We start from the raw sequence: 71,569 nt of genomic DNA on the forward strand, positions 1-71,569 counted from the left end.
CACGATCTGGTACATGATCTGAGCATTGGTGCCCTCATCAGGGTCCATAGCTGTGATCCGGGCGACTACAGAACCCACCTGGCTGTTCTCCTTCACGTCAATGAACAGCTCATCTTTCTCAAACACTGGTGCATTGTCATTTATGTCTTGGACGACCACGTGGATAGGGACAGCTGCTTTCAGAGGCGGGACCCCTCTATCCACAGCGTAGGCCTTAAGGTTGTACACAGGGATATTCTCTCGGTCCAGTTTGCGAGCGGTTCTGATGATACCAGAGTAAGGTTCTATGAGGAAGTCTCCCACTCCATCATCCCCATCCATAAAAGTGTAGCTCACCCTACCATTTGAACCAGAATCTCTATCTGAGGCTGATATCTGAAGAACACTGGTGAAGGCAGGTGCATCTTCAAGTACAGATCCTTTGTACATATCCCGGAGAAACTGAGGAGTGTTATCATTAGCATCCAGAATGATAATCTCCACATAAGTCGTGTCAGATTTCTGAGGGATGCCATTGTCTCTGGCAATGATGGCTAATGTATACGAGGCCTGGTCTTCATAATCGATCTCCATTTGCATTGTGATGGCACCTGTGTCTGGGTCGATTTTAAACTGAGGAACATTATCCTCCATCACATATGTGATGCGTGCATTTTCTCCCGTGTCTTCATCTGTCGCACTGATTACCGTAACCGTGTAGCCGACTTGTTTCTCTTCACTTAGCATAACCTGGTAATTGGCACTTTGGAAAACAGGCCGGTGTGTGTTGGCATCCGTTACGTTGATGAAAACCTGGGTGGTGTCATAGCGTGTCCCGTCGCTGGCAGTAACTGTTAGCACATACTGACGTTCTTGCTTATAGTCTAACGGGAGTGCTAAAGTGATGAGACCACCTCCACTTTGACTAGTGATGGCAAAACGGTTCCTTGTGTTGCCACTGGAGATCTGATAGGTCACAACACTGTTGACGTCCCTATCCACGGCTGTCACTGTAAGGACGCTGGACCCGACTACAGCATCTTCATTGATCTTCAGTGAGTAGGACTTCTCTGTAAACGTAGGCACGTTGTCGTTCACATCCAGCACTGTGATGCTGACGCTGGCCGAGGAGGACATCACAGGAATCCCGTGATCGCTTGCCTCCACGCCGAAGGTGTAGAACTCAGTCGCCTCCCTGTCAAGCTCTTCGCTCACTGAGATCCAGCCTGTGCTGTTGTTGATGGTGAACGGAAAACCAGGCGCGGTGTCAGTTAGTCTGTATTTCAAACGGGAATTTTCCCCTGCATCCCCATCGATTGCTTGAATGTGGATCACTGAATAACCGATCGCCACATTTTCCAACACAGTCGCCTGAAAAGGGGTGCTGACAAACATCGGGGCATTGTCATTCACGTCCACCACTTGCACTACCACAATCCCTGTGCCATTTATCAAAGGGGGTCTTCCACCATCCTGAGCCTTGATTCGCAAATTATACTCCCGAATCATCTCATAGTCCAGAGGATTGATGACATCAATCACACCGGTGGGGGAGTGAATATAAAACTGTCCTTTAACATTCCCACTGATGATGCTGTAATGAACTTTAGCGTTGTTCCCCTCGTCTTTATCTGTAGCCTCCACCTGAATGACTTTGGTGTTGATTGCGACATTCTCTTGAACCTGCACAACATACCTCTTCTCACTAAACTGAGGGTAGTTGTCATTTTCATCCTCCACAGTTATATGGACAGTGGCGGTGGCGCTGCGGGGGCTTGGGTCTTTGCCTTGGTCATTGGCCTCAACAATGAGCCGATACTTTGCCCGGGTCTCCCTGTCAGGCCTCTCTTTGATCTTCACCAGACCGTTCCGGGAGTCAATTTCAAACACAGAGTTAATTTCATTGTCATTTACAATTTTATAAATCATATTGGCGTTGGAGGGAGCATCTCCATCGGTGGCCCGGATTGTAATCACTTCAAACCCCACTTCAACATTCTCCCTGATGTTCACACGGTAATCAGTTTGCTCAAACACAGGGGTATGGTCATTGGTGTCACTCACAGTGACTGTGAGGTAAGAGGTGGCAGATCTTTTAGGGGAGCCATTGTCTGTTACAATGACTCTAAAGACATGGGTGTCTTTGACTTCTCTGTCTAATGACTGGACCGTTATGATGCTCCCTGTCTGGGAGTCAATGTCAAAATAGTCGGTGGATCTGCTGTCAAATATGGCTTCCATGCTGTACTCAAGCCTCCCTGCCTCTCCATCATCCGGGTCAGTGGCTTTCAGAGTGATAACCCGCGTGCCCGCAGGCTCATTCTCGGGCACGGACACCTGATAGTTAGGGAGCTGGAACTGGGGAGACGCGTTTGCTTGTCGCTTCCCCCTGCGGCTCAATTTGCCAGACTTTTTCCGGACGCTTTCTTCTGCAGAGGATCCATGAAGCTGAGGCACAGTCACAAGCGTTAGATCCAGCTGCACAGACAGCCTGCCGCCTGGAGAGCTCTGGAACGCGCAGTGCAAACTCACTTGGGACTGTCCTGTGAGCTCGAGACACAAGTTGCCAGCCAAGAACAGTTCTCCATGTCTGAACACTGCGCTCAACTCTTCTCCTACACAGATACTGTCCGAGAAGGCGGTGTTACGCGTAAAGACAGGCAGCAGCTCTGTTACATTCAACAGGAGTTTACCTGCGGGGGAGCAGGAAGTTGCCTTCAGTTTTGAAAGGTGGTCTATATGAATATCTGGCTTACCTGGTGCTTTCTTTCTCTTGTATTTAATAAAACAGTCCTGCCCGTGCACAAACACATTAAACTGTGTCAGAATAACGTCTCCAGATGTTGAGGAACCTGTTCTGAAATAAACAGCTGCTGGGTTCCTCGGTGTGTGCGCACACTGAACTCTGCGGGACAGACGGATTACCCCACCGTGCCTCTCAACTTCCAAAAAGTTCTGCATGAATTTGGAGGATAAAGTCCTGTCAAGTTTGTAAGTCCATCCTGGGCCGAGCGACAAGTTTGCCAAAAGGGTCCCGGGCTGTAAAGTCTCCGAAAGGTGTATCTCCAAACATCCAGTGAGCGGCACGCTGAATAAGCCACAGACCAACATCCAATATATCGACAGCTCCATACTTTGAAAGCAGTCAGATCCCTTTGAACTTCCTCGAAAATCCTCCGGAAAAGCATTAACTCTCCCTCTCCCAACACAGCGCTTTGTTTTTATCCCTCATTGTGGCGTTTAAATGTGGGAAAGACGCTCCGTCTCCATAGTCTCAGTGGATCCACTGTGCGCAGACGCTGCGTTAACCCACTGAGTTTAAATGAGTACAAAATGGCTCCGTGGCTCTCCAACGCCGCCTCCTCCTCTCCTCCTCTCCTCCTCAGGGGCTTATTACCATAAACCTGCTGTGTTCCCGCTCTGGGACGCTTTCACGGGGAGATTTTTTTTCTCATGGAGATTAGAGAAGTGGCCCTGACCGGGTGACCAATGCGTGCAATTGTTATTACAATAGGATGAGAGTTTGGTAAGATTCCTAGTGCGTGTTTGAGGGTTACCCCAGAACAACTTTTTTTATTAATGTAATCCTTGGAAGTAAATTAAAAAGCAGCCGTGTGGGAACTTCAAATTCACTTTTAAAAAATCAATATTGATCAATATTAATTGTGCAGTGGCGTACTCAGGCTGTTTGAGGGGCAGGGGCAAAAGGAAAAAAAGGGCACCTTTCAAACCTCAATTTGAGGAAGAATTTTTATAAGTGTAATCCTTGGAAGTAAATTAAAAAGCAGCAGTGTGAGAACTTCAAATAAATAAAAAAAAAAAATCAATATTGATCAATAATAATTTTGCAGTGGCGTACTCGGGCTGTTTGAGGGGCAGGGGCAAAAGGAAAAAAAAAGGGCACCTTTCAAACCTCAATATGAGGATGATTTTTTATTAGTGTAATCCTTGGAAGTAAATTAAAAAGCAGCAGTGTGAGAACTTCAAATTCACTTTTAAAAAATCAATATTGATCAATATTAATTGTGCAGTGGCGTACTCAGGCTGTTTGAGGGGCAGGGGCAAAAGGAAAAAAAGGACACCTTTCAAACCTCAATTTGAGGATGAATTTTTATTAGTGTAATCCTTGGAGGTAAATTAAAAAGCAGCAGTGTGAGAACTTCAAATTCACTTTTTAAAAAATCAATATTGATCAATATTAATTGTGCAGTTGCGTACTCAGGCTGTTTGAGAGGCAGGGGCAAAAGGAAAAAATGGGCACCTTTCAAACCTCAATTTGAGGATGAATTTTTATTAGTGTAATCATTGGAGGTAAATTAAAAAGCAGCAGTGTGAGAACTTCAAATTCACTTTTTAAAAAATCCATATTGATCAATATTAATTTTGCAGTGGCGTACTCAGGCTGTTTGAGGGGCTGGGGCAAAAGGAAAAAAAGGGCACCTTTCAAACCTCAATTTGAGGATGAATTTTTATTAGTGTAATCCTTGGATGTAAATTAAAAAGCAGAAGTGTGAGAACTTCAAATTCACTTTTAAAAAATCCATATTGATCAATATTAATTTTGCAGTGGCCTACTCAGGCTGTTTGAGAGGCAGGGGCAAAAGGAAAAAAAGGGCACCTTTCAAACCTCAATTTGAGGATGAATTTTTTTTTGTGTAATCATTGGGAGTAAATTAAAAAGCAGCAGTGTGAGAACTTCCAATTCACTTTTATAAAATCAATATTGATCAATATTAATTTTGCAGTGGCGTACTCAGGCTGTTTGAGGGGCAGGGGCAAAAGGAAAAAAGGGCACCTTTCAAACCTCAATTTGAGGATTAATTTTTATTAGTGTAATCCTTGGAAGTAAATTAAAAAGCAGCAGTGTGAGAACTTCATATACATTTTTAAAAAAATCAATATTGATCAATATTAATTGTGCAGTGGCGTGCTCAGGCTGTTTGAGGGGCAGGGGCAAAAGGAAAAAAAGGGCACCTTTCAAACCTCAATTTGAGGATGAATTTTTTTTTGTGTAATCATTGGGAGTAAATTAAAAAGCAGCAGTGTGAGAACTTCCAATTCACTTTTATAAAATCAATATTGATCAATATTAATTTTGCAGTGGCGTACTCAGGCTGTTTGAGGGGCTGGGGCAAAAGGAAAAAAAGGGCACCTTTCAAACCTCAATTTGAGGGTGAATTGAAATGTATTGATGCAGCAGTAACAAGAGGGGGTCTGGGGGTCTTCCTCCAGAAAATCTTGAGTAACACTTATTTTGTGCATCGTGATGAATATTTTTGTGACTTATTGTTGTGGAAATGGAATTATTGAAAACTTGGTATTATTGGTATATTTCTATATTATTGATTACATTAAATTAACATAACATATAATAAACTGCATGGGCATCCAGAGGGCACAATTTTTACATTTAATTCACCGTAGGGGGATCTGAAGGGCACTTAAATGCATTCAATCCAAAGAAGAGAATCCCTGAGAACCCTTTTTGTTATGTTTTATATATTTGAGGGGCATCCAGAGGGCAATTTTTGAGAACATTTTATACATTTGAAGGGCATCAAAAGGGCACTTTTTGTTATGTTTTACACATTTTAGGGGCCTCCAGAGGGCAATTTCTAAACCTTTTTATACATTTTAGGGGCATCCAGAGGACACTTTTTCATGTGTTTTCCAAAGAAAGGGCACCAGAGAAGACAATGTATAATTTTGTATCAAATCCAAGAGGGCACTCTAGCACGATTTCTTTCGGACATGAGGGCACCAGGGAGGGCGATCGGTTAGCTGTGTGTGTGTGTGTGTGTGTGTGTGTGTGTGTGTGTGTGTGTGTGTGTGTGTGTGTGTGTGTGTGTGCGTGCGTGCGTGCGTGCGTGCGTGCGTGCGTGCGTGCGTGTGTGTGTTTGTGTCGCTTTGTATGTTTAATTGTGGAAAATAGGACAGTGGTTTGAGATTAACTGAGTGGAAGAAAATAATGGAAACAAATATGAGGGGGGGATGAGCAAAATATATAATTAACAGAAAGACTAACCATGAAATAAAAATAAATTAATCAATTAAAGATAATACTATACATAAATAAGAAAATGGAATTGAAAATTAATTAATACATTACTGTTATTATTATTATAATGCATCATAATATATTCATAATATGAATATAATACTTATTATAATAATAACCATAATTATAGTACAAACCGCATTTTTGTATTATTATTATTACAATTAGTCTTATTTATAAAGGGACTGTGTACAATACTGACCATAGATATTATCATTTGATGCAAGGTACCCGAGTAAACTTAAAGCTAATTTACCTTTGCAGTCCATTGGCAAATCCTAATTCAAACATCATACTGTGATAAGACATCATTAAAACAGAGCAACACATCACAAATAAACACACAAATATACACACACCAGCAACAAGGTGTTTTCTCAGGTTAGAAGCAGTGTTGGGTATCTTTAAGCATATCTTTCAGTTTGATTTTAAAGTTGCAGTTCTTAATGTCACCTCTTGTCTTTCATGTGTGGCTTCAGCACTCTTCTGTACCTCTTAATGAAGGTTTTTCTGCAACCAAAAAAGACAATTTTCAGCATATATTACCAATGTATTTTGTTGGTGCAAAACGGATAGACCCCAGCATGACTTCAACTTCGAGGTTGATCTTGATCAATAGCGCCCTCTTCTGGATTGAGAAACACATAACAATGAATGAACTACTACATTTTTTTAAATGAATTTATGTCAATACTTACTCTGGACTAATAAGTAGCTGTATAGGCAATTACAAAAAAATGGACCAACTTTAATTTCATGTTTATTCATTTATTTGTAAATATTTTTTTTAAGTATTTACATTAAGCTATTTGGAAAAACTAGGTTCCAAAAACCAAAAAAACAATACAACAGGAAAGAAAAAGGCACTTCTTTTCTTAAAAAAAAAAAATCCAAAACAGTTTTCTACAACCAGTGTACTTCACATTATGTATGCTACCAAAGCATAGCATTATAAAATAGCAGTGCAATACAGTGTGTAGTATTTATGATGTTTCCCCAGTTGTTGAGGATAATTTTACCCATTAAAATTTTTTCTTTAACACTTTTGCAAAATTTAAATGACATAGTAAAAAAGATGAATTACAAAAGGAGTACATTTTTTATTATTTATTATATTTGGCGGCACTATTGTGTCAATTTACCATAAAAAATAGATTTTAACCATAATGACAATAGAGTACCTGGGTCCATATTAAGTTGTGGTTCCTGTGAGGAGTTTTAAACTGGTTGTGAAACAGATTGAAATTGATACTGATGCCTCTTTATGACCTACACAAGCAAACAAAACCATCAGCAACAAGAATGACAATTTCTATATTGGAATTTTAATGCTGGAAACTGCTGGGAGGGGCTAAGTGTCATAGTTTTCTTTAACCATATTCAATAGAAAATACTTGAGTGTCACAGTTGACTGTTAAAAGAAAGCTGGTTTGAATTTTTCTGTCACATAAAACCACATGTACAGCTTTTCCTACATAGGGTGCCAGAATTAACACAGACTGAAAGTTCCTTACAGGAGCTTTAAGATACAAAGACTCTTGTATCATGAATGATGCGCTTTAGGTTTTAAATGTATCTAAATGTAGCCTAAGGAAAGGTCCACTATTTCTTCCTAGGTGCACTACACAGTATCTATCTTCTTTTTAGGATTTCAGTTTAATCTGTCCTCTTTTTTTCCACCTCTCTCCTCACAAGACATTTGAGGCAAATCAGAAAATTGTGGGAGCAGACAGGAGCAGGACCATATAAACATTTGCATATTTAGGGTTGATAAAAAAATCTATCAAACTTAAGTTAGCTCCTATCATCTTACAAAAAAAAATAACCATAGACCTTTCTGAAGTCCCTGTGCTCCCTTGTCTCGTAGTTTCCTCTGAGTCTCTGCCGTAGACGGCCGGCTGCTGTGGACGTTCCAGACTCCAGCAGCAACAGCTACTACAACTATTATATCCATCTCATCACCATCATCTCCCTCTCTCTTATTCTCCTCTATCCCTCTTTCCAACTACAACACAGTCTCAGCAGATAGCTGTCTAACATGAGTTTGGTTCTGCTCGAGGTTTCTGCCTGTTAAAGGAAGTTTTTCCTCGCCGCTGTAACTAGCTAAATACTGCAAGGTGCAATGCTCATGGTGGATTAAGATGAGATAATATTGAGTCCTGTCAGTAAGAGGGGACTGGATCTTATCCTGTCTTGATGTTGGGTCTTTATTGATAATTTGACATAGAGTGGTCTAGACCTGCTCTGTTTGTAAAAGCATCTTGAGATAACGTTTGTTGTGATTTGGCGCTATACAAATAAAAAGTGATTGATTGATTTATTGATAAAAAGTAAGCCATTTTTTATTTCCCTGTATGTAATTAACACCATCATGTTTGGTTAAGCAAGTAGCCTTCCAAATCCTCTCGTGCCACCTTCCTTGGCATGAAACCTTCATTCATAGGTTTCTTGTGACTTAAATAAAAGGTCTCAGACTCCAAATATCAAAAAACATTTTTGCCTTAAATTCACTTACACGAATCTTTGGGCCACCTTTAAAATCAATGACAAATAACAACAGATCTACTGACATCATTTTCTTATACCTCTATGTACCAGACAGCAATGACTTGGATGTTTTAGATCTTTCAGGTCTGTAAGATAAAAAAAGAGAAGTCTAAAAAGTGACTTTTTTTCAAATAAGATATCACTGCTACCTAGTAAAACATCCTTGTACCTTCCATTTCTGCTTCAAAACACACAGATATGGGTCTTTTGACCAACTAGCAAGACAACTTCATAATATCTAAAGCCCAAATGGACAGTTGCCATGACACAAACGCCTGTCAAAAAGACAGTGAACTCTGGGAACAGGAACCTTAATTACAAGACAGAGCTTACTCCCATGAGTAAGTATCTCCCAGTGAGCTCATCTCAGCTGTCGGGTTCAGGGGTGTGCTGCTCCTTCAGCTGCGCAGCTGCTACCAACCGCTCTCTGCCCCTCTGGAGAATGAATTCACTCGGCCCCAGTTGGATTATCTTTCCACTACCCAGACACTCCTCTCCTTTGTAGAGCACGGCAAACTGGGGAACAGGGACAAACAGTGCTGAAGAAACATACACAAAGTCATACTCATACAGCCCTAGAAAGGTACTTCTTTTCATATAGCTTAGCTTTCCAATCTATGGAATAATAACGCTTTCAACAGCACAGGCTGAGGCAATTACATTGCACGTGGGTAACAGGTGTGTTAGTTGTTACCTGTCCAGGTGTCAGAGCTCTGATTGGCTGGGAGAGTGAAATCCAAATAGAGCCATTCATGTTCAGTGTCACTGTACATGGAGCTGAGAGACACAAACATGAGTATATTATTCTTCAGTTATTATTGTATTCTATTCATTTCCCCTTTTCCAATTCATTAGTGGAAAAGTGTGAATTTAAACCAACTCACTGAGTGGCATCTGGTGGATGAAGCGAAAATGACACTCCATCATCTGGGTCCTGGCAAGTTCAGGAGGCGGGTCTACTGCGAGCCAGTGAAAACGGTCTGTCTTCAACGTGTCACGGAAGAGAGCCGGGTGATTGGTAGTTGGAGCCTAATGCATTATAATACGAGCAATAATGAAACAGAAGAAAGTGGTAACCAATGTTGCACACTGCACACTGAAACACACGTAAATATTATTAAGCATTGCCCTCAAGGGAGAAATACTTGAAATAGATACAAGCTAACCACCCTTGCTAAAGATAATCAAGTTCCATGTTCTTTTATTGATACATTATTAAACAGTGCTTTGAGATAAGACAGAAAGCATTACCTACAAGTGCTTGGACAAATGTGTTGAATAAGAAAAGAAACGCATATTATTATTATTATTTATAAAATCTGCATTATAACTGGTTTATAACTGGCAGATTCATAATTTCACCAGCTGTCAACATGCCCATGTGTCCTCGGGCAAGAGACTTGCCCCATACCGGCCCCTCAAGCTGTGCCAGCTGTGTGTGAATGGGTTTAGGTCAGGGGTGTCAAACTCATTTCAGTTCAGGGGCCACACACAGCCCAAGTTGATCTGAAGTGGGCCGGACCAGTAAAATCATAACATAATAACCTATAAATAAGGACAACTTTACATTTTTCCCTTTGTTTTAGTGCAAAATAGTACAAGTATGTGCTGAAAATGTAATCAACTATCTTTCTACAAAAACAGTTCTCCATGATGAGTCTCATAGTGGGGCAGAACATTTTACTCTTTAAGCACTGAAACCTGCTGCAAACACCAAACAAGTTATCAATTCACCTGACACAGAGTGTCATTTTTACTGCAAAAGAACATAGAGATTATAATAATGAAGAAGGTAAAGTTGGCTATCCTGGACCCCTCAGCTCCGAAAGGAACTGTTTGCTTGCTGGACAGTGTTGTATGCAGGGGTGTTGTGCTAGTGTTAGTAGTTAGTGGATCATCTTATAGTGCTCTAAAAAGACTTAATGAATCTCAACCGGATTATGCAAACAGCAAGTCATCTATTTTCTCACTTTGAGAAAAAAGTCCCGGGAAAAAGTGTTGTTCAGGTGCGCTCCATCAGCACTATGATTGTATGCGACCCTCAGAGGTCAAATTTAAAATAGTAGTTACTTTTATTGAAAATTTGCAGTTAATGTCTAATCTGTAATTTTTTCACTTTGCAAAGTCGTTCTGTGGGCCGGATTGCAACCTCTGGCGGGCCGGTTTTGGCCCGCGGGCCGCATGTTTGACACCCCTGGTTTAGGTAATAATGTTGGGCACTTTACAGCAGCCTCTGCCATCAGTGTATCGATGTGGTGGGAATGTGGGAATGTTGCATATAATGTAAAAGTGCTTTGAGTGGTCAGAAGACTAGAGAAGCGTAGCATGAGTCTGGTTCTGCTCGAGGTTTCTGCCTGCTAAAAGGAAGTTTTTCCTTGCCGCTATCCGTCTCACCCCTATCATCTCTCTCTCTTTTCATCTGCTCTATCCCTCTTTCCAACCCCAACTCAGCCAAGGCAGATGGCTGGTTCTGCCTGTTAAAAATAAGATTTTCCTTGCCACTGTAACTAACTAAATGCTGAGATGAGAGGAAAGACTGAGTCTTATCTTGTCTTGGTGTTGGGTCTCTGTTCATAATTTAACATAGAGTGGTCTAGACCTGCTCTGTTTGTAAAAGCATCTTGAGATAATGTTTGTTGTGATTCTGTGTTATTCAAATAAAGCTTGATTGATTGAGAAGACAAGACAGATTCTTTTGTTATAACAAGCAAGAATGACATTCTTACCACAGAGACATCTCCAGTAGTAATGTCTTTATCAACAACAAACCAGGGGTCCCTTGTTCCTCCTATCCTTGCCCTTTGGCCTAGCGTCAGAGTAAACCAGCCTGAATGGACAGAAACACAAGGGGAAATGATGTGGGAATGGGCATGAAGCAAGCTATGGCTTCTTTAGCTTTTATTAGTTTGTACACATTTAGAAGACACACTTAAAGACACAGTGAGTGGTTAAGCAGAACACAAATATTTAAAGTTGGTTCATACTTTCAGTTTTATTTTGGGACTTTTTATGCTTTTAACTCAAACCTCTTTTAAATCATAGATTAAACCTTTTTTATATTCCACTGCCTTCCTATTTTAGCTTATTTTAACTCACTTTAAATGCAAATTTTAAATGTATTATTAATATTTTTCTAATTTTTCTTTTCTTTTCTATGTTTTATTATATTTGTGATTTTAATTGTGTTCTTTTATGCTTGTCTGAATGTTTCCAATGCTTTTAATCTTTTAATGTAAAGCACATTGAGTTGCCCTCATGTATTAAATGTGCTATACACATAAAGCTGCCTTGCCTTGCCTTGATTGAGTGACAGAACAGTGGAAGAAAGAGTGGGGAGTGGGAATTGGCCTAGATATGAGTTGGATAGGAGAAAGCCACCTGCTTCGAGGACTTTCGTCTCCCTATATGGGGCGTGCGACTTTAGCTGCAGCGCTAAGCTGGTACCTGTTAAGTTAGTATTAACTGCCCTGACTCAAAACTTATCTATTCAGTCTGGCTTTTATGTAGGGTTAAACAAATGTATTACTTTAATGTTTTATATTGATTTTAATGTTCTTTTATTCTTTTATCTATTTTAACTATTTGTTTTATTATTTATTTGCTCAACTTTATCAGTATTTTTAGCCTTATTTTATCTTCAACTCATCCCTACCCTTATTTATTTATTTTAAAGATTTATTTTTTATTATTTATTTGCTCAATTTTATTGATATCTTTAGCCTTTACTTTATCTTCAACTCATCCCTACCCTTATTTATTTATTTAAACTATTTATATTTATATTCATAATGTTCATTTGATGCTTTAATTTATTTTAATAACATGTTTTATTGTTGTTGGTGTGCATAAGTCTATATTCAAAATCCATTTTTGTTCTTTAATATGTCTTGCCATTATTTTATTTCAGCTTCTTTCTTGATTTCAGTGGCTGTGAAGCTCTTTGAACTGCATTTGATTTGTGTGAAAGGTGCTCTAGAAATAAAGCTTGATTAGGGTTGCAAAATTCTGTGAATTTCAAAGTTGGAAACTTTCCATGGGAATTAACGGGAATTTACTAGATTGAAGGTTGGCTCTTAATAGGGAACTTAAATATAGTTGGGGAGAATATATTTGAGCATAATCCTGACTAAAACAACCAGATTTCATTCAAGTCCAGTTGAATATCTCTGCTATTCCTCAATCACATGCACATAGCACACTGCTTACTGCAGGGCTATTGAGACCACGCCCCCTACATGCACTATAAATTCCTTCATCACATGAAGCACAGAGGATTTCTAGAATCCTGGACCACAATTTTGAGCCTAGAGCACAAGACTATTGAAGCCACACATTTGAGCCTGTGGACTACACAAAGTTAAGTAAGTGTTGATGATATTATGTGGTAATATATTTAATGTAATATAATTTTTATGTATGGGACTAATGTTTAACTTACAAATATCAATGGGTTGGGTCGGGGGGATGAGTAATATTTAAGTCAACATTCATGTTTTTGTTCTTCAATGAAAGAATTGATTGTTCAATAAAATATTTAACACTTGATAAAGTTCTACTTACAAATAAATCTGTTTTAATTGTATTATTTTGGATGGATGTCTGCTTATAACAAAAAAAATATTGATGCTTGGATATGATACCTTTCCATTAAATTACCCCCAATTCACAGTTCATTCACATTAATTCCCATGGAAAGTTTCCAATTTGGAATATTTCCAAAATTCCCCAGCTTAACTTCCCATGGAAATTTACCAGAAACATTCCAGAAATGTTCCACCCCTTTGCAACCCTAAGCTTGATTAATTGAACTATTGATTGATTATTGATGGCCATTCTGTTTGGTCTTTGTCACAACGTACTAGTGACATATCAGTTCTTCAATTTGTAACAAAAGCTTACAATTTGAAAACCCCTTACAACTATACCTTTGTGTTTCCCCATGACAGTTCCGTCCTCAATGGAGATAAGGTTCCCTGGTTTAGGCTCCAGATACTGCAAACAAACAAAGTAACAAACACATAAACAAAAACTAAGCAGAATAATTTTACATGTATATCAAACTTAATGAGCGATTTTAAACTAAAGGGAAGGAAAGGAAAGAAACATAGGTGGCTTTGTTCCAGGGTCCGGGAGGCAGACACCCTCTCTACTTTGAAGAGTAGGCTTCAAACTTTCCTTTTTCATGAAGCTTATAGTTAGAGCTGGATCAGGCTTGGACCAGCTCTTAGTTATGCTGCTATAGGCTTAGACTGCCAGAGGAATTGGCACGCTGACAACTTGGATCCTATCTCAGTTACTAACCATAGACCTTTCTGGAGTGCCTGAGCTCCCTTGTCTTGTAGGTTCCTCTGAGTTGCTGCCACAGACAGCCTGCTGCTGTGGACATTCCAGTGGCTACAACTACTACTACCTACATCCCTATCATCTCTCTCTCTCTTTTCATCTCCTCTATCCCTCTTTCCAACACCAACTCGGTCGAGGCAGATGTCTGTCTAACATGAGTCTGGTTCTGCTGGAGGTTTCTGCCTGTTTAAAGGACGTTTTTCCCATAAAGATTGATGGATTGATTGATTGATTCCAGTACCTATAAAAAACCTTGTAAATCCGGGTGAGAAAATGAGAAGAAAACAAGTCATATTTGCAAAACTGAAATGTGGGCACTTAGTCCTTACCTCCAAGATAAATTGTTCAAAGTTTCTCTTTCCAATGAAACAGATTCCCATGCTCTGGAAAAGAATCAGTGAAACCAGCTAAGTCAACATCAAGAGTTAACTGTAGCCTACCATGTAAATGAAACACATCATCATCTGCTCTGTAACTTACTACATACATGAATCAAATATCACTTTGATGGATCTGTGTGGATGTGTTTACCTCTTTCCGTTTCAGGACATGGTGAAATCCTGCCTCAGCAGCAATCTTTTTGACAAATTCCTTTGTAAGTCCAGCTAACGGGAAAAGGGTTTGTCGCAAGGCATCTTGGGAGATCTGACTAAGGAAGAATGTTTGGTCTTTGAGGGAATCTGCTCCTTTGTACAATCTGACCGCTTGGTAAAGGAGAGAAATAAATGATGAAAGCCAGTGAGCCATTAAAGTGGAGCAGAGATCGCAGGAAGGAGATAATAGGCTTGGGAAAAGGTGAAAGATTGAGGCTTAAAAGGAGGTTTTTATATATGGAGATGATGGTCGATTCCTTACGATTTCTAATCTCAAATCGATCTCTGAAGAGAGTTGTAGGTGGAGTTGTGTGCGCCTGTTGGAAGACCTCGTCATCTTCCTGTGACGTCCTGGCGTAGTGGCCTGTTGCCATAGCATCAGCACCTTAGTCAAAAACAGCACAACACTAATTACAAGACCTTTCCACACTGTGTTTGACATACATGAGAATTAATTTCATACTTATACCTCAAACTAGGGATGTAAGGAAACACTCAACCCACGATTCAATTTGAATCCCCATTTTTGGTTGACGAAAATTTAAATAACTATTATTTTATTTCAATTCTCAGATATGGACAGTTGCAATATATATTTGTTCTTTTATATTTCTTTGTAAATAAAGTCATCCTTTTTCATTTGAAGGTGTGTTGTAACTCAAATTAAACCACTGCACACTTTTTTTCAGCACCTTGTAAAAAATCTAAAATCACTGTACAAAAATACCTTGTTGGAAAATTTGAGAACAATTATAGAGAAATGGAAAGTGAACAATTCCCAAATGAAAGTATTAAATATTAAAACAAATAAGGTCAATCTCTTTAAATTAGGGATGTAAATTTCAAGTATTTTCCATGATCGAACATTTTGACAAAAATAATGCCAAATGTGTTTTTCCCCCCTAAATCAAATTTTCCTTCTTGACACAGTGTACAGTCATGGCCAAAAGTTTTGAGAATGACACAACTATTAATTTTCACAAAGTCTGCTGTTTCAGTTTTTATAATGGCAATTTGCATATACTCCAGAATGTTATGAGGAGTGATCAGCTCAACTGCAATTAATTGCAAAGTCCCTCTTTGCCTTGAAAATGAACTTTATCACCAAAAACACATTTCCACTGCATTTCAGCCCTGCCACAAAAGGACCAGCTAACATCATTTCAATGACACACAGGTGTCACACACATTAACACAGGTGTGGGTGTTGATGAGGACAAGGCTGGCGATCAATCTGTCATGATTGAGTGACTGGACACTTTAAAAGGAAGATGGTGCATGACACCATTGTTCCTCATCTGTTAGCCATGGTTACCTGCAAGGAAACACGTGCAGCCATCATTGCATTGCACAAAAAGGGCCTAACAGGGAAGTTTATAGCAGCGAGTAAGATGCACCTCAGTCAACCGTCTATCAAATTATCAAGAACTTCAAGGAGAGAGGTTCAGTTGTTGCCAAACAGGCTCCAGGGCGCCCAAGAAAGTCCAGCAAGCGCCAGGACTGTCTCCTGAAGGCGTTAAAGCTGCGGGATCGGGCCACCACCAGTGCAGAGCTTGCTCAGGAATGGCAGCAGGCAGGTGTGAGTGCATCTGCACGCATAGTGAGGCGAAGACTTTTGGAGGAAGGCCTGGTGTCAAGGAGGGCAGCAAAGAAGCCACTTCTCTCCAGTAAAAACATCAGGGACAGACTGATATTCTGCAGAAGGTACAGGGACTGGACTGCTGAGGACTGGGGTAAAGTCATTTTCTCTGATCAATCCCCTTTCCGATTGTTTGGGGCATCTGGAGGAAGGCTTGTTCGGAGAAGACCAGGTGAGCGCTACCATCAGTCCTGTCTCTTGCCAACAGTGAAGCATCCTGAGACCATTCATGTGTGGGGTTGCTTTTCGGTCAAGGGAGTGGGCTCTCTCACAATCTTGCCTAAAAACACAGCCATGAATAAAGAATGGTACCAGAACGTCCTCCAAGAGCAACTTCTCCCAACCATCCAAGGGCAGTTTGGTGATGAAGAATGCCTTTTCCAGCATGATGGAGCACCTTGCCATAAAGCAAAAGTCAGAACAAAATGGCTCGGGGAACAAAACATTAAGATTTTGGGCCCTTGGCCAGGAAACTCCCCAGATCTTAATCCCATTGAGAACTTGTGGTCAATCCTCAAGAGGCGGGTGGACAATCAAAAACCCACAGATTCTGACAAACTCCAAGCATTGATTATGCAAGAATGGACTGCCATCAGTCAGGATTTGGTCCAGAAGTTGATTGACAGCATGCCAGGGAGAATTGCAGAGGTCTTGAAAAAGAAGGGTCAACACTGCAAATATTGACTTATTGCATGAATTCTGTGTAATTCTCAATAAAAGCTTTTGATACTTATGAAATGCTTCTAATTGTATTTCATTATACCATAGAAACATCTGACAAAAACACCTAAAAACCCTGAAGCAGCAGACTTTGTGAAAATGTAATATTTGTGTCATTCTCAAAACTTTTGGCCATGACTGTATATTACTGACGGTATTAAACATCTACAGATCATATTGAGGTGTTCAAAATGTTAAACACGCTGAATATCAACGTGAGGAGGAGGCTTATAAATAATCTCTGGACGCATGGTCATAGAGTGAAGACTCAGACTACAACATGTGGATTTACTGCAACAGGACAACTGAACAGGATCAGATTTCAGACTCAGTGTCCAGTTTTCTCCTTCTTATTGAGAAAAATAAGCATGTGAACGTGGTCAGGTGTCAGCCGGGAGAGTAACCAGGTCAGAATCAGGTTGGTGGCTGAGATAAAAAGCTCTCGTGGAGACCTGTCACTCAGCTACAGCCCCCAGCTGAGCGTCTCCACTGTGAGCAACACCTTCAGTCAGCTGATTCTGAAACATGCTTTAAACTTCAAACACCTCCACTCAGCGAGTGACGAGAGAGCAGCAAGAGACTTCATCATGTTGAACAAGTGGAGTATAATGCAGATATTAAATAATATCCAGATACAAATGTTGTTGAATCGATTTTAATCCACCCTTATTTGTATCATTTTTAACCGTCTAGCGATATGTCCTTACATCCCCATCTCAAACTTTTTCCCACTGCTTTTATTTTGAAAAAAAATAACAAATGATCAAAAGAGATTCTGAACTACATATAATGAGTTTATACTAGAGTAAAAACATCCAATGATAACATACCCAGTGTGTTGACGGCATAATTGTGGAAGTGGTTGAACTTGATTTGCTTGTTGCACAGTATATCTGGATTTGGTGTCCTGCCCTTCTCATACTCCTTTAAAAGCTTACTGAAAAAAGCAGAGCATGAAAATATCATTCAGAATATTTAGTCACAAGGTGAAAGAGAGTTTGACATTTATGCATGCTAACCGAAAATTAGGGTTGCAAAGTGGTGAGAAATGTCTGGTAAATTTCCATGGGAAGTTAAGATTGGGAATTTTGGAAATATTCCAAATTGGAAACTTTCCATGGGAACTATGGGAATGAACTGTGAATTGAGGGTAATTTAATGGAAAGGTATCATATCCAAGCATAAATATTTGTTTTCTCATAAGCAGACATCCATCCAAAATAATACAATTAAAACAGATTTATTTGTAAGTAGAACTTTATCAAGTGTTAAATATTTTATTGAACAATCAATTCTTTCATTAAAGAAGAAAAACATGAATGTTGACTTAAATATTACTCCTCCCCCGACCCAACCCATTCAAAAATTAGCAAAAAAGCAGTTCCAACAAAGTCCCATTCAAAATGTTAAATGAAAAGAGCCCCTCTCCCTCAGACAAAGTCCCATTCAACATGCAAATAAAAAAGCATCTTCCCTCAAGCTTCTGAAGCCTAGCCTCTGCAGGATTCTAGAAATCATGTGTGCTTCATGTGATGGAGGAATGTATAGTGCATGTAGCAGTGTGCTATGTGCATGGGATTGAGGAATAGCAGAGATATTCAACTGTACTTGCATGGAATCTGGTTGTTTTAATCAGGATTATGATCAAATATATTTTCCCCAACTATATTTAAGTTCCCAATTAAGAGCAAACCTTCAATTTAGTCAATTCCCCCTTGGTAACATCATCCGTATACATGGCCTACATTTCCTGATGACATCCAGCTCTATATTTCCACCAAATCCATAACCACTGTGACACACTCCACTATCACTAACTGCCTCTCTGAAATTAAAACATGGATGCATACCAACTTCTTATCACTGAACTACGACAAATCCAGCCTCATGATCATCGGCCCCAAGTCCCTCACAAATCCCATTCCAAACTTCACTCTCACTTTAAATAACTCTACTCTATCTCCTGCACCTCACATCCGTAACCTTGGAATCATTTTTGACAGCACACACACCTTTCTTTTCAACACCACGTCACCCAGCTCACTAAAACGGCCTTCTTCCACCTCTGAAACATAGCCCGCCTCTGTCCATTCCTCTCTTTCTCTGCTGCATGAAACCCTTATCCACGCATTCATCACATCCCGTTTAGTTACTGTTACTGTAACAGCATCCTGTAAGGCACATCATCCAAAGTCCTCCATAAACTGCAATACATTCAGAACTCTGCTGCACGCCTCCTCACCTGCACCCGCTCCCGTGACCACATCACCCCCGTCCTCCAACATCTTCATTGGCTCCCTGTCCCCTACCCTACTGCATACAGTTTAAAATCCTCCTCCTCACCCACAAAGCCCTCCACCACTAATCCCCTTCCTACCTCACTGACCTACTCCACCACCAGGCCCCTTCCTACCTCACTGACCTACTCCACCACCAGGCCCCTTCCTACCCCCTGCCTACCTCACTGAAGCTACTCCACCACCAGGCCCCTTCCTACCCCCTTCCTACCTCACTGACCTCCTCCACCACCAGGCCCCTTCCTACCTCACTGACCTCCTCCACCACCAGGCCCCTTCCTACCTCACTGACCTCCTCCACCACCAGGCCCCTTCCTACCTCACTGACCTCCTCCACCACCAGGCCCCTTCCTAACTCACTGACCTCCTCCACCACCAGGCCCCTTCCTACCTCACTGACCTCCTCCACCACCAGGCCCCTTCCTACCTCACTGACCTCCTCCACCGCCAGACCCCTTTCTTCCTCACTGACCTCCTCCACCACCAGGCCCCTTTCTACCTCACTGACCTCCTCCACCACCAGGCCCCTTCCTACCTCACTGACCTCCTCCACCACCAGGCCCCTTCCTACCTCACTGACTTCCTCCACCATCACTCTCCTTCCCATAACCTGCGTTCCTCACACGCCAACTTCCTGTCCCCACCTCACAGAACCAAGCACCAAACCTAGGGGGACAGAGCCTTCTCCATAGCCGCCCCCACCCTCTGGAACTCACTCCCCTCCCATATCCAAAACTGCTCTGACCCTTCAGGTATCAAATCTCTTTTAAAAACTCACCTTTTTAAGTTAGCTTTTCATTTGTGATTATACTGTTGTTTTGTTTGTTTGATCTATGTTCCTTCTTCCTTGCTTGTATTGATTTTAACAGTTGTATAGTGTCTTTGAGTTTCTGAAAAGTGCTAGATAAATGAAATGTATTATTATCATTATTTATTATTATTATTATTTATTCACATAAATTCATGTTAATTCCCATGGAAAGTTTCCATCTTTGAACATTCCCAGAGTTTTGCAAACCTACTTAAAGTACCTGAAAACTTCGTGCCAGTACTCTTTCACGTAAGACACTTGATGGAAGGGGATGTCCAGGATCTGACATACTTTGTAGGCGTCTTCACAGTCTGTCTCTGAAGTGCAAACCCCCTCCTCATCCAGGGAGTCCCAGTTCTTCATAAAAACTCCTGTTACATTATAGCCTTCATATAAAGAATACAAATACATACACTTACATACATCTCCTTTTGACTTGTATATTTCCAGTGCACATGTTTTAAAAGCACTAGTTCATTGAACATGAATGTGCTCAGGTATGTGGTGTCATAAGAGTTGTTCCTCTCACCTCTCCTCTTCAGTAACAGCGCCGCTACAGAGCTGTCTACGCCCCCAGACATGGCGAGCACGACATGACGAACAAAACTCATGTTTTCACCTCACAGCCCTTCCATCAACATATTACAACTACAACAAGAGCTTAGATAAAAAGTCCACAGACACCTTCCTACTGGGTCCTGCTGCAGCTGCTCACGGGGCAGACATGTTTTCGGTCCGTTCAATAATACTGTCCGACTAACAACATGCTCCAGTCCGGAACTATTGTGCTGGAGGGAGCCGCTTAAGTTGTTACACTGTTATGTATCGCGGAGCTCTCACTTTTTAGAGTTGCTGACCAAATATTAAGGTTAGTGGATTATAAACCAAACATATTTAACATATTTCAGGTTATTTGACGACTACTGTGTTGAGAAGTTATTGAAATTGAACGTCAAACTCTTTTTTTCATTTTCTGTCAGGGTTAGTGGTCAGTGCACATGTCCAGTTTCAAGCGAACAACTAAAATCTATGGCTTCTTTAACACATTATTATTTTGGTCAAAGATGAATAAGGATTTGAAATTAGAAAAAAAAAAAAAATTGGCTAAAAATGTCTATTTAGCCACTTTCTATCTTTATTAGAGTGTTGTGTATACAGCTCAACAACAGGGATTTGTTTTAAAAATGCAATAATCTTTTTTCAGTGAATCACATGATTTTTCCCATGAAAAATGTCCTTCCTGGGTAACGGAAATGGATTTGAAAATTAATTAAAATATCTATCATTCTTGTCATTTAAAAGTTAGTAGATGACTATAGTTAGAGCTCAACAAACAAATGTTACAATGTTAAAATGTTACAATGTCATTTAGCAGACCCTTTTATCCAAAGCGACGTACATACGAGAACAAGAACAACACAGGCAAAGATGTAGACAAGAGGAAACAAGATCAGTAAGAGTAACAAAGTGCTTCAAGTCCATTTGGGTGCAGGTACTGCCAAGCAGTGTAAAGACAATGCACAAAAATAAATAAGAATTTTTTTTTTTTTTTCAAAATAAGGAACAATCAACAATTAACATCACCACAATAATGACCAAAGTACCAAGTGCTGGGTCACTCAAGACCTGAACACAGATTCCCAGAGTATTTGCTGTCGCCAAATACTGCTCAGAAAACAACATTTTCTTTTTTATTCAATTTTCTATTTATTTAAGTTCAAGATAGATTTATACAGCACATTCTCAAATTATCACTTTTTTTTCACAAGAAAAACAAAAACAAAGAGGACAGTTTTGTCATTGTGTTTTTTGATTTGCCGTTGTGTTTTTTGATTTGCCGTTGTGTTTTCTGATTTGCGGTTGTGTTTTTTGATTTGTCGTTGTGTTTTCTGATTTGCGGTTGTGTTTTTTGATTTGCCGTTTTGTTTTCTGATTTGTCGTTTTGTTTTCTGATTTGTCGTTGTGTTTTCTGATTTGTCGTTGTGTTTTCTGATTTGCTGTTGTGTTTTCTGATTTGCCATTTAGTTTTTTGATTTGCCGTTGTGTTTTCTGATTTGCCATTTTGTTTTTTGATTTGTCGTTGTGTTTTCTGATTTGCCGTTGTGTTTTCTGATTTGTGGTTGTGTTTTCTGATTTGCTGTTGTGTTTTCTGATTTGTCGTTGTGTTTTCTGATTTGTCGTTGTGTTTTCTGATTTGCCGTTGTGTTTTTTGATTTGCCGTTGTATTTTCTGATTTGCCGTTGTATTTTCTGATTTGCAGTTGTGTTTTTTGATTTGCAGTTGTGTTTTCTGATTTGCAGTTGTGTTTTCTGATTTGCAGTTGTGTTTTCTGATTTGCAGTTGTGTTTTCTGATTTGCAGTTGTGTTTTCTGATTTGCAGTTGTGTTTTCTGATTTGCCGTTGTGTTTTTTGATTTGCCGTTGTGTTTTCTGATTTGCCGTTGTATTTTTTGATTTGCAGTTGTGTTTTCTGATTTGCAGTTGTGATTTCTGATTTGCCGTTGTGTTTTTTGATTTGCCGTTGTGTTTTTTGGATTTGGAGTTGTGTTTTCTGATTTGCCAATGTGTTTTTCTGATTTGCCGTTGTGTTTTCTGATTTGCCGTTGTGTTTTCTGATTTGCCGTTGTGTTTTCTGATTTGCCGTTGTGTTTTCTGATTTGCCTTTGTGTTTTCTGTTTTGCCGTTGTGTTTTTTGATTTGCCGTTGTGTTTTCTGATTTGCCGTTGTGTTTTCTGATTTGTTGTTTTGTTTTCTGATTTGTCGTTGTGTTTTCTGATTTGCCGTTGTGTTTTCTGATTTGTGGTTGTGTTTTCTGATTTGCTGTTGTGTTTTCTGATTTGTCGTTGTGTTTTCTGATTTGTCGTTGTGTTTTCTGATTTGCCGTTGTGTTTTTTGATTTGCCGTTGTATTTTCTGATTTGCCGTTGTATTTTCTGATTTGCAGTTGTGTTTTTTGATTTGCAGTTGTGTTTTCTGATTTGCAGTTGTGTTTTCTGATTTGCAGTTGTGTTTTCTGATTTGCAGTTGTGTTTTCTGATTTGCAGTTGTGTTTTCTGATTTGCAGTTGTGTTTTCTGATTTGCAGTTGTGTTTTCTGATTTGCAGTTGTGTTTTCTGATTTGCCGTTGTGTTTTTTGATTTGCCGTTGTGTTTTCTGATTTGCCGTTGTATTTTTTGATTTGCAGTTGTGTTTTCTGATTTGCAGTTGTGATTTCTGATTTGCCGTTGTGTTTTTTGATTTGCCGTTGTGTTTTTTGGATTTGGAGTTGTGTTTTCTGATTTGCCAATGTGTTTTTCTGATTTGCCGTTGTGTTTTCTGATTTGCCGTTGTGTTTTCTGATTTGCCGTTGTGTTTTCTGATTTGCCGTTGTGTTTTCTGATTTGCCTTTGTGTTTTCTGTTTTGCCGTTGTGTTTTTTGATTTGCCGTTGTGTTTTCTGATTTGCCGTTGTGTTTTCTGATTTGTTGTTTTGTTTTCTGATTTGTCGTTGTGTTTTCTGATTTGCCGTTGTGTTTTCTGATTTGTGGTTGTGTTTTCTGATTTGCTGTTGTGTTTTCTGATTTGTCGTTGTGTTTTCTGATTTGTCGTTGTGTTTTCTGATTTGCCGTTGTGTTTTTTGATTTGCCGTTGTATTTTCTGATTTGCCGTTGTATTTTCTGATTTGCAGTTGTGTTTTTTGATTTGCAGTTGTGTTTTCTGATTTGCAGTTGTGTTTTCTGATTTGCAGTTGTGTTTTCTGATTTGCAGTTGTGTTTTCTGATTTGCAGTTGTGTTTTCTGATTTGCCGTTGTGTTTTTTGATTTGCCGTTGTGTTTTCTGATTTGCCGTTGTATTTTTTGATTTGCAGTTGTGTTTTCTGATTTGCAGTTGTGATTTCTGATTTGCCGTTGTGTTTTTTGATTTGCCGTTGTGTTTTTTGGATTTGGAGTTGTGTTTTCTGATTTGCCGTTGTGTTTTCTGATTTGCCGTTGTGTTTTTTGATTTGCCGTTGTGTTTTCTGATTTGCTGTTGTGTTTTCTGATTTGCCGTTGTGTTTTCTGATTTGCTGTTGTGTTTTCTGATTTGCTGTTGTGTTTTCTGATTTGCTGTTGTGTTTTCTGATTTGCTGTTGTGTTTTCTGATTTGCCGTTGTGTTTTCTGATTTGCTGTTGTGTTTTCTGATTTGCTGTTGTGTTTTCTGATTTGCCGTTTTGTTTTCTGATTTGCCGTTGTGTTTTCTGTTTTGCCGTTGTGTTTTCTGATTTGCTGTTGTGTTTTCTGATTTGCCGTTTTGTTTTCTGATTTGCTGTTGTGTTTTCTGATTTGCTGTTGTGTTTTCTGATTTGCCGTTGTATTTTCTGATTTGGAGTTGTGTTTTCTGATTTGCCGTTGTGTTTTTGGGATTTGCCGTTGTGTTTTTTGATTTGCCGTTGTATTTTCTGATTTGCCGTTGTGTTTTTTGATTTGCCGTTGTATTTCCTGATTTGCCGTTGTATTTTCTGATTTGCAGTTGTGTTTTTTGATTTGCAGTTGTGATTTGCACTTCAGGGCCACCGTAAAGGACATTCAGAAATCCAAATATGTAGATAAAAGTATTTCTTGCATATATATGTAAATAAGCTTAGTGTTGTGACTATATTTGTGGGTATCATTGCAAATATCTACACAATTATGCCCCAGTACATAATCAATGCTTTTATTAAGATTTCTGACATTTTTAGAATATTTTTGGACTTAGATTTTAAGCCCGGACGTTCTCCAGGAAGGACAGTTCTGTATTTTTGAACTCAATTGCTCCTTAAATTAGATTTTTTTTATTGTAAAAATTCATATGAGTAGGTAAAGTGGAGAGAGTTGAATAATGTAATGTGGTATTTTTAAATCTTTATATATTTTTAACATTATAATTATGCTTTGGACAACAGAAATGAAATGCCATGTCTTTGACTCATATCTTTTGTAATTTTTCAGAAGATAAATGAGAGCCATGGCAGTAGATGAGACATACCATAACATTAAACTAATGTTAAAACTGTATGCCTGTATTATTGTCATAAAGTGTAGATTTTATGCAGTCCAATATAGTGGCTACACAATGCATATTTGTATCCTCGATATTGAAATGTGTGTGCCTAACAGATGGGGGAGGTGTCAGCAGATTTAATCACCCTGGATCTGCTAAGAGAAGCCAGGGAGACAGTGAGAAGCAGCCCGCTGGGTGTCATCAATACTCCCATGATCCCTTGGTGCCAGACTACCCTGCCTCTTCACATTAACTGCAAAATCCACATTAAATTGGAGAACATGCAGAGAACAGGTTAGAGAAAACTACCAAGAATCCATGTCACTTCATCTCAAAGAGTGATTCTCCAGTGATGTTGCATGCATACATAATATTTATGTTCAATTTAATCAACAGGGTCATTTAAGATAAGAGGAGTAGCCAATCAGTTTGCCAGGCGACCCAAGGGTGGTCATTTTGTCACAATGTCTGCTGGGAACTATGGGAAATCTTTTGCTTATGCCTCAAAGCATTTTGGATCAAAGGGCAAAGTGGTAATGCCAGAAACTGCTCCAGTGTCCAGATCCATCCTCATACAGGTAAAAGGGTATTTACTGACTGACAGAAATGAAGTTGATAAAAAATGTCTTCATGTAAAGTTAGATCAGGTTGTAAAAGTCTCATCTTCTCATCCAGAGTTTTGGTGCTGAGGTGGAGCGAGTTCCAACTTCCTGTCTGATGAGTGTGGTTAACCGCTGCGTGCAGGAGGACAGCATGACGTTCCTACACTCATATGATGACCTGGATCTTATAGCAGGGCATGCCAGGTACAATACTCAGCACTGACCGGGAAATTGGTTTGTTATTTAGTGGATAAAAAAGGGTGTTAGAATATTTTTACAGTGAAATATTTCATTCTTTTAATGTGCCTCAAATCAATGATGAATGATGGAGTCTAGTTTATAATGTATGGGGTGTTGTTTGTAAAGTTGTGCACATTGAAAATAACAGCCACAATTCTTCACACCTAGCTCCAAAACATCATTAAAACGTAGTGAGAATTTTTTACATTTATTTTGTTGTGAAAAATATATTGAAGTTACAAACACTGTTAAATCCAAATGCTAAATCTAAATCTAAATGTTAAATATGAATCTAAATGTTAAATGTCAAATATAAATGTTAGAAATAAATATAAATGTTAAATCTAAATGTTGAATGTTAAATCTAAATGTTGAACGTTAAATGTTAAATCTAAATGTTAAATCTAAATGTTGAATCTAAATGTTAAATCTAAATGTTAAACCTAAATGCTAAATGTTGCTCTGTGATTCTAAATATTAAGCTGTTATGCAAATTCACACTGTCGCCAAGCGGAAATGCCAAAATAAAAGCTTCATAAAGCGATACAGATTTAGCAATAGCAACTTAGCTTGTCCGTATCATAGACTGGGTCGTAAATCATGTAATGGCCTCCAAAACTGCCTTGCCAACATTCATACTGCGGGCAGTCCGGCTAGCATTCTATAGGAGTCAGTACTGACACACTTTGGTCAGGATATCTGTATCGCCTTATGAAGCTTTTATTTTGTTAATAGAGGCGCCATTTAACATTTATATTTGTATTTAACATTTAATATCTATAGATATTTAACAATTTGATTTAACATTTAACATTTAGATTTAGATTTACCATTTGGATTTACCATTTAACATTTAGATTCATATTTAGCATTTGGATTTAACATTTAGTTACAGCGGATAGCCACCTCTATTTTAAATAATGCCTCACACCCTCTGCAACATTTAACATTTATATTACATTTATATTATATTTAACATTTATATTTACCATTTGGATTTAACATTTAGATTCATATTTAGCATTTGGATCTAACATTTAACATTTATATTTAACATTTAATATCTATAGATATTTAACATTTATATTTAACATTAATATTTATATTTACCATTTGGTTTTAACATTTAACATTTATATTACATTTATATTATATTTAACATTTATATTTAGCATTTGGATTTAACATTTAGATTCATATTAAGCATTTGGATTTAACATTTATATTTAACATTTAATATCTATAGATATTTACCATTTATATTTAACATTTATATTTATATTTACCATGTGGTTTTAACATTTAACATTTATATCACATTTATATTATATTTAACATTTATATTTAGCATTTGGATTTAACATTTAGATTCATATTTAGCATTTGGATTTAACATTTATATTTAACATTTAATATCTATAGATATTTAACATTTATATTTAACAATTATACTTATATTTACCATTTGGTTTTAACATTTAACATTTATATTACATTTATATTATATTTCACATTTATATTTACCATTTGGATTTAACATTTAGATTCATATTTAGCATTTGGATTTAACATTTATATTTAACATTTAATATCTATAGATATTTAACATTTATATTTAACAATTATATTTATATTTACCATTTGGTTTTAACATTTAACATTTATATTACATTTATATTATATTTAAATTTATATTTACCATTTGGATTTAACATTTAGATTTATATTTAGCATTTGGATTTAACATTTATATTTAACATTTAATATCTATAGATATTTACCATTTATATTTAACATTTATATTTATATTTACCATTTGGTTTTAACATTTAAAATTTATATTACATTTATATTATATTTAACATTTATATTTACCATTTGGATTTAACATTTAGATTCATATTTAGCATTTGGATTTAACATTTATATTTAACATTTAATATCTATAGATATTTAACATTTATATTTAACAATTATATTTATATTTTCCATTTGGTTTTAACATTTAACATTTATATTACATTTATATTATATTTAACATTTATATTTACCATTTGGATTTAACATTTAGATTCCTATTTAGCATTTGGATTTAATATTTATATTTAACATTTAATATCTATAGATATTTAACATTTATATTTAACAATTATATTTATATTTACCATTTGGTTTTAACATTTAACATTTATATTACATTTATATTATATTTAAATTTATATTTACCATTTGGATTTAACATTTAGATTTATATTTAGCATTTGGATTTAACAGTGATAGTAACTTAAAAATATTTTTCACAACAAAATTAAATGTGCAAAAGATCACAAATATTGCTCTAAATGTCATAAAAGAATTACTTTAAAAAATTCACGCTGCGTTTTCATGACGTCTTGGAGCTGAATGTGGAGAACTGTTATTGTTACTGTTATTTTCAGTGTGCACAACTTTACAAACGGCATCCCATAATAACGTCTCATCAGTAGCACACAAAATGTCAGCTCAAATCAACAGTGTAGGTTGATTGTGTACAGTATGTGTTTGTGTTTGTTCAGTCTTGGTATGGAGCTGCTTGAGGTGATGCCTGAGCCTGATGTGGTGGTGGTCTGCTGTGGTGGAGGGGGTCTGCTAGCAGGAGTAGCTGCCGCCATCAAACTGTCAGGCTGTGATAAGACCAGAATCTATGGAGTGGAACCAGAAGGAGGTAACAGGAGAACAGAGGAGTAGAGATATGACTTGATGTTTTACCTGCACATGAAGCTGAAAAATGCAGCGAGTTTAGCAAACTCTGACATCATTTTGACTTTTTGTATCTTGTTGAACTCAGCATGCACAATGTACAACAGTTTCATTGAGAAGAAGCCAGTGGGCATGGACACCAAGAGTATTGCCTCAGGACTAGCACCACCTTTTGCAGGTAACAGACAGGAAGTTCCTGTTGATTTTTCTCTGCATTGTTTTAGAGTTCCAGAACTTTCTCCAGTTAAACAAAGAAAAAACTGAAATGATTGTTTTTGGAGGAAGAGAGGTTAAAGGTTACTGCTCAGCTCCAATCTGCACAGATGAAATGTTCAAACCAAGCCAGAACCCTTGGTGTAGTCTTAGACTCAGACCTTAATTTCAGCAGCCACTTTAAAACAATTAAAAAGTCAGCCTACTATCACCTTAAGAATATATCAAGGATTAAAGGACTCATGTCTCAGCAGGATGCAGAAAAACTCCTCCATGCATTTATCTTTAGCAGACTAGACTACTGTAACGGGGTCTTTACAGGACTCCCTAAAAAGTCCATCAGACGACTGCAGCTCATACAGAATGCTGCTGCTCGAGTCCTAACAAGGACCAGAACAGTAGACCACATCACTCCAGTTCTTAGATCTCTACACTGGCTTCCTGTCTGTCAGAGAATAGACTTTAAAATCCTGCTGATGGTTTATAAAGACCTGAATGGTTTAGGCCCAAAATACATTGCTGATCTGCTGCTACTGTATGAACCACCTGGACCTCTGAGGTCATCAGGTACTGGTCTGCTTTCAGTTCCTAGAGTCAGAACGAAACATGGTGAAGCAGCGTTTAGTCATTATGGACCACATATCTGGAACACACTCCCTGAAAGCTGCAGGTCTGCTCCAACTCTCACCTCTTTTAAATCAAAGACTAAGACTTTTTTATTTACCTCTGCCTTCTTATCTTAGCTCATTTTAACTCACTTTAAATGCAAATGTACTTTGATATATTTCTAATTTTCCTTTTCTTTTCTGTTTTATTATATTTGTCATTTTAATTGTGTTCTTCTTTTATGCCTGTATGAATGTCTCCAATGCTTTTAATGTTTTAATGTAAAGCACATTGAGTTGCCCTCGTGTATGAAATGCCCTATACAAATAAACTTGCCTTGCCTTTTAAAATACTGATTATGCAATTACTTTTGCTGTACTAGAAATGGCTATTACCTACATACACAGCTTATTTAAGCCTATGTTGCAGCTAGGGTTGTTAATTGCATCACTTTTCCTTTCTTTTTTCTTTGCATTCCAGGCACACTACCCTTTGAGCTGTGTCAGCGTTATGTAGAGGGGATCGTCCTTGTGACTGATGAAGAAATAAAGAAAGCAGTTTCCGTCCTCTACAGTTCTGGACTTGTAGTAGAGCCATCAGGCTCTGCTGCATTTGCTGCCATCTTTAACGACAAGATTCCAGAGCTGGAGGGAAAAAACATTGTGTGTATCCTCAGCGGGGGAAACATTGGAAAAGATGAGCTCGTTCATTTCCCAGGCTGACAAAGTAAACCTTAAATGACACCAAGTTTCCTATTAGCTCCTTCCTTCTGACGTATTGGCAGTTTTTCTCCTAATACTGCAGCTATAGTATAAAGTATAAAGTGTATTGTAACATGATATTTGAGATGGCTTGAGATAGATTGGGTCATCTTTTGATATTTGAAGCAAAATAACTAAGATATCAATATAAATTTCATTTTTATACAATGTTGTTTTCTCTAGTTTATTTTAAAGCAGACTTGTGTTAATAATCACCTCAGCCTCATTTCAGTGTGTGCAATTGTGAAGATAAGATAGTAAATACTTTACTGATCCCTGGGGGAATTAGATTTTTGCAGCAACACAGACACAGTAACACAGGGGTGTCAAACATGCGGCCTGCGGACCAAAACCGGCCCGCCAGAGGTTGCAATCCGGCCCACGGAACGACTTTGCAAAGTGAAAAAATTACAGATTAGACATTAACTGCAAATTTTCAATAAAAGTAACTACTATTTTAAATTTGTCCTCTGAGGGTCGCATACAATCATAGTGCTGATGGAGCGCACCTGAACAGCACTTTTTCCCAGGACTTTTTTCTCAAAGTGAGAAAATAGATGACTAGCTGTTTGCATAATCCGGTTGAGATTCATTAAGTCTTTTTAGAGCGCTATAAGATGATCCACTAACTACTAACACTAGCACAACACCCCTGCATACAACACTGTCCAGCAAGCAAACAGTTCCTTTCTGAGTTGAGGGGTCCAGGATAGCCAACTTTACCTTCTTCATTATTATAATCTCTCTGTTCTTTTGCAGTAAAAATGACACTCTGTGTCAGGTGAATTGATAACTTGTTTGGTGTGTTTGCAGCAGGTTTCAGTGCTTAAAGAGTAAAATGTTCTGCCCCACTATGAGACTCATCATGGAGAACTGTTTTTGTAGAAAGATAGTTGATTACATTTTCAGCACATACTTGTACTATTTTGCACTAAAACAAAGGGAAAAATGCAAAGTTGTCGTTATTTATAGGTTATTATGTTATGATTTTACTGGTCCGGCCCACTTCAGATCAACTTGGGCTGTGTGTGGCCCCTGAACTGAAATGAGTTTGACACCCCTGCAGTAGCAAGAGTAATGCAAGAATAATAGAGCCCAAATAAAGTAGAGAGTACATTTAATAAAGTAAAACTAAAAATAGATCATGAAAAAATAAGAATACAATTTAAAGTAATATAAAAATGTTACACATGGTGTTAACAGTTGTAATTACAGGCAGGAAGCAAATGTTATTCAGTAGCTACATGTTGACATGGTTTTATTATCAATCAATCTTTATTTGTATAGCGCCAAATCACAACAAACGTTATCTCAAGATGCTTTTACAAACAGAGCAGGTCTAGATCATACTTTATGTTAAATTATGAACAAAGACCCAATACCAAAACAGGAAAAGATGCAGTCCCATCTTACTGATAGGACTCAGTCTTATCTCATCTTAACCCACCATGAGTAGAGCACCTCACAGTATTTAGCTAGTTACAGCAACGAGGACAAACTTCCTTTAACAGGCAGAAACCTCGAGCAGAACCAGACTCATGTTAGATAGCCATCTGCCTCAACCGAGTTGGGTCTGGAAAGAGGGATAGAGGAGAATAAGAGAGAGAGAGAGATGATGGTGTTGAGAAAGATAGTAAAATGCTGGAGTCTTGAACGTCCACAGCAGCAGGTTCTGACAGATTGTATGCAATGTGAATAAATTTATATACATGGGCATGTAATATGTCTGTATGCAGACAGAGAGAATAGTAAAGCACTATATAATAGTAGTATATACTAACAGTAACATGATCAGTGGTAATAAATAATAATAATATAGTATAATGCATTATAATATATTTTCAGACCATCAGAGATTCAGTACATAATTAGTGAATAGAGTGAGACAGACGTGTGAGGGTTCGGCGTGATGACAGTCTGGGGCTTCCATTGCTCTTGAACAGTCTGATGGCGGTGGGCACAGAGGAGCACCTAAAGCGTTGAGTTTTGCACCTTGGTGGGATGATGCGTTGACTGAACGAGCTCCCCATCAGCCACAGCTCATCATGGAGAGGGTGAGAGGTGTCCAAGGTGGCTTGCAGTTTCTCTATAATCCTCCTCTCAGCCACTGACTCCAGACTGTCCAGTTCTAGGCCAACCACAGAGCTGGCCTTCCTCACCAGCCACTGCAGACTTCAGTGTAGAAGGTCTTCAAAATCTATCTGGTAATCAAGGAAGAAATGATCCAGGCTCGGGTGAAGCTATGCTAAGCCATTTGATTGTCTTTTGGTCAGAATAGATGGAGGATCGTTAGGACTATTTCAAAAGGTAATTAAAGGTGATTTCAAAGAATGGATGTTTTTAAAGGTATTCTTTTACACCCTGTAGGTTTACAGATGTATATTCACACCTTTTTAGGCTAACATGTTTTGGACTGCTGTTCAACTTGTATTGTTTAAATATAGTATCATGCATGAAGTGTATTTCATTCCTCCTGAGATATAGAGATGAATAGAGATAAATAAATATATTTGGCCCAGAGCCTTTCGCTGTGATGTCACCCATCTGTTCCTAAGTGCTGTTTTGAAGCCTATTGTCAGCTGTGCTATATTGAAATGCTGAACACAACCAAACTTTGTCCGAGCTAGTGTGAGGTAAAGAGGCGGGCCTTTAGCCTTTTCGCTAACAGCTACAAGGTGCCCACCTGTCAATCAAGTCAGTCATGTCCTTATATGGGCAAAACACGCAAGTTTAATATCTTCAAAAATACTGAGTTCTAACAAAATTCACCCCCTGTGAAGTGTGTGCGGATAGAGAAATGAGCTTCTCAGACCTAAACTGTTTTTTGAACCAGGATGTAAACATGTTTATTATGATGCTTGATGAACTGCAGTTTTTAGCACCATCACATGGGCTTCATTTAAGACCAGAGGTTGCTGCTTGATAAAAAAGATCAACTGCTGGCATGAGACCCATCAAATCAAAACACCCCAAAGAACTAAATGGTTACAGGCCAATTGCACTTACCTCCCTGGTAATGAAAAGGAAATTATTACACTAACTTCAGACAAACTGGATCCATTATAGTTTTCCTATCAAGCGAGTAAGGGTGTGGAAGATGCTAAGCTCTTCATTTTAGACAGACTGTACAAGCATCTTGAACAACCCAAATCCCATGCAGGACTTTTATTTGCTGATTTTAGCTCTGCTTTTAACAAGCTGCAGCCATATATTTTAATTGAAAGGCTGGCCTCTCATTTTATGCTACCCGATCAGATTTTAGTGATGATCTTAAACTTTTTAACAGACAGACTGCAGCAGGTCTTTGTGAATGGACACAAGTCCTCTGTTACATCTTCAAACACAGGCTCCCCCCAGGGCTTTATTCTTTACACAGACAGCTGCAGATCCTCTCAGGAATACAGCCATCTTGTTAAATTATCAGATGACAGTCTTACTGTCTCTTCTTCAGGGCCACCAATCAAACCACGGCTGTGCCCTCCCTGAATTTGTCCAATGGTGTGATGATGATAGCTTCCTTGACCTAAATGTGTTAAAAACCAATCAATCAATCTTTATTTGTATAGCGCCAAATCACAACAAACGTTATCTCAAGACGCTTTTACAAACAGAGCAGGTCTAGACCACTCTATGTCAAATTATGAACAGACACCCAACACCAAGACAGGGTAAGACTCAGTCTGACCCCACCTTAATCCACCATGAGCATTGCACCTCACAGTATTTAGCTAGTTACAGCGGAGAGGAAAAACCTCCTTTAACAGGCAGAAACCTTGAGCAGAACCAGACTCATGTTAGACAGCCATCATGCCTCGACTGAGTTGGGTCTGGAAAGACAGATAGAGGGGAGTAAGAGAGAGAGGTGATAGTGATGAGACGAGTAGTAGAAGCTGTTGCCGCTGGAGTCCAGCACGTCCGTATCAGGAGGACGTCTACGGCAGCTCAGAGGAATCTACGAGACAAGGGAGCTCAGGGACTCCAGAAAGGTCTAAGGTTAGTAACTTTAATGGGACAGGCAGAGTTAAAGTAAGTGACTTTAGAGTAAGTGTTAAACTGTGTTTACTTGGAATTTACCCAGCGGAGTTCGTACAAACATAGAAACAGACCAAATTACTGGACTTTGGACTTTTACATGCTAGGAGAGCCATCGCATTGTGTTAGAAGAGTTTGGAGGCACCCTCTATGACGATGTGGATGAAGGAACTTTCACGATGTATTGGTCTGGACTGAGACGGACATATATTGCAAAAGGATGACGGAAGGATTTTGCGCATCTCTGGGAACCATATATGAACATTATAAAAGCTGGACAGTAGATCTCATCTGAAAAATGTGGGATCAATGTTATTAGGGCCCGAGCACCGATGGTGGCGAAGGCCCTATTGTAACCCTAAGGGTTTCATCTTATAGGAGATTGCAGTTTTGGACCCCTGAACGTTAATGAAAGCGCAAGTATTTTTGCACACTCATCGGGCCTGGTGAAAATTGCAAGTTATGATAGGTCTCTCAAAAAAAAAAATCTGTAGCGCCCCCTAGAGGTAAAAATAACACCTTACGCATCGAGTTTTTTGAGCTACATGCATGAAAAATCTTACACATATTTATTACATCAGGACGCACAAAAAAGTCAGTGGCACCCATATTCAAAACTCAACAGGAAGAGCGCCACCTAGCTTTGAACATGAAAAAATGGGCCAAAATGGGTCTGTGCAAGGGTGCATACTTTTGCTCATTTCTCCTAGAGCTTTTCTCCGATTCAGTCCAAACTAGGCACATTCTATAGTAAACCCATTGACGATTAATACAAAGTAAAGGCATTCCGTTTAGACGAAAGTTGTGGGCGTGTCAGACTTTGGGGCAGGGCATAAAAAAAAAACGTCGGAAAATGGATTGTTGTGACTTTAAAATGCACGTAATTTCACCTCATCCAACACACTCATCAGTCCTGGGAAAATTGCGACATTTTATGGGTTTTGCAAAAAAAGTCGAAAAAATGTGCTCACTAGCGCCCCCTACAGTTTTTAAAAGCCCCTCCCCATAGAGGTTATTTTGAGCTACATGCTTGAAAAATTTTACGCATATTCATGGCATCAGGACGCACAAAAAAACCTCTTGCACCCATATCCCAAACTCAACAGGAAGAGCGCCACCTAGCTTTGAACATGAAAAATGGTGTCAAAATAAGGGTGCATACAAACGCTATTAGCCTCGAGAGCTTTTCTCTGATTCACTCCAAACCAAGGGCAACCTATAGTAGACACCTTGACGAGAAAAAATTATCAGAACAAATTTTGATCAGACAAAAATTGTGGGCGTGGCATGCGTTGAGGGGGGGCATCAAACGCATATACAGCTTTGAATGTGAAAAACGGGGCCAAAATAAGGGTGCATACTTTTGAGAGCGTATCCTGCTTCGTAGTATACCCCTCTGATCACATACTTGGCAGTGAATTTGCAATCATGCCCTCAGGTCAGCGGTATCATCTGCCGGTGTAGAAAACAAACCACTATGCAAATTATTTTACCCCTTCTGCCACAAGGCTGCTAAATGCACAAAAGGCAGAGTAAACCAAGAATCAGTCTGCATCCCACTCTGCTGTACGGTCACTGTTTGTGGTTGTTGATGTCACGATGTGTTATTTATTACCTTTACTGTATATTTTGCACTGTGGACGGGTTGACTGTAAAACTGAATTACTCTTCTGGGACTAATAAAGTTTTCTGAATCTGAATCTGAGCTTTACAACACTTTCCCTTGCTGTCAGATAACTGCAATTATACAGTAAATAAAACATGTTTGCAGGAAGAAAAAAAACAGTAGAGTCTTATAAACAAAGTATAAAAAATAACATTTAATTACTTTTCAGCTGTGAGCATGAGCAGTGGTTCATTCAGTAGAAATCATTAATCTTTTATTCCATTGCTTGCCATTGTGGAACTTATTGTTGGATAAACCTAACAAGAAATAATCAATATTGAATTTGAAAACAAGGCCTGTTCTTATCCCCTCTGTTCATTTTCCCTCTTGCAGCTAAATGACATCTTTGGTGGCCATCCTGCAGACAACAGCATCCAGAAGAGTCCCACACTTCTCTTCTTGTGGAGTGACTTTGTACAGCTACAATCAAGACAAGAAAGGGGTAAAAATTAAAGAAGAACTCCTGAAATAAAATAACATTTCATTTCTTACCAAAAATTGGAAAACATGTCTTAACATTATGGGAAATAATCAGATCAAAAGAAAGTGAAGTGGGAAAACCTGTTTGATTTTTGTGAGGTTTGACAACAGGGAAACATCCTCCACTGGAACCTGCTGTCCGTTCACTTTGGCAATGATGTCTTGCAGAGACTGTGACTCATTTTTGGTGTGAACCAGAACCACCATGACTGAGTCATCTCCATCAGAGATCCCAAACTTTTTGAAAGCCTCTGAGATCTGTATCAGAGAAGGAATACAAACTGCAGTGACAAATTCAAATCAATCAATCCATCAATCAATCAATCAATCCATCAATCAATCAATCAATCAATCAATCAATCAATCAATCTTTATTTGCGCAAAATTACAACAAACGTTATCTCAAGACTCTTTTACAAACAGAGCAGGTCTAGACCATAGGATCCCAGTGTGTCAGTGTGTCAGTTCCCCCAGCAGTCTAAGCCTATAGCAGCATAACTAAGACCTGGTCCAAGCCATAGCCAGCCCTAACTATGTGCTTTATAAAAAAGGAAGGCTTTAAGCCTGCACTTAAAAGTTGAGAGGGGGTCTGCCTCCCGGACCCTGACTGGTAGATGATTCCAAAGGAGAGGGGCCTGATAACTAAAGAGTCTACCTCCCATACTACTTTTAGAGACTTCAGGTATGAAAAGCAGGCTTGTATCATAACTCAAGACGCTTTTACAAATATAGCAGGTCCAGACTACTCTATGTTTAATTATGAACAGAGACCCAACATCAAGACAGGATAAGATCCAGTCCCCTCTTAATAGCAGGATCTGATCTTATCTCATCTTCATGAGATAACCATGAGCATTGCACCTCGCAGTATTTAGCTAGTTACAGCGGCAAGGAAAAACTTCCTTTAACAGGCAGAAACCTCGAGCAGGACCAGACTCATGTTAGACAGACATCTGCAAACCAAGTGAAGGGTGAATTTGGAACTGGTTTCGGGCACATGTGGTAATCAAGGCAATGACAAATGTCCAATGAGGACCAACATTTTGAATATATAGACCTGTTTATTTGAAGTCCAGGAAATAGATCCTGATAGAATATGTTGATTCAATCCTTTACATCACGTTAAATGGATCGACACAAACCAAACTGGGGGTAACAAGCTAAGCGCCCAAAAGAACTCTGCTCCACTTACCCACACCAGAAGTTGCTGAGTTTTTCAGTAAGACTTCAAAATTCAGAAGGTGACGGATCTGATACGCATCTTAAAATTTCGGACTTGTGAGACAGTGGCAGAGGCAGATTTTTTTGACACGGGTGGCCAAACTGGGGCACAGCTTTCAAAGGGGTTTGCTGGCATGGTTTACATAGGGGCTTACCCGAAACCTAGGAGGGTTACCTCCACTAATTACATCTACTTTAACTTCTATGAAAGAATACAAAAAAAATTGCGCTCTTGTATACTTTTTTAAGTTTGAAAAGTAACTCAACAGAGAGACAACATTAAGATCTACTGAACTTAATTCTTTGAAAAAGAAGTTACTAGAAGCTTGTTGAAACACAACCCAAATCTGTCTCAGAGTGATGCAGAAAAACCAGTCCATGCATTTGTTACCTCCAGGTTAGATTACTGTAATTCCCTTTTATCAGGCTGCCCCAATAAGTCTCTAAAGACTCTTCAGCTAGTTCAAAACACTGCAGCTTGAGTACTAACTAGAACTAGGAAGAGAGAGCGCATCTCTCCAGTGTTAGCTTCTCTACACTGCCTCTCCATAAAATCTACAATACCCTCCCATCACTTACGTTAACTCTCCCTGTTCCATTAAAGTTACTAACCATAGACCTTTCTGGAGTCCCTGAGCTCCATTGTCTCATAGGTTCCTCTGGATCTCTGGACGTTCCAGACTCTACTGAGGTGCCAGACTCCAGCGGCAACAGCTACTACTACAACTCTCTCGCTCTCTTTCTTAATCTCCATCCCTCTTTCCAATCCCAACTCAGTTGAGGCAGATGACTGTCTAACATGAGTCTGGTTCTGCTCGAGGTTTCTGCCTGTTAAAGGAAGTTTTTCCTTGCTGCTGTAACTAGCTAAATACTGTGAGGTGCAATGCTCATGGTGGATTAGGATGAGATCAGACTATGGACTGGATCTTACCCTGTCTTGATGTTGGGTCTCTGTTCATAATTTGACATAGAGTGGTCTAGACCTGCTATCTTTGTAAAAGCATCTTTAGATAACATTTATTGTAATTTGGCGCTATACAAATTAAGATTGATTGATTGATTGATTGATAATCATGATTTTTAGAGTGGCTACTCAAGAATCAACTTTAAAGTTGGTATTATATGCAAATGTCTCATGTAGAGATTAAAAAAAAAGAGAGAATAAAATACACAGTTTTGGCGCCAACACAAATTGATATCTGTTTTAATTTTTGTGTACATAATGTCCAGATAGCCATTATACTGCATTGTACTACATGACTGGATGCAATGCAAGTTCATGGATGAATTAAACTAGAAGAATATCTTCTGTGTTGACACCAAAGAGCATTTAAAGATCAAGAAATGGGTTAAAGATAGGGAAGTTCAGGTTTGGTTACTTACATTATTGGTAGGTGACAGGTTGAAGATGATTTCTGAATATAAACTTCTGGTTTTCATTTTTCCAAGTTTCTGTAAGTGAACAGCCTTGTTGGTAGCCACGAGAACTTGGAAAGGATTCACAAGCTGCAAATGAAAAGGACGTCTGATGATGAACGATGTCCTTAAAGGTGCTGTGAGGAACTTTTGTTTTGTATCGATTCTGGCGCCCCCCTTGTGGACAAAGTGATACCTCTTATCTTTTGTCCTATACATGCAAAAGTAGTGTTTTCAACAAAAGCCTCATCCTGTTCTGTTCAACAGTCAACTTTATCAGGCAATGTGATTATTTTCCATGAAAACAGTCAAATAAAGGCTGTTTCTGAAGCAAGATGTCCATCATCTGGTCTGACACCTACCCTCCCAGGGCGGTTTCAGGCATTAAAAATGACAACAGAGAAGGTGCCAGTGTTGCTGCTGATGGACTTGTTTGCTATTGAAGGTTATAAAGAGGCATCAGTATCATTTTCAGTCTGTTTCTCAGCCAGTTCAAAACTCCTCACAGGGCCTTTAAGAATAAAATACCCGGCCTACAGAATTATACCTCAGCTACTTACCAAACATAAAAAAACAAGGTAAATAATTAAACAGAACTCAAGCAGAATTACATGTTCTTACCATAGTAGGATTGATTAAGGCAGCATTTATTTTACCCTCCATTGCACTCTGTCTCAGCTCTTTGGCATTTTTTACATCTTTAAAAAGCAGTTGAGTCACACTGTGTTCGGGGAAAAGCTCTAGATCAAAGGTAGAATCCATGCTGGACATTAATTTTTCGATCTACGAAGAAACCACGACCCGCCGCGTTACAACGCCTGCGCACAAGGGGAACAATAACACGGTGACGCCATTAGGACGAAAGTTCCGCTTCCGCAAACTGTTGGACAAAGCAAGATAACAGTGTATTTAATTATCTAACGGTGTATTTAAATATTTAACGGTGTATTTCATGATCTGATAATAGTTGGACATGATACAAAATTGAATTATCACACCCTTTTGTTAATAATTTTGCCGTGAAGTTGCTTAGAACCAAGCGGAACTAAATGCCCTGGCAAGAGTTTTGAGTCGACCATGTTTTTATGCGGACCGTTAGCTGTCATTTTCATATTCTTCCGTTTCAAACCTCTGGCTGTGGAAAGTCTCCAGTAGAATGCTAGTTGAACGAATTAAACACGCGGGACTCGTCGTAATGTGATATAAACTCTCAGTACTGAAGGGAACTTTTCACTGCGGCTCCTTTTAACCGTGTTTGTTCAGGAATCATGGAGAAATTTGAAGACTACATTCTCACTGCGCTGTGCAGCACCAACTTTTTGATATCCTGTCTGCTCTTCTCCAGAGTTACCCGGGAGCAAAGGGAGCCTTACATGGACGAGATCTTTCATGTCCCACAGGCTCAGAAATACTGCCACGGGAAATTCAACGAGGTAACTTTCCTTTCTTTTATTTAGAAGCAGTCACGAGAGCGAGGCTCTGTTGTTTAGGGATTAAGGTCAGCTGACAGCAGAGCTGCTGATAGTTATTATTATGAGGGACAGCTTGCAGAATTTTAATCTCTATGTGGAACACACATAGGGTGGTATTAGTATGGATTTATTTGCTTTACAGTACTGCAGTTGAAATGCAGGGCCTTTAGCAGTATTTTAATACAATTTGATCAACGTTAATATTAACCTACCTGTACAACCTACGGAAGCCCTATTTTTATTTATTCAACCTTTATTTAACCAGGTAAGTTCATTGAGAACCAATTCTCATTTGCAATAGCGACCTAAAAGGACATGATTAAATACATTTTTAGGGATGTTCAGATCAGTTTTTTTGGCCCCTGATCCCAATCCGATATTTTAATATTAAATATTTACCGATATTGAGTCCTGATTCGATACTTTCAGCGTGTGCGAGTGAGAATTTTATCTGGTCGCGTTCATGCGAGTGCATATGTTTTAATGAAGCAGCAACCTCCAGTCGAAAAATATGAGTCCAATGCTGAAGTGCTAAAAACTGCAGTTCATCGAGGATCCACTTGAGGCTGGCTCCAGAATAGGGCTGTCAAATATGGGGCGCCGTTTGTAAAGTTGTGCACACCGAAAATAACAACAACATTTCTCCACATTTAGCTCCAAAACGTCATAAAAATGTAGAGTGAATTTTTAAAAGTCACTTTTTTATCACATTTAGAGGAATATTTGTGATCTTCTTCACATTTAATTTTGTTGTGAAAAATATATTAAGTTTAAATAGTTGTTAAATCCAAATGCTAAATATAAATATAAATGTTAAATGTAAATCTAAATATTAAATCTAAATCTAAATGTTAAATGTAAATCTAAATGTTAAATCTAAATGCTAAATGTTAAATCTAAATGTTAAATCTAAATCTAAATGTTAAATGTAAATATAAATGTTAAATCTAAATGCTAAATGCTAAATCTAAATGTTAAATCTAAATGCTAAATCTAAATCTAAATGTTAAATGTTAAATCTGATGGAAGAAGATTGGGATATTGTGTATAAAATCATAATGACACAACATATTAGGGATGTACATTTTAAGTATTTTCCGTGATCGATTTTTTTGGAAATGTTAACGATCAATTATCGATTAATTGATTAAAAAAACATTATTCTTACGTGAAAAACAATGCCAAATAGGTTGTTTTCCCCCTAAATTGTATTTTCTACAGCAACAAAATGCATATAACTGACGGGATTGAATACGGGCACGTTTGACACGCTGATTATCAACGATCAGGCTCATTAAAATATTCTCAGCGGACATAATCTTATAAAGTGAAGGCTCATAATACTAACAGAAAAGTACTTCAGACTCACAGAGTCCAGTTTTCTGTCTACTCGTTCTTATTGAGAAAAATAAACATGTGTATTCGGTCAGGTGTCAGCCGGGAGCGCAACCGGGTCAGAATCAGTCCCGCTGGAGAAGAGCCCAGACGGCTCTGATGTTGCTGATCTGCAAACATAGTGTACCTGAATTTCCCACCTGTCTGTTGCTTTTGTATCCAAAGGTGGAAATATCCTGTTATAAGCTGTCAACCATCGTGTCCGTGTCGTTGTTGGCAGCAGTTTTGTATTGATCCTCTTTTAAAAAGCGCACGTGGAGACCTGACGCACAGCCGCAGCCGCCAGCTGAGCGTCTCCGCTGTGCGCAACACCTTTACCAACTGATTCACATGGAAACATGCTTTAAACTTAAAACACCTCCCTGATAGATGAGTGTAATATGAGACCACATGATGTTTGTTCAACGTGACGGAAAATTGATAACAAATGTGTGTGTTTCGAGTAATTTCTTAACAATCAATTATTCGATAATCGATTAATTGTGGTCATCCCTACAACATATATAATGAAATACTTTAAGAATTAACATTCTCCTGATTTTGATTTTAAAATGGGTGATGTAACACACACAAAAAAAATAATAAATTTCAGGCAGGCAGGTTCTTGTGTTTGTGATTACTGACTTTGGCTTCTTTATCAGAAGTGTTCTCACTGTAGGTTAGGTTATTTTATTTTGTACCCAGAGGTAGATTTGTTTTTGCAGCAAGATGATGAGGTCCAGTTTGACATCCAATTTGTATTTTATTTATCAAGCACTTTACGTTTGGAACAAATCTCAAAGTGCTGCAGGGCATAATAAAATAATAAATAAATAATAAAAGAGCAGTAAGAATTAAAACAGCAATAAAAACAAACAACATTAACATGAAACCACACAAACTAGTTAGAATCGACAAACTGTCAAAACACAAAAACATGATATAAAAGTATAAATAAAAATAGTGTGATTAAATACCTCTAGAATAAAAGCAACTATAAAACCATCTTGTTCAGCTTGGTGGTTGCAGCAGGGATGAACTGTTTCTGTACCTCTTTGTTCTTCACCTTGGGACTGCAAACCTCCTTCCAGAGGGAAGAAGTCCACAGAGATTATTTATAACATATCTATAATGTTTTGAACACCTCAATATGATCTGTAGCTGTTTAATACCGTCAGTAATATACACTGTGTCATGAAGGAAAATTTGGTTTAGGGGAAAAAAACACATTTGGTATTATTTTTGACATGGAAAATTTTCGATCCAGAAAATAATTGAAATTTACATCCCTGATTTTTACCCTAAAATCAGACTGGGCAGAATGTACAACTTCACAAACTTAAATCAAGAATAGAAACGCACTAGACCACTCCCAACCCCCACCCTCTTTTTTATTTTTATTTTTATTGTATTTTATTATTTTTAGAATTTGTTTTTGGTTGTTTTGAGTTTGGGTTATCTTATTGTTCTGTCATAAAGTAATAAAAATAAATGTACATCCCTAATTTAAAGAGATTTACCTTACTTGTTTTAATATTTAATACTTTCATTTGGGAATTGTTCACTTTCCATTTCTCTAGAAGTGTTCTGAAATTTTCCAACAAGGTATTTTTGTATGGTGATTTAAATAGTTTTTTCAAGGTGCAGGAAAAAACTGCTGTGGTTTTATTTGAGTTACAACACCTTAAAAATGAAAAAGGATGACTTAGTTTACAAAGAAATATAAGAGAACAAATATACAGTCCCCTCCAAAAGTATTGGAACAGTGAGGCCAATTCCCTTATTTTTGCTGTAGACTAGAAACATTTGGGTTTGACACCAAAAGATGAACATGAGACAAGAGATCAACATTTCAGCTTTTATTTCCAGGTATTTCCATCTGGATCTGATACACAACTTAGAAGATAGCATTATTTATAAAGGAACAGCACATTTTTAGGCGAGCAAAACTATTGGAACAGATACACTTCAAATAAATTAAAGTGAATAAGACTTAATATTTTGTTGCAAAGCCTTTGCTTGCAATAACTGCATCAAGCCTGTGACCCATTGACATCACCAAACTTTTGCATTCTTCTTTTGTGATGCTTTTCCAGGCTTTCACTGAAGCCTCTATCAGTTGTTTGTTTTGGGGGGTTACTCCCTTCAGTCTCCTCTTTAGCAGGTAAAATGCATGCTCTATAGTGTTTAAGTCTGGAGATTGACTTGGCCAGTCTAAAAGCTTCCACTTTTTGCCCCTGATGAACTCCTTTGTTGTTTTTGCAGTGTGTTTGGGGTCATTATCTTGCTGCATGAAGAAGGATCTCCCTATCAGTTTGGTTGCATATTTCTTTAAAATTGGCAGACAAAATGTTTCTGTAGACTGCTGAGTTCATTTTTGCTGCTGCCATCATGTGTTACATCATCAATGAAGATTAATGATCCCGTCCCAGAAGAAGCCATGCAAGCCCAAGCCATGACATTGCCTCCACCGTGTTTCACAGATGAGCTTGTATGTTTGGGATCATGAACAGATCCTTCCTTTCTCCAAACTTAAGCCTTTCCATCACTTTGGTAAAGGTTCATCTTTGTCTCATCAGTCCATAAAACTTTGTCCCAGAATTTTTGAGGCTCATCTCTGTACTTCCTATTCTTTTTGCTAATGAGTGGTTTGCATCTTCTAGTGTAGCCTCTGTACTTTTGTTCGTGAATGATTCATCTTCATTGATGATGTAACACATGATGGCAGCAGCAAAATGAACTCAGCAGTCTACAGAAACATTTTGTCTGCCAATTTTAAAGAAATATGCAACCAAACTGACAGGGAGATCCTTCTTCATGCAGCAAGATAATGACCCCAAACACACTGCAAAAACAACAAAGGAGTTCATCAGGGGCAAAAAGTGGAAGCTTTAAGACTGGCCAAGTCAATCTCCAGACTTAAACCCTATAGAGCATGCATTTTATCTGCTAAAGAGGAGACTGAAGGGAGTAGCCCTCCAAAACCAACAACAACTGAAAGAGGCTGCGGTGAAAAGCGTCACAAAAGAAGAATGCAAAAGTTTGGTGATGTCAATGGATCACAGGCTTGATGCAGTTATTGCAAGCAAAGGCTTTGCAACAAAATATTAAGTCTTATTCACTTTAACTTATTTTAAGTGTATCTGTTCCAATAGTTTTGCTCACCTAAAAATGTGCTGTTCCTTTATAAATAATGCTATCTTCTAAGTTGTGTATCAGATCCAGATGTAAATACCTGGAAATAAAAGCTGAAATGTTGATCTCTTGTCTCATGTTCATCTTTTGGTGTCAAACCCAAATGTTTCCAGTCTACAGTCATGGCCAAAAGTTTTGAGAATGACACAACTATTAATTTTCACAAAGTCTGCTGTTTCAGTTTTTATAATGGCAATTTGCATATACTCCAGAATGTTATGAGGAGTGATCAGCTCAACTGCAATTAATAGCAAAGTCCCTCTTTGCCTTGAAAATGAACTTTATCACCAAAAACACATTTCCACTGCATTTCAGCCCTGCCACAAAAGGACCAGCTAACATAATTTCAATGACACACAGGTGTCACACACATTAACACAGGTGTGGGTGTTGATGAGGACAAGGCTGGCGATCAATCTGTCATGATTGAGTGACTGGACACTTTAAAAGGAAGATGGTGCATGACACCATTGTTCCTCATCTGTTAGCCATGGTTACCTGCAAGGAAACACGTGCAGCCATCATTGCATTGCACAAAAAGGGCCTAACAGGGAAGTTTATAGCAGCGAGTAAGATTGCACCTCAGTCAACCGTCTATCCAATTATCAAGAACTTCAAGGAGAGAGGTTCAATTGTTGCCAAACAGGCTCCAGGGCGCCCAAGAAAGTCCAGCAAGCGCCAGGACCGTCTCCTGAAGGTGTTACAGCTGCAGGATCGGGCCACCACCAGTGCAGAGCTTGCTCAGGAATGGCAGCAGGCAGGTGTGAGTGCATCTGCACGCACAGTGAGGCGAAGACTTTTGGAGGAAGGCCTGGTGTCAAGGAGGGCAGCAAAGAAGCCACTTCTCTCCAGTAAAAACATCAGGGACAGACTGATATTCTGCAGAAGGTACAGGGACTGGACTGCTGAGGACTGGGGTAAAGTCATTTTCTCTGATGAATCCCCTTTCCGATTGTTTGGGGCATCTGGAGGAAGGCTTGTTCGGAGAAGACGAGGTGAGCGCTACCATCAGTCCTGTCTCTTGCCAACAGTGAAGCATCCTGAGACCATTCATGTGTGGGGTTGCTTTTCGGTCAAGGGAGTGGGCTCTCTCACAATCTTGCCTAAAAACACAGCCATGAATAAAGAATGGTACCAGAACGTCCTCCCAGAGCAACTTCTCCCAACCATCCAAGGGCAGTTTGGTGATGAAGAATGCCTTTTCCAGCATGATGGAGCACCTTGCCATAAAGCAAAAGTCATAACAAAATGGCTCGGGGAACAAAACATTAAGATTTTGGGCCCTTGGCCAGGAAACTCCCCAGATCTTAATCCCATTGAGAACTTGTGGTCAATCCTCAAGAAGCTGGTGGACAATCAAAAACCCACAAATTCTGCCATCAGTCAGGATTTGGTCCAGAAGTTGATTGACAGCATGCCAGGGAGAATTGCAGAGGTCTTGAAAAAGAAGGGTCAACACTGCAAATATTGACTTATTGCATGAATTCTGTGTAATTCTCAGTAAAAGCTTTTGATACTCATGAAATGCTTGTATTGTATTTCATTATACCATAGAGACATCTGACAAAAACACCTAAAAACCCTGAAGCAGCAGACTTTGTGAAAATTTAATTTCTGTGTCATTCTCAAAACTTTTGGCCATGACTGTACAGCAAAAATAAGGGAATTGGCCTCACTGTTCCAATACTTTTGGAGGGGACTGTATATATTGCAACTGTCCATATCTGAGGACTGAAATAAAATAATAGTTATTTAAATTTTAAGTTCAATCCAGTTTTCTTGAAAATCGTTAGTGAATCGTGAGTGAATCGTATCGTGAACCAAAAATCAAGATTTGAATGGAATCATGGGTTGAGTGTTTCCTTACATCCCTAGTAGATGGTTTATATAACTTGACCTGCTCTTCAGCTGCTGCTTTCATGTGATTTGTAGTTTGACATGAAATGTTGTTCCTTTTGACTCATCAAGATGAAAATGCCATCCCAGTTGAAGCTGAGACAGAATTCATGCAGTGTTACAAATCAGAGAAGTTCAGGCGCTGATCCCTGCTACCAGATCAGCAGACTGGGCTCTTCAGCTGTGAAACTGAAAGAGTTGTGTGCACCTCTATTTGATGTAACAAACACAGACACAATTACATTTGGTTCTCTGTGGTTACAGGAACATTTACTGACTGTTTCTACCAAGGCAGATGAATACACTAATTCAAGGTCTTCACCGCTGGTCTTAACAAATCATAAATCTAATTTAAGAAGCTACATTGTGTACCAGGAGGTGTAATCAGTCATCTTAATTAATTGTTACTATATCCTCTTAAGTATGTTTTTGACTCTTCTACAGTGGGACCCAATGATCACCACTCCCCCGGGTCTTTACCTGGTCTCGGTGGGGCTCATTAAGCCTGTGGTGTGGCTTGCTGACCTGACAGGCGGGGTGGTATGTTCCACCGCCATGCTCCGCTTCATCAACCTGCTGTTCAACTGTGGCAACCTGTACCTGCTCTATTCGCTCATTTGCAAACTACACCTCAAAGAAAAGGTATTCAGACGATGACAACGATGAAGGTTATGCGTTCATGATGTTGTTTTTCCATGTCTTGTTTTCTTAATGTACCTCCTTTCTTCCAGACACGAACAACTTCACGCCGAGTTCTTTCTGCATTGTCTCTGTCCACCTTCCCCGTGCTCTACTTCTTCAACTTCCTTTACTACACAGACGCTGGATCCACTTTCTTCATCCTCTTCACTTACCTCATGACACTGTACAGCTGCCACAAGGCCTCGGCACTCCTCGGGGTCTGCTCAGTGCTGTTTCGCCAGACCAACATCATCTGGGTGGCGTTCTGTGCAGGCACGGTGGTGGCGGCGAAAATGGATGAGGTCTGGAGAGTGGAGCACGCAAAAAAGAGGGATGAGAAGTCTTCTCCCTCCCAGGTTCCATTGTCCTTCAGCGGAGTTAAGAAAGTGGTGCTTTTCACCCTGGAGTTCCTCACCTCCCCTGGTCATATGAAGGCAGTACTGCTGGTGACCTGGCCTTATGTAGTGGTCGGCGTGGGTTTCTTAGGGTTTGTGGTATTCAACGACGGGATAGTCTTGGGTGACAGGACGAACCATGAGGCCTGCCTAAACTTTCCCCAACTCTTCTATTTCCTCTCTTTCACCCTCTTCTTCTCCTCCCCTGTGTCACTTTGTTTCCACCGTGCTCTTCGCTTCCTCCAGGCTCTGAAAAAGCAGCCTTTGTTCTTCCTCTTAGTTGCTGGCGTCGCCTTGCTTCTGGTGTGGAAGTTCACCTTTGTGCACAGGTACCTCCTCGCAGATAACCGCCACTTTCCCTTTTATGTGTGGAAAAGACTTATCCAGAGGCACGAGCTGGTACGCTTCATCCTGGTTGCTGCGTACGTGTTTGCAGGATGGAATTTCCTAGACTCCTTTAAGTCGCCCTCACTGTTCTGGAGTTTGGCGTTCCTGGCATGCCTCCTGGCTACCACAGTTCCCCAGAAGCTGCTGGAGTTCCGGTACTTCATCATCCCCTACCTGATGTATCGCTTGCACATGCCTCTCCCCTCTCTTCCCAGACTAGCAGCGGAGTTCCTTTTGTACACTGTTGTAAATGCGGCCACACTTTACATCTTCATCAGTAAGACATTCCACTGGCCAGACAGCACAGTCACTCAGAGGTTCATGTGGTAAGAGACAACATAGACGAGCCTCTTTGAGGTCAAATACCAGTTATTTCACCATGTGTACAGTGTAAACAGAGATTTGTTTGTTGTTGTCATTAACAACAAGTTACACACATACACATCTTACCTGTAAGGTGACAGGCCGCAGTGAAATTCAAAGTATAATTGGGAGAAGGTAAAGGTTTAAAGGATTTATACTGTATTTTGTTTTCATTGACAATGACTGAAGAAACCTAAGACAGGGCTGTACGTTCAGTGTGAATGAGTTCACAATTCCATGAATCTGAAAAAAAATCTTTTTGTAAAAATAAAAAAAAATCTTTGGCATAGAAAAGTAATTCACTGTATCAAATCATGCATTCTAATTTATAATGGTGTATTTTGATGAGATTCATTGTAAATATTTTTTTCTACTGTACATTTAAGGTCTTTTTTATTTTGGCAAGTTTTGCCTCTTTGGGGTGGTTCAAATCAAGTCACATTTTCTGCAGTGTGAAAGGGCCTGATGTGTTTTTTTCTTATGACAAACTTTTTTGTATTTCAGATAAAGGATGGGACATGATTTTCGTGTATAATCAAAAAACAAACACTCATTGAGAATATTATCTCATTTAAAAGTACAATTTGTCATCGTTTTCACTGGTGTCTGGTTGTGATACGGTATTCCCACCAGATGGCAAAAGAGCGTCTTAAAGGTGACATATCATGCAAAATGGACTTTTTAATGGTTCTCTACCTGAAATATGTGTCCCTGTCTACAAACCCCCCGAGGATGAAAAAAATCCATTCTGCCCCTGTTTTGATTTCTCCACCTTTCTGTAAATGTGTGTGAAACGAGCCGTTTCAGACTTCAGTGTTTTTGTTACGTAACAACAATATCCGGTCTGTCACGGAGTCAGAGCTCGGAGCTTGTTCAGCCCATAGACTGTATAAAATAATACTGAATCCCCCCTCCGTTTTTCATTACCTGCACAAATGTGTGCTAACAAGGAGCTTAGGAGGGAGGCATGCTAGTTGTAGGCTGTCTTAATGAACACAAAGGTCGGTTTTACTCCCCACATCTGCAGATTTGAAGATCTAGTGGATGATTTTTATTTATCATGGATAAGTGCTAGCGCTAGTTAGCATAGCTACATGTCGTAGCTGTAGCTGTGTACCAAGACACACGTCGACATACTGACAAATAAAACAACAAGAAACACTAAATCTGTGACCAATCCTTCAGAAAGGTCCTGCTGCCTTTCTGGCAGAGGTCGGTTTTACTCCCCACGTCTGCAGATTTGAAGATCTAGTGGATGATTTTTATTTATCATGGATAAGTGCTAGCGCTAGTTAGCATAGCCACATAACTACATGTTCGTAGCTGTGTACCAAGACACACGTCGACATACTGATAAATAAAACAACAAGAAACACTAAATCTATGACCAATCGTTCAGAAAGGTCCTGCTACAGGCGCCTCTCCGTCAGGATCAGATTCTGGATCAGATTCAGAGGGTTGAAGTAACGTGATCTCTGAGCAGCCGTGTATATTCAGCCAACATGCAAACATTAGATCAACGTGCTGGACAGCCGAGGCACATCCACTTCCTGAGGGGGCGTGGTCAGAGAGAAAACAGAGTGTTCTGAGGAGGACTGAAGAAGAGGGTTTTTCAGGCATGCCAAAATCTGATTTCAAAGTGTTTTTTTGAGCATAAACTTTAAAGACATGTTTTGGGAACCTCTTAGACCAATATATATTGATGAAAAAAGTGTGATATGTCACCTTTAAGACTGTTTGCCAACTGCATTAAGTAGCTAACAGTAGAAGAAGAATGTTAACTGCATTAAATAACAAAAGTACAATTTTCATCAATTCAGCTTCAAGTCAAAATACTATTCAATAATCACTGGCATTTATTAGGGCCATTATTCATAATCGAGCTCTCTGAGGGCAGGTTTGAAATGTCAAGTTCAGACAACAGTGACTGACACAACACTTGTTGTGCTGCAGGTGTAGACAGTAATGGTAAACACCTGTCCCGTTAACGGTCCGTTTGTGTGTCAGTCTCGTTAACCAGCACCGGGACGAGGTGCTGCTAGTAGCGAGCACTGACTGCGTCTGTCTCGACCTTCATGTCGGTGTTTCTGTGACGCAGCAGACTGGTGTGTGTGTTTACATTTTATGGCCATGCTCAGTCTCAGCAATATTATCTGTTTCTGAATCTCACACAAGCGGCAACCTCTGGTTTTAAAATATGAAGTACAGTTCATAGAGCGTCCACTTGAGGCTGTTTGCAGAAACCACACACACCCATTCAAAGAGACAGTCTTTGCAGCATTAATAAACATGTTTACTGCCTGGTTCAAAATGGTTTAGGTGTGCGTAGTTAATTTCTGTATCAGCACACACTGTATGGGGGCTGAATTTGTTTATAACTCAGTATTTTCGAAGATATTAAACGTACGAGTTCTGCCCAAACAAGGACATGACTGACTGATGACTGACAGGTGGGCACCATGTAGCTGTTAGCGAAAAGGCTAAAGGCCTGTCTCTTTACCTCACAGTAGCTCGGACGAGTTAGCTTGTGTTCAGCATTTCCGATATGGCAACATTCCAATGTTTTCTTCTTTTGCTATTTAATGCTGTTTGCAAACAGCTTCAAGACGCTCTTTAGCCGCAGGTTGGCGGGAATACTGTATTACAACCATGCACCGGTGAAAACAATGAAAAATTGTACTTTTTAAAATGAGATATTTGCATTAAGCTTCCATTTTTAATAAGTGCATGAATAATCCTGCATTAGAAAATCATGTTCCATCCCTTATCCCTATTTCAGATATGAAAATATATATTGTCCTGTGGTATTGATTTTGTTGAGGTTATGTTGTTCAGAAATAACTGCATATGTGAGCTGCAAATATGAGACCAAAAATGACAGCCATATTTAACATTTTTGACTTTTTATGTTTGGGAGGATCTGGATCTGACTTAAAGTTTGAGGTTTTGCTGAAAATGTTTGACCGAAAAGCTAATTTATGTTTCCCTATGGAATAAAATGAAGGACAAGTATGTGTTCTAGTTTAACTGTTTCTTTTTTTTTTTGACTAAGCCATAAAAATCCACTTAAGGTGACAAAGTAATTGTTAAATTGCTATTTGTTCCGGGGGTTTTTTTCATTTGTTTTTATTTGTAATCAAGTTCATTTTGCACTTGTGGTAACTTTGGGAAGTGTTATCCTACCTTCTGAATGTTTTCCTTTGGCTAGTTTCATTGTCAGATGTGTCTGTGTTTTGTTTTGGGGTTATGAGATAGTTCTCATCCCAAACAGTATTGGTTTGGTTTTAGGTTTTCCTGGTTGAGGTGAGGGATTTCTTATAACAATTTAGAACATACAGTTGTTTTTTTGTTTTTTTTTAATCAAATGATTCCTTTTTCTCCGTTTCACTCATATCAGTCTGTGTTTTTTTCCTTTGTCAACTATCCAGCTGTATACTGCACCCCGGCTGCTATACATTGTTGTGCATATATATGAATAAAGAGATTCATGTTGCATAAGTCATTCCTAAGTTTGTTTGCCGAGCACTTTAAGTAGAAGCATGCACCACTTTTTTAATTCAAAGAGCAAAAAAGAAAGAAATGGAAAACAGAAAATTATCCATCCATCCATCCATCCATCCATCCATCCATCCATCCATCCATCCATCCATCCATCCATCCATCCATTTACTTCCACCTATCCGGGGTTGGGTCAAGGAGACAACAGCCCAAGAAGATCGACCCAGACATTCCTCTCCCCAGCAACATTTTCCAGCTGATCCTGAGGAATCCAAGGCGACCCCAGACCAAGTGGGATATATAATATCCCACCTGGTCTGGCTACTCCAAGAATAGCCACCCTAATTGCCGAGGAGGGGATTGTGTGTCCCGGTGAACTTTGTTGTCGTGGCATCAGCCCCTGGTAGGGTCTCCCTTTGCAAATTGGTCCCGGGGGAGTGTCCAGACTAAGAGCAATTCAGAAAACCTCCATGAATTGGCCAAATGTGAAAAGAGCTACCTTGCCCAGAAGAGGGACACCGGGGCAGCTCCCTTGAGCCAGAACCAGGGAGGGGGGGGGGGCTGGATGGCGAGCGTCTGGTGGGATGCGCTTTGGAGCCGAGCCACCGACCTGTGGGCTCACCACTCATAGGGGGAGGGATGGGTCCGGGTGGCAGTCTGGGTGTAAGACCTGGGCATGCTCATCCCCAGCAGCATAGACTAGCATCTAGACTGGCAGAAAATTAAACTTAAAAATCCATAAACCATTTAAATCTCTGTAAGCTTATTAGAATCTCACTGAAACTCATTCATGGAGTAGATAACCAATGTGTACTAGCAACACCTTGAGTGTAACTTAACACATCAGCCACAGGGTGGAGCTCTAAGATCTTAATGGATTTCCTGTAAACAGACTAAGTCATTTCATCTGAGGTTAATCAGCAGAAACATATCAGCTATAAATTCAACCTTCCTGACCTAAATGATTTTTTCAAAGCTGATCACCTCAGCAAAAAGTCAAATCAGACATAAAAACATAATACTTAGAGACAGATATGTTGTCATACTGTTCCACTTATCAGCCACTTCGAAGTCACAATAATTGCCAGTGCTTTCAAATCAAATGAAATCACAGTAAGACAGACAGAAAAGATTAAACCCAGGCTGCCAAATGGGATAGAAGGATGTCATACCTTTGAGTATGAAATAATAATAAACCTGTTTATTGCTCCCCTGTCAATTGCAAAATAGAGCAGTCATGTACCCTCGTACATGCAAATTGAAGAGAAAGAAAAACAAGTGGCACAATGCACCAGTGTTCATTTTGGCGGCTATTTTAGATTTAGTCTTAGTCTTAGTCTTTAGACCAAAATGCCTGTTAGTTTTAGTCACATTTTAGTCTTTTCAGCCCTTCATAGTTTTAGTCTAGTTTTAGTCGACGAAAACTCAAAACATGTTAGTCTTTGAATTCTCTTTAACTCTTTAAATAATTCATGTAGTCGATCAGATATCAGTATCAGGGTTATACCAAGTGTTCAAATCATCAACATTTCACTCCTTTAACACTTTTGCTTGTGTAATATCTGAAGTGAAATAATTCAGCCTGGTCCTACAAATAAGTCAAAAGAAATCATTCTCTCTGTGACCACTGTGACTGTATTTTGATTCTCTTGATTCACAGAAAAATGCCATGAAAGGACTGTATTGCACATTTACGACGGTCCTTGAATGCACCTGCAGTGACAGAGGCGCACTGGACAGACAGTCAGTTCTGAAATGCATCTGCATCTTTGATGACGAGGAGTTGATCCAAACTTACTAAATGTGTCTGATGTTTCACCAAACTGGAACAAATCAAGCTGAAGATGCAGAGCTTTTTACGGTAGGCTGCAAAAATGTCAAACATCAAATATTAAACAGACGTCCCCCGGTTGTGTCTTTGTCACTAACACACACCGGGGGGTAAAAATCATAAATGAAGATGAGACAGATGCATGGAGGTGAGGAGAGCTGGTTCACACAGCACACCTGCTGCAGGTAGAGACCAAGCTAACACTGAGCCCCTCAGATAATAACTCAGCCTGTCACAGGAAGTCATCACGCCATCTTTAAAGACGCACAGCACAGGGGGAAACATGGATTCTGAGTATCCAACGGTCCGCTACTAATGTTTTTGTCTCGTCATCATCTCGTCAACAAAATCAAAACATATGTTCTCAGAGTTTTTATTATGATGCACTTTAGCTCGTCATAGTCTCGTTTTCGTCAAGAAAAAATGAGTTGTTGACGAACATTTATCATCATAATTTCGTTAACGAAATGAACACTGGTTTGCACTGCATCTAACTCCTCCCAGATTCTAATTTACATCAAGCATTGGATCAGCAAACAGGAGAAGCTGTTAACATCAAAATGGGATGATAATGTGCAAATGTTTGTTACTCCTCTCCTCACGCTGAGCTGCTGTAACAGTGCTTTAAAGAGGCCCAGAAAAATGTTTATACAAATATCAATCAATTAATCTTTATTTATACAGCCCCAAATCACAACAAACGATATCTCAAGACGCTTTTGCAAACAGAGCAGGTCTAGACCACTCTATGTTCTATTATGAACAAAGACCCAACATTAAGACAGGATAAGATCCAGTCCCCTCTTACAGACAGGACTCAATCTGATCTCACCTTAATCCACCATGAGCAGAGCACTTTGCAGCATTTAGCAAGTTACAGTGGCAAGGACAACTTCCTTTAACAGGCAGAAACCTCGAGCAGAACCAGACTCATGTTAGACACACATCTGCCTCGACCGAGTTGGGGTTGGAAAGAGGGATAGAGGAGAATAAGAGAGAGAGAGAGAGAGAGAGAGAGAGAGAGAGAGATGAGACAGATATTAGTAGGAGTAGTACTAGCCCATAGGAAAATAAATGTAGAGAGGAGATCTCAGAAGTGTTTCATTTCTGTCTCCTAGACAACAATGAGATCTGTTTGAAAGCAAAATGAGACTATAGCTTATGTCTCCTGTTTCTCATTCTTGCCTCCAGAAAAAAAGTTTCAAAAAGTCTCAGCTTAGTCTCCCTTTCAGTTCCAAAGGAGATCTGGTCCAAATCTGAAATGATTCTCAGGTATTTCTCAAGTGTTGTGACTCCTTTTGAGCTCAGGTGGAGAAATCAGAGAGCTCTCTCAATTGTCTCAATCTAACCTCATCCATTTGTTTTTGTCAGACTCAGTTTTTGTGTCTCAAGTTGAGCTCAGATGGAGCAAAGAAAGAGCCTGAGCTCATCTTTTCATCAACATTTATAGTGCCCTGCAAAATTAACATTTCAATGTAATTGTCCACAAACTTACAATCCTCATTAAAACATTTGAACCACTTGAAAGATCAGATATTTAGATGTCAAATGATCTCTTCTTTGACTTCCTTATATGGTCCTTCCTTTACAAGTCTGTTTGGAACAAAACAACTTCACAAAGATTTAGTGGATTTGAGAGAAAATGCAAAAGATAGAGATTTCATACCAGGTATGACAGACCATTTATTTAAAATATGGGCCGCAAAAGGGCTGACCAGATTTATCCAGATTATTACAATTAAAGGGGTGGACTCTTTTGGGCACTGGTGGCCTAGTGGTCTAAGCGCCCCACATACAGAGGCTACAGTCCTCGTCGCAGGGGTCACCGGTTCGATTCCCCACATTTCCTGTCTCTCTTCAGCTGTCCTGTCAAATAAAGGCAAAATTTTATTTAAAAAAGAGAAGAAAATTAGCCAGTAATGAGATCTCTCATTTAAGTCTCAAATAAGACTCATGTCATGGTCTCAACCATTTCTCCTAGTGAATTTTAGGAGACACTAATGAGAAACCAATGAGAACAATTTGAAACTTGAATGAGGCTGAAGTGAGAATCTCAATTTTGTCTCCAGAGACTTAGAAGAGAAAGCCTTGAGCAGTAAAATTTTCCTCTGGGAGTAGCTGTTGTAGCTGGAGTCTGGAACGTCCACAGCAGCAGAACGTCAACGGCAGAGGACTCAGAGGAACCTACAAGACAATGGAGTTCATGACTTACTTACAGTTTTTCTCCACACTCTAGTGTGCGACTTATCTGCACGATCTTATCAAGCCTCACATCACCAATCCTACAACCAAGCAGATTCTATTTAACTCCTCTGTTTAAATTTAATTTACAGCTACTTCCAAGTTTACTTTTCTCCACCCAGAAGCCTTGAGCAAACTGGACTCATCTTGAACAGCCATCTGCTGCGACTGTGGTGGATTAGGAAGTGGATAGAAGGAGATGCAGAAAGGGAGAGATGGAAGGATCATCACTATCATTTCTCTCTCTCCCTCTCTCTCTCTCTCTCTCTCTCTCTCTCTCTCTCTCTCTCTCTCTCTCTCTCTCTCTCTCTCTCTCTCTCTCTCACAACATGAGCCGGCCTGCTTCCTCCCTATCTCTGTTGAGAGTTCCTCATGTTCATACGGTTAGAATCTCTTTGAAACAATAGCTTTTGGCTGTGTGTAGACACAGACTGTAGAAAACATGTACAAGTACCTCTCCAAGACCTGAACTTGTGCACGCATTGTATGGTTTAAGATATGAGGATGAATCGTTTCACATGGTTTGATCAAAAGCTGCAAAAAATGACATAAATAAGTTACGTGATACCTCAAATGTCTTCCAACTTCTCTCAGCTTAGTGAAAGTGGTGTCTGGAGAAGCAGTACACTGCTTCTAACAGACAGTGACATTATTTCAAGGGCAAAGAACATGCCATTACTGATGATCATTATCACCCAAACACTGAGTGGGTGCATCAGAGACCTTTAGATTTTCCACTCCTTTTCCTCTGCAGGGGTTGTGGGGTCCTTTGAATTAGAGCTTAGAATGAAGGCTTCTCTTTAGACTCCATGATCATCTGTAGGCTTCTCACAGCATGTGATGTACAGAGGTTTGATTATGGATTAAGCAGAGGATACTACATAGGACTTCTATGGCATATCTTTTTTAAGATTTAGACAAGACATAACTTTCCTTGACCACTTAGTGTGGATAATCGTGGGTAGATTGTCCAACCTCACATTGCTTTGTGTTGAGGATGTTTTTGACACCATTGGACCATGTGATGGACCAATGATCTGATTTTAACTGTTGACTCTGGAGACTCTATTTCAGTACTTTTGGACGTGACAGCTGCGTTTGACACTGTTGACCACTCGATTCCACTTGTCATGCCTAGAGGGTTGTGGAATTAATGGTACAGTGCTCAGTTGGTTCCAATCCTACCTGACAGACATACGTTTCTCTGTCCATTTGGGAGATTATGTCTCTGTGATGGCCCCTCTTACTTGTGGAACTCCTCAAGGGTCTGTTTTGAGCCCAATCCTGTTCTCTTTATATATGTTTTTGATCTATTTAAAAAAACATATGATGTTTCATTTCATTGTTTTGCGGATGATGTGCAAATGTATGTGCCGTTGAGCTTAAAAAGGAAGGGATCCCTGCAGTCCTTGTTCAATTGTTTGAGTGAGGTTAACTTATGGCTAACCCTTAGCTTTTTATGAGAAAAAGACTGAGGTCATTGTGTTTGGACACCCCCAAAAGTTGGACGGGAGCACTCTTGGCCCTCTCGGAGCAAGTATTCACTCCTCTGTTAGAGGCCTTGGTGTTTATTTCGACAATGCTTTTAAATTTGACAAACAAATCCCTTCTGTGGTTAAGTCCAGCTTCTTCCAGCCTATGGCGGTTCTGGGGAGGGGCCAACAGGGGCGAGTGCCCCTTTAAAATTGAACCCGGACCCCCCTGAAGACCCCCCTCCACACCAAACAAATATTATACGATAAAAAATGCTTTGGTATCACTTTTGTGTAAATGTGCATAAATGTGCAGAAAGCTGCTAAATTTGCCATTACACTGTTATCTCTCCCCAAACACAGGTCAGCAAATATTACCTTTTAGTTCAGTCTTTAGTGTCTCAGAAGATGCACATGTTACATTTCTGTCTGTTTCAGACAGACAGAGAGCAGAGGAGACTGGACCAGAGAATGTCACCTGGTCCATGTATGGCTTTTATTAGTCCTGGCCTGCAGACTGCTGACAGGGAGCTTTACAACACCGAACAATGATAAGTACAAAATAAGTATGAAAATGAAAGTAGACAAACAGAGAGCACCGACTCTGCAGATACACACACCACTAGATGATGAATGCTCATTTTGAGACCTTCAATGACTTCTTCTTTGCAAGAACTCATTTTGGGTGTGAAAGAGTTAAATCTCTGATGAAGTGAAATCAAAGCAGGAGTTATTGTTAGATTTTTCCTGAAATTCTATTATTGTGAAAGCTCTATCCATGTAGTAATTAACAGATTGAATATGCACTGTTAGCTGAGAAAATACTATGCATTTTTAATAGCTAATAAAACAATGCTAAATTATGTCTGCGTAGGGTTACCTAGTTCTAAGTCATTAAAAAGGTAAAGTCAACATGTTCTTCACCTGCCCTCAGTCTCCTTTGTCAGGGTTGAATGTGTCCCTCTGACAACACCCTTGGCCCTAGCCTGGCCCCCCCAGTAAAATTGATCAAGAACCGCCACTGCTTCCAGCTGAGACTTTTAGATAAGGTAAAGGCATATCTCCTTCCCAAAGATTTAGAGCGAGTGGTACATGCCTTTATTAATTCTCGGATGGATTATTGTAATCCCTTGTATGTGGGCTTAAAGCAGTCGTCCATTCAGCACCTGCAGCTTGCACAAAACGCTGCTGCTCGCCTCCTGACTGGAACGAATAAGAGGGAGCACATCACACCTGTGCTGCGCTCTCTCCATTGGCTTCCAGTCCGTCAGAGGATTGGTTTTAAAATTTCACGGCCCTGAACGGATTGGCACCATCCTACTTGGCTGATCTGCTCCATGTTTATACTCCAGCTCGAGCACTGAGGTCAACCAACCAGCTGCTCCTGGATGTGCCTAAGTATTGCCTAAAAACCCGGGGGTGACCAAGCCTTAGAAAGAGCTGCCCCCAGTCTCTGGAACAGCTTACCAGTTCAAGTACGATTGGCTCCCACTATTTAAATGATTGTTGAAGACCTCTTTCTTATCTGTTCTTTTTGGCCTTGAGATGAGTATATTCATTTCCCAACAGATTTGACTTGATATTACTTTCTATATGAATATGTTGTGTTGTTTATTGTTGTCTTCGTGTACTTTTTACCTTGGAAACTTTGGCCAACACTGGTTGTTTTAAATGTGCTATATAAATAAAGTTGACTTGACTTGAGCCGAGTGTTGAAATACAAATTGACAAGGACGAGGTGGTTGGTGGTTTGCCACCTTGAAGGACCAGTGGCACTGAGGATGCCATTTTAAAAAGGGACCAGGATGTACACAATTTCTTAGACAATAAAGGAGTAGTCTCTTTACATTAAAATGAATAAGCAGTGAAAATAAACTCTGGTCTATGGAGGGTTAAAAAAGTAACACAATTCCTCCAGTGAGAAGTGAATTGCTCTGATTTATGATTAACACGTGCCATTGTCTTTTCCATATTGTAAATGTCTATTGTAACGTCCATCCATCCATTGAGAGTTGGGCTCTCCTGTGACAACCGTTTCCTGGTTAATGCCTTTAAAGCCACCACCAGCAAAATGTTCATTAAATATTTGTCTTTTTTCATCCAAAGGTAAATGGTAAATGGACTTGTACTTATATAGAGCTTTTCTAGTCTTTCTGACCACTGAAAGCACTTCTACACTACTCGTCACATTCACCCATTCACTCACTGATGACAGAGCTGCTTTATGGTTAGGGACCATCAGTATTAGCTAATTTCATTTGTACACATTCACATACCTCTGAACAACAGCGGGAGCAATTTCAGTTCAGTTGCCCAAGGACACTTCAGCATGTGACTGCCAGAGCTGGGATTGAACCGCCAACCTTCCAATTGAACAACCGACTGAACCCACTGAGCCACAGCTGTCCCTGTTCTGAGGTACAAGCCCGAAATACAACATCTCCAAAAGGCAATACATCTTCAAATATATCTTGTAGGGCAGGGGTGTCAAACATGCGGCCCGCGGGCCAAAACCGGCCCGCCAGAGGTTGCAATCCAGCCCACAGAACGACTTTGCAAAGTGAAAAAATTACAGATTAGACATTAACTGCAAATTTTCAATAAAAGTAACTACTATTTTAAATTTGTCCTCTGAGGGTCGCATACAATCATAGTGCTGATGGAGCGCACCTGAACAGCACTTTTTCCCGGGACTTTTTTCTCAAAGTGAGAAAATAGATGACTTGCTGTTTGCATAATCCGGTTGAGATTCATTAAGTCTTTTTAGAGCACAGATGATCCACTAACTACTAACACTAGCACAACACCCCTGCATACAACACTGTCCAGCAAGCAAACAGTTCTTTTCAGAGCTGAGGGGTCCAGGATAGCCAACTTTACCTTCTTCATTATTATAATCTCTCTGTTCTTTTGCAGTAAAAATGACACTCTGTGTCAGGTGAATTGAGAACTTGTTTGGTGTGTTTGCAGCAGGTTTCAGTGCTTAAAGAGTAAAATGTTCTGCCCCACTATGAGACTCATCATGGAGAACTGTTTTTGTAGAAAGATAGTTGATTACATTTTCAGCACATACTTGTACTATTTTGCACTAAAACAAAGGGAAAAATGTAAAGTTGTCGTTATTTATAGGTTATTATGTTCTGATTTTACTGGTCCGGCCCACTTCAGATCAACTTGGGCTGTGTGTGGCCCCTGAACTGAAATGAGTTTGACACCCCTGATCTACAGTAAGTCCAAGATATTTGTATTTCTCAGTGAATGACAGGGGAGTTGAACCAAAACAAAATTCTAACTTTGTCCGTAGCTGTAACATTAACACTGATGTGTGGATTTCTTTCTTCTCTCAGTCTAAGAAGAACCCAGAAAAGTACAGTATGTGACTGTGTTGAGTCAGCAGAGCAGGCAGTGATGTAACCGCTGTCAAATGATTCTCCAACTCCTCCGACACTTTCAACTCTGTCAGTGTACATCATTCAACTTCCTCAACACACACAACCACCTGTCAACACAAATACATGTAATCATTTTCAAATTTAAGGAGAGAAGCTCAGACACCTTTATGGGTAGCCATAAAAGAAACACAATGCAACAGATATTCTGAACTTCCATCAGATATGTATCTTTTTTCTCAATGACCTCTTGCTCCAAGAAAATGGGTCAAGTGTATTTACTTAAAATAAACTCCTCAAAAAAAGTTTGGAAAAGTAATTTCAGTCAATTATTTCTCCCCTTTAATAATTCAAATTTGTATTGTATTTTATATCGTTGGAAAGCTTGATCAGTCCTCTTTACAACGAGGTATAACCTGTAAGGATTGTGCATTCGTGGAATCAATAACACAGATAAACGTGTGGGTAGCACCCCCCCAAAAATATGCCAAATTCCCCTTCATTATTCCCCTGTTGGAATTCACTCTTGTTTTGAGCTTAAGGTAGTGTGTGTCAGTCACAGGTATGTGACTGGCACCTGATTGGGACGTAAATCCATCCTCTAGGATGACAACGCTCTCCCCCACAGAGCCAGGATCATCACAGACTACCTCCAGAATTTGGGAGAGGTGAGGATGGAATGGCCTGCCCTGAGTCCTGACGTCGACCCAATTGAACCCTTGTGGGATCACCTTGAGAGTGCTGTTTGTGCTAGACTGACCAACATAACCATGCTAGCTGACCTTTAATAACTCCTGGTTATAGAATGGGATACCATCACACAGCAAAATGAGACCAGGCTGGTGACCAGCATGAGGAGGAAGTGCCAAACTGTTGTGGCTGCGTATGGATCTTCTACACCAGGGGTGTCAAACATGCGGCCTGTGGGCCAAAACCGGCCCGCCAGAGGTTGCAATCCGGCCCACGGAACGACTTTGCAAAGTGAAAAAATTACAGATTAGACATTAACTGCAAATTTTCAATAAAAGTAACTACTATTTTAAATTTGTCCTCTGAGGTCGTCGCATACAATCATAGTGCTGATGGAGCGCACCTGAACAGCACTTTTTCCCGGGACTTTTTTCTCAAAGTGAGAAAATAGATGACTTGCTGTTTGCATAATCCGGTTGAGATTCATTAAGTCTTTTTAGAGCACTATAAGATGATCCACTAACTACTAACACTAGCACAACACCCCTGCATATAACACTTTCCAGCAAGCAAACAGTTCCTTTCGGAGCTGAGGGGTCCAGGATAGCCAACTTTACCTTCTTCATTATTATAATCTCTCTGTTCTTTTGCAGTAAAAATGACACTCTGTGTCAGGTGAATTGATAACTTGTTTGGTGTGTTTGCAGCAGGTTTCAGTGCTTAAAGAGTAAAATGTTCTGCCCCACTATGAGACTCATCATGGAGAACTGTTTTTGTAGAAAGATAGTTGATTACATTTTCAGCACATACTTGTACTATTTTGCACTAAAACAAAGGAAAAATGTAAAGTTGTCGTTATTTATAGGTTATTATGTTATGATTTTACTGGTCCGGCCCACTTCAGATCAACTTGGGCTGTGTGTGGCCCCTGAACTGAAATGAGTTTGACACCCCTGCTCTTGGATGACAACGCTCTCACCCACAGGGCCAGGATCATCACAGACTACCTCCAGAATTTGGGAGTGGTGAGGATGGAATGGCCTGCCCTGAGTCCAGACGTCGACCCAATTGAACCCTTGTGGGATCACCTTGAGCGTGCTGTATGTGCTAGACTGACCAACATAACCATGCTAGTTGACCTTTAATAACTCCTGGTTGAAGAATGGGATACCATCACACAGCAAAATGAGACCAGGCTGGTGACCAGCATGAGGAGGAAGTGCCAAACTGTTGTGGCTGCGTATGGATCTTCTATACGATACTGAGGTCCCTGAGTTGATCAACAGCTACTTTCAGTGGTACAGTGTCCACACTAATACTGTTGACCCTGACTGAAAATCCTCAATCCTTGCTATAAAGAAAGTCACAGAGCTGATTTGCCTCTTTCTCTATTATTTTAGAACCCTCTAAAGCTCTTTATATAAAGACACTGAAAGTCATTGAAAACATTTAAAGTTAACATATTGTACACAAGATGATTGATTTACTGACTATAGGAAACACAAACTGTTTGTGTGTGTGTGTGTGTGTGTGTGTGTGTGTGTGTGTGTGTGTGTGTGTGTGTGTGTGTGTGTGTGTGTGTGTGTGTGTGTGTGTGTGTGGACCTGGAGAGAGCTTTATCTACAGGGGGAACAAATAAATGGTCTTCATTAAGTTAAAAATGGGAGGCAACAGGTTTGTCATTTTTTGGGGTCATGGGTATTTTATGAAGCCGGGTGCAGAAGTCAAAGGATGTGTTTGTATTTTAGAATCTAGAGTACAGATTGATCCATATTTCACGCTGAAAGTCAGAATGACTGAACACCTGCTGTGTTGAAACCATGTTGAGAACATTTCAATTGAGCAGTGAGGGCTATTGTAACAACTATGTACTAAAGAATGTCTTCTATGTATATGTACAGTGGGATTTCAGTGTGCTAAGTGGCTGAAACACTTTTTTAAAATGGCACAAAGTTATTGTGCATGTTTTCTGTATAGTGTTGATGGCGCTGAAGGATGGGAAGGTGATATAAAGAAGTTTGGTCACCTTTTAAATCCAACTCTGCCCGTTCTGTGCTATTGCACCAATCACATAAGTCTCTTTCTTCCTTTTATTTCTTGGGGGATATTCAAATGAGATCCAGCTTTAGCTCAGTCTCTGTGGCAGGTTGCTAAGTTACAGACTATGTCAGGAAGTGACAGGGGAACATAATTACAACCCTGGTTGACAGACAGAGACCATAGTGTTCATTAGACTTATTCAAGCATTGAGTCTTATTAGAGGACAGAAACTCAACCTTTTGTATTATTTTATTACCACAAAATCATTAAAGAAATACATAATCAATCAATCAATCTTTATTTGTATAGCGCCATACACAACAAACAGAGCAGGTCTAGACCGTACTCTATGACCTCTTTTCTACCAACATGAACCGGGTTGTATTTCTGGGCTGGTGCTCGTGCTGGTTCGGAGCTGGTTGAACTCCCGAACCAAGACGGCACCCGTTTGTTTTTCCACCCGCTCGAGCCTGTGGAAGAGGCACGTCATGATGTCAGATTAACGTGACCACTTTTCCCAGCAGTGCTAGCCCAAACTTTCCCTCACAACAACAATGATGGGGGACAACGGCAGCCTGTCTCCTCGGGCGACCACTGCTCTGCCTTGGAATCCATTAGACTCTTTCATTTTTTCGCTGCAGGACAACGACTGAAACACGTTTGGTTTGTGTTTTGGATCACGGCAACTCTGCGCCCCGCCCCTCGCGCCCCGATTCTAGACCAGCAAAGCGTTGGAGCCGCTCTGGAACCGGTTTTCCCGGCCAGGAGCCGGTTCACTCGAAGTCGAAACACGAAAAAACGGTTCTCAATTGAACGCAGGCTCCGAACCGGCCCTGAAACTGCCTTGGTCGAAAAGGGGTAATTGTTAAATTATGAACAAAGACCCAACATCAAGACAGGGTAAGATCCAGTCCCCTCTTACCCTGTCTGGACTCGATCTTATCTCATCTAAATCCACCATGAGCATTGCACCTCACAGTATTTAGCAAGTTACAGTGGAGAGGAAAAACTTCCTTTAACAGGCAGAAACCTCCAGCAGGACCAGACTCATGTTAGACACGCATCTGCCTCGACCAATCAAGGTGCAAAGAATATATACACTGATTCCTTACATGGTATTTATAATCAGCTTTGAGCTGTCCAAGTGGAAACCTCCAGTCTTGAAATGTGAAGCCGGTGTGAAAGTGCAAAAACTAAAATTGTTGCAATATGTTGCATTGAAATGCGGTCATTTGTGCACACTCTTTGTAACTACCTTTTTTTACACTGTCAAGCTTACATGCACTGTACTATCAAAATCAATAAAAAGAATTGTGAAAGAAAGAAAGTGCAAAAACTGTAGATCCTCAAGTGTCCACTTCAGGCCCATCCATCCATTTACTTCCGCTTATCTGTGGTCGGGTCACAGAGGGAACAGTCCAAGCAGTTTGAACCAGACATCCCTCTCCCCAGCAACACTTTCCAGCTCCTCCTGGGGAATCCCAAGGCGATCCCAGACCAGGTGGGATATACGTATAATCCCTGGGTCTACCCGGGGCCTTCTCCCAGTTGGACGTGCCCTGAACACCTCTAAAGGGAGGCATCCAGGATGCATCCTTCTCAAATGCCCGAACCACCTCAGGTGACTCCTCTCGACGCGAGGGAGCAGCAGCTCTACTCCGAGCTCCCTCCAGATGTCTGAGTCTCTCTAAGGCTGAGCCCAGACACCCTTCAGAGGAAACTCATTTCAGCCGCTTGTATCCGCGATCTTATTCTTTCAGTCATGACTCACAACTCATGACCATAGGCAAGGGTTGGAGCATAGACCGACTGGTAAATTGAAAGCTTTGCCTTCCAGCTCAGCTCCCTCTTCACCACAATGGTCCGCAGCAGTTTAGTCTTTCTGTGCTTTTGTTATGAGCAATAAGATGAATCTTCTGCCCTTCTTTGTCTGTGCTGTTCTTGCATTCGCTGTTGATTGACAGCGGTATCAACACCTCTCTCTCACTCTGCCTCTGCTCAGCACTCAATCAATCTCTCTCCTGCTTTGCCCTTGGGGGACCCTCGGAAAGTAAAGCTATTTAAAGCAACCTGAGGCATGTGTGAGGCTTTCCCATCACAAGAGAATTCACAAATCCAATGTGTCAGGTTTGCTAAAATCTTCGAAGTCCCTGTTTAAAATCTTTCACAACATAAATAAAGTTGATGATGTTGGCAGCCCTTAAAAGACGACTCAATTTCTTTTTTCTTTTTTTTTCCTTTTTTTTTTCTCTCTTCTCTTTTTTTTTTTTCTCTTCTTACTCTTGTCTGCATATATGTTTCTGGTTTGTGTCATGTTTGTCACAAACTGTCAAATATGAATGCAATTTATTCTTGCAGCAAAAGAAAAGAAAGAAAACCTTTTTCTTCTGTGCTTGTGACTGTGTGCATGCGACATCACCATCCCTCTTAGAACTCTGGCCTATCTTTTATTGACAGCTAATATCATGTTCTGTAAAAGAGGGCGTGCACACCTAGGTGGGCCAAAAAAAATAAAATAAGAGAAAGTGAAAGAAAGATTACATAAGGATATACAAAGGGACAGGGAAAGAGAAGGAGAGAGAGACCTAAGACACTTAGATGGAGAGGGACCATCTCACCATGATGCCAAAAAAACTCTGTGCGGTGATACTAATGATTAAGCAACCCTTAGTGTCCCCAATCATTACTGAAGCTTGGGTCGCAGAGGGTTGCCGCTGTGCTGTGTTCTATTTGTGTAACAAGACCACCACTGGTGCAGATGACACCACTTGGGTCAGATCAGCCGAGCGGTTCGGCCTGGCACCCGGGCCGCGAGAGCAGTCGGGCCAGAGGACCCAACACGCCGCGGGAGACCCAGGCCAGGGGACAAGCCAAGGACCCAGACCGGAAGCAAACAGGTACCGCCGGGGCACCCAGACTACTCAATTTCAAAGAAGGAAGCGGTTTAACTTTCAAGAGCTTAAAGGCAGAAGGAGATTTCAAGCCTACATCCTCCTCCCCATGGAGCAGCTCAGATTGGTGTTGATTCAGTCTTGGAGGGCTACTGAACAGCAGAGGTTTGTATAGACTACAAGCTTGTATAAAATATTTCCCCCCAGGGATGAATAAAGTATTTTAAATTGACTTGAATTGAATATGGTTTCAAAGCAGAAAGAATACCCAGGACTTGTTTGTGACCCTGACAGAGGCAAAGGAATACACTGCACCTGCCAGATAAGAAAGTCACTTCTTCATGTGCTGACTCCCTGTGATCAGTTGTGGCAAAGACTCTTCCCTCACACATAATGGAGTCAATACAGAAAAGCCAGGTTGAAAAGTAGAAAGGCCTTTTCAGTTTGACAAGAAAGGTCTAGTAGTTGAACTTGTTATTAAAGACTTCCATCAGTACCTAAGGGGTTGTGCCGCCCCAGTTACTTCAGTCTTTAAACCACTGAGGAGCCTCATTGGAATTAGATAATAATAATAATAATACATTTTATTTAAAGCACCTTTCCAAACACACAAGGACACTTTACAGAGAGGATAAAACACAATAAAAACAACACGATAAAATAAATAAAAACAACAAGCAGAGTAACACCAAGTTAAAATGAGGCAGTGAAGTTAAACAGAGAATGTGGATTTGAACAGATGGGTTTTGAGTTTTGATTTGAATACGGGAAGTGAATCAGTGTTACGGATGTCTGGTGGGAGTGAGTTCCAGAGTTGGGGAGCAGAGAGACTGAAAGCTCTGCTCCCCATGGTGCTGAGACGGGCAGGGGGCACAGAGAGGTGGAGGGAGGAGGAAGACCTGAGGGAGCGAGAGGGGGTGACGATGTGGAGGAGATCGGACAGATACAGGGGGGATGAGGTTGTGGATGACCTTAAAAGTATACAGGAGGATTTTCAAGTTGATTCTGAAGATGACCGGGAGCCAGTGGAGCTGCTGGAGGACGGGGGTGATGTGGTGGAAGGAGGGGGTTCTGGTAATGATGCGGGCTGCAGAGTTCTGGACCAGTTGAAGCTTATGGAGGGGTTTGTGAGGGACACCGAAGAGGAGTGAATTACTATAGTCAATATGGGAGGGGACGAGACCATGGACCAGGATATCAGTGGTGTGAGGGGTGAGAGAGGGGCGGAGACAGTGGATGTTGCAGAGATGGAAATATGCAGACCGGGTTATGTTATTGATGTGAGAGTGGAAAGAAAGTGAGCTGAGGATGACACCCAGACTCTTTACCTGAGGGGAGGGGGACACTGTTGAACTGTCGATGGTGAGGGAGAAACTGTGGGCTTTGGATAGGGTGGACTTAGTACCTAGTAGATGAATCCCACCACTAGCCTTAATGGTCCTGGGCCCTCACAACCAGTGGTGTACCTGGGCACCTTCTTTCAAACCCCTAGTTCAGGGTAAATTTAAATTAATTATTGCAGGGGTAACATGAGGGGGTCTGCGGGTCCTCCCCCAGAAAATGTTGAGTATCTAACACTTAATTCCCTGCATTGTCCATCCATCTATTCATCTATCCATCCATCCATCCATCCATCCATCCATCCATCCATCCATCCATCCATCCACCCATCCATCCATCCATCCACCCATCCATCCATCCATCCATCCATCTCCTTCTGCTTATCCAAGTCCAGGTTGCGGGGGCAGCAGTCTCAGCAGGGACGCCCAGACACTCCTCACCCCGGCTACTTCCACCAGGTCTTCTGGGAGGATACCAAGGCGTTCCCCAGACATGCCTGAAACACCTCCCCAGGGAGACGTCCGGGAGGCATCAATCAATCAATCTTTATTTGTATAGCACCAACTCACAACAAACGTTATCTCAAGACGCTTTAACAAACAGAGCAGGTCTAGACCACTCTATGTTAAATTATGAACAGAGACCCAACACCAAGACTCAGTCTGACCTTAATCCACCATGAGCATTGCACGTCGCAGTATTTAGCTAGTTACAGCGGAGAGGGAAAACTTCCTTTAACAGGCAGAAACCTCCAGCAGGACCAGACTCATGTTAGACAGACATCTGCCTCGACCGAGTTGGGTCTGGAAAGAGGGGTAGAGGGGAGTAAGAGAGAGAGGGAGTGGGGATAGTGATGAGACGAGTAGTAGTAGCTGTTGCCGCTGGAGTCAGGCACGTCTGTATCAGCTGGAGTCTGGAACATCCACAGCAGGAGGACGTCTCTGGCAGCTCAGAGGAACCTACGAGACAAGGGAGCTCAGGGACTCCAGAAAGGTCTATGGTTAGTCACTTTAATGGGACAGGGAGAGTTAAAGTAAGTGATGAGGGGGTTGGGGGGAAGGGGTTGAGATAGGATCCCAGTGTGTCAGTGCACCAGTTCTCCCGGCTGTCTAAGCCTATAGCAGCATAACTAAGAGCTGGTCCAAGCCTGATCCAGCTCTAACTATAAGCTTTATCAAAAAGGAAAGTTTGAAGCCTACTCTTAAAAGTGGAGAGGGTGTCTGCCTCCCGGACCCTGACTGGTAGATGATTCCAAAGGACCTGGCCAGATCCCTCCCAGACGTCCTCATCTGGCTCCTCTAAATGAGGAGTAAATGCGGCTCTACTTTGAGCCTCTCCCGGATGTCTGAGCTCCTGACCCTCTCTCTAAGGCCGAGCCCAGACACCCTGCGAAGAAAGCTCATTTCAGCAGCTTGTATTTGTGATCTTGTTCTTTTGGTCACTACCCACAGCACAAACTGAGAGCTTTGCCTTCTGGCTCAGCTCTCCTGCATCGTAGTGAATATTTTTGTGACCAAATGTAGTGGAAATAGAATTAGGAAAAAGAAAAACACAATACTATATATATATATATTACTATATTATTGGTAACATAACATAATTAACATAACATAGCATTATAAACTACATGGGCAACAATAGGGATACTTTTTACATTGAAGTCAGTGGAGGGGCATTCAAAGTTCACTTTTGTGCATTCAATCCAACAAAGAGTATTTTTCAACATTAAGTTCAATAGAAGTGCATCCAGAGGGCACTATTTTTACATTTTATACTTTTGATAGGCATCTAGATGGCGCTATATTTTAAGTTTTTTACATTTGAGAGGCATCCAGAGGGCACTTTTTTTGCATTTTGTACTTTTTTCATTTCAGATGATGGATTGAAGAGTGCTCTGTGAGATGTACAAAGCTTGGGATATGTTGGTGTTATGTTCCACACCTTTACCCCTGACCTGTCTGCTGTGTTCCTCAGTCTTCATGATGCTGTTTGTTCACTGATGTTCCCTATCAAACGTCTGAGGCCTCCACAGAACAGCAGTGTTCATACTGAGAGTGAAGTACACACAGTTAGACTCTATTTACTAATGAGGTTCTGAAGGCAGGAGGTTGCACTGGATTTTATTTATGGGTATCAGAATAAAGAGAAGTGAATACTTATGCACGCCACACTTTTCAGCACCACATATCATTTTCCTTCCACTTCACTGTTCTGCGTTACTTTGTGTTGGTCTATCACATACAATCCCATTAACATATATCTAAGTTTGTGCTTGTAATGAGATGAAATGTGGAAAAGTTCAAGGGGGGTGAATACCTTTGCAAGGCACTGTATGCAAATGAACTCTAATTATGTGATCATAAAAGGAAACAGCACTGCAGTCCCATGAAGAGAGAGGAGACATGGAGAAGTTAGATAATGTCACGGCAACACAACCCTGGCACGAGCTCGGTCTAGGGCAGGGGTGTAAAACTCATTCCAGTTAAGGGGCCACATACAGCCCAAGTTGATCTGAAGTGGGCCGGACCAGTAAAATCATAACTCAATAACCTATAAATAACGACAACTTTACATTTTTCCCTTTGTTTTAGTTTTGCAACCTCTGGCGGGCCGGTTTTGGCCCGCGGGCCGCATGTTTGACACCCCTGGTCTAGGGCATCCAAACGTTGGCTGCCCGTGCCATACTAAAGAAGGAATCAGGTGGCTGTCGAGCAAAAGGCAAAGGGAAAAAGGCGGACCTTACCTGTGCCGACTTCTTTCCAGGACACCATTCACGGCTCCGGGACCAGCTCACGCTGCTTCCTTCTCGTTACCCCTCAGGGATTTCCGATGACAGTTCATATTTAAGTTAACATATATAACACACGACAAAACTCAACGGAAAAAGGGGAAAACTTCGCAAGAATCTCTTTCCACGGCTTTTGACAATGGCGTCTCTTTCTTCTCGCCTCTCTAGCAGGTGTCTGCCTGAGCTAATCAAGACCACAGCGTCACCGTCTCATTGATAAATTGGTCACGTGACCAGGAAGGTCCACCCACCTGTAGCTCGACAGCCACACCCCCATACTCTGGACAGTGTTGCCGCAACAATAATACATAAGACACATAAGAGAACTTTGTCTGCAGAAACAAACAGCTCCAACATGTTTTGTATTTAGTATGAATATTTATTTAAAAACCCAGAGGTCAATACAGAAATAGTCATCTATTATATGTATCAGACAATCAGTACTTCACCCATGCTTTCTCTGATCAAACACAGTTTCCAAAAGTACAAGATCATTTATTTTTCATAATCGAACTTGTGCAAAGAAAATACACTAGAAAGCAATAAAAACACTGGCACAAAATAGATAACAAGTATTTCCTTTAAACAATTTATTTATCTCAAGAAGGCATCACACAATCCCAAGAATGTTAGTGAAAGTTTTAAGGCAATTTGTACAGTTAG

At 40.0% G+C, this 71,569-nt stretch overlaps 5 protein-coding genes across 5 annotated transcripts in view; 2 read left to right on the plus strand and 3 right to left on the minus strand.

The window, feature by feature from the left end:
• celsr1a (cadherin EGF LAG seven-pass G-type receptor 1a) overlaps positions 1-3,222 on the minus strand; it is a 145,888-nt gene extending 142,666 nt beyond the window's left edge. The window contains exon 1 of the mRNA XM_034674220.1: positions 1-3,222. This exon is cut by the window's left edge and continues 427 nt beyond it. Coding sequence (XP_034530111.1) covers positions 1-3,111 — 3,111 coding nt within the window. The 5' untranslated portion in view covers positions 3,112-3,222.
• Positions 3,223-8,297: 5,075 nt separating this feature from the next.
• trmu (tRNA 5-methylaminomethyl-2-thiouridylate methyltransferase) lies at positions 8,298-20,763 on the minus strand. The gene is made up of 11 exons (XM_034674045.1): positions 20,517-20,763; positions 20,208-20,373; positions 17,710-17,816; positions 14,783-14,905; positions 14,459-14,631; positions 14,257-14,310; positions 13,510-13,576; positions 11,311-11,411; positions 9,469-9,613; positions 9,279-9,361; positions 8,298-9,100 (listed from the first exon to the last, which is right to left on the minus strand). Exons 1-11 carry the CDS (start codon positions 20,596-20,598, stop codon positions 8,951-8,953), a joined length of 1,251 nt encoding a protein of 416 aa, XP_034529936.1. The 5' UTR covers positions 20,599-20,763; the 3' UTR covers positions 8,298-8,950.
• Positions 20,725-30,134, plus strand: srr (serine racemase). Its single transcript, XM_034674046.1, has 7 exons — positions 20,725-20,855; positions 25,103-25,280; positions 25,383-25,564; positions 25,662-25,792; positions 28,384-28,532; positions 28,656-28,745; positions 29,867-30,134. The coding sequence occupies exons 2-7, from the start codon at positions 25,103-25,105 to the stop codon at positions 30,106-30,108; spliced, it is 972 nt and encodes a 323-aa protein (XP_034529937.1). The 5' UTR covers positions 20,725-20,855; the 3' UTR covers positions 30,109-30,134.
• Positions 30,135-35,979: 5,845 nt separating this feature from the next.
• Positions 35,980-39,805, minus strand: tprkb (Tp53rk binding protein). The gene is made up of 4 exons (XM_034673958.1): positions 39,584-39,805; positions 38,930-39,052; positions 36,407-36,583; positions 35,980-36,265 (listed from the first exon to the last, which is right to left on the minus strand). Exons 1-4 carry the CDS (start codon positions 39,731-39,733, stop codon positions 36,179-36,181), a joined length of 537 nt encoding a protein of 178 aa, XP_034529849.1. The 5' UTR covers positions 39,734-39,805; the 3' UTR covers positions 35,980-36,178.
• A 239-nt stretch (positions 39,806-40,044) lies between these two features.
• Positions 40,045-52,227, plus strand: alg10 (ALG10 alpha-1,2-mannosyltransferase). The gene is made up of 3 exons (XM_034673959.1): positions 40,045-40,395; positions 47,344-47,541; positions 47,631-52,227. The coding sequence occupies exons 1-3, from the start codon at positions 40,231-40,233 to the stop codon at positions 48,690-48,692; spliced, it is 1,425 nt and encodes a 474-aa protein (XP_034529850.1). The 5' UTR covers positions 40,045-40,230; the 3' UTR covers positions 48,693-52,227.
• The last annotated feature ends 19,342 nt before the right edge of the window (positions 52,228-71,569 follow it).

Source organism: Notolabrus celidotus, chromosome 21 (genome assembly GCF_009762535.1).
Source record: "Notolabrus celidotus isolate fNotCel1 chromosome 21, fNotCel1.pri, whole genome shotgun sequence".
NCBI classification, from domain to species: Eukaryota; Metazoa; Chordata; class Actinopteri; order Labriformes; family Labridae; genus Notolabrus; species Notolabrus celidotus.

Bases quoted from the DNA above. Each gene is read 5' to 3' on its own strand.
- trmu (XM_034674045.1), bottom strand. From the start codon at position 20,598: ATGAGTTTTGTTCGTCATGTCGTGCTCGCCATGTCTGGGGGCGTAGAC. The intron at 17,817-20,207 runs GTACTTTAAGTA...TGCTTTTTTCAG, and splicing joins TACTGGCACGAAGTTTTCAG to TAAGCTTTTAAAGGAGTATG. The intron at 11,412-13,509 runs GTATAGTTGTAA...CTGTCCATTCAG, and splicing joins TGTCATGGGGAAACACAAAG to GCTGGTTTACTCTGACGCTA.
- srr (XM_034674046.1), top strand. From the start codon at position 25,103: ATGGGGGAGGTGTCAGCAGATTTAATCACCCTGGATCTGCTAAGAGAA. The intron at 25,565-25,661 runs GTAAAAGGGTAT...CTTCTCATCCAG, and splicing joins CCAGATCCATCCTCATACAG to AGTTTTGGTGCTGAGGTGGA. The intron at 28,746-29,866 runs GTAACAGACAGG...TTTGCATTCCAG, and splicing joins ACTAGCACCACCTTTTGCAG to GCACACTACCCTTTGAGCTG.
- tprkb (XM_034673958.1), bottom strand. From the start codon at position 39,733: ATGTCCAGCATGGATTCTACCTTTGATCTAGAGCTTTTCCCCGAACAC. The intron at 39,053-39,583 runs GTAAGAACATGT...TTTCATTTGCAG, and splicing joins CCTTAATCAATCCTACTATG to CTTGTGAATCCTTTCCAAGT. The intron at 36,584-38,929 runs GTAAGTAACCAA...TCTCTGATACAG, and splicing joins ACCTGTCACCTACCAATAAT to ATCTCAGAGGCTTTCAAAAA.
- alg10 (XM_034673959.1), top strand. From the start codon at position 40,231: ATGGAGAAATTTGAAGACTACATTCTCACTGCGCTGTGCAGCACCAAC. The intron at 40,396-47,343 runs GTAACTTTCCTT...ACTCTTCTACAG, and splicing joins GCCACGGGAAATTCAACGAG to TGGGACCCAATGATCACCAC. The intron at 47,542-47,630 runs GTATTCAGACGA...CCTTTCTTCCAG, and splicing joins AACTACACCTCAAAGAAAAG to ACACGAACAACTTCACGCCG.